The sequence below is a fragment of the Eublepharis macularius genome, chromosome 11, assembly GCF_028583425.1.
Source record: "Eublepharis macularius isolate TG4126 chromosome 11, MPM_Emac_v1.0, whole genome shotgun sequence".
Lineage (NCBI taxonomy): Eukaryota > Metazoa > Chordata > Lepidosauria > Squamata > Eublepharidae > Eublepharis > Eublepharis macularius.
In genome coordinates this window covers 72,270,810-72,342,537 of record NC_072800.1, presented here as the reverse complement: position 1 = coordinate 72,342,537, position 71,728 = coordinate 72,270,810, and the positions used below count along the sequence as shown (strand labels likewise).

Below are 71,728 nucleotides of genomic sequence, written 5' to 3'. Positions count from 1 at the left end.
TACTCTTCCACTCTCTCCACAGTATAACTGTTCGACAATGATTACAAATACAATTTAAGCTATTAAAAACTCCCTAAACATCAAGTGGAGGAAGAGGACACGGGTCAGAATGATGGGGAAATGGCAGGGAGTTGCAACCTAGCTGGAGAGAAGCAATCTACTCTTGCCATCACCCTAGATTACAAGAGCTCAGCAGCTTCTTAAAAGCTCCCGTAACTCATTCTGCAGCTTAGGTTAAATGGACACAGCTGGAGGATGGCCTTACCCTTCTGGTGGTGCTTTTTCCAATTTCATCGAGGTCCAAAAACATGTCTAAATCACATCCTAGTTTACCAAAAGTGTTCACGGAAGAGCCAAAGGGTTTCATGGTGCAGTTTGGAAAATAGGCACCCGCAATGTCTTGAATTAAAGAACAAGTCAGAAACCGGAGTTTAGTGTTTTCTTCAGTCAGCTGATATTCCTCTGTGAGCATGTGCAACTGATCACTCACCTAGATAGGAAGAAAAAAACCCAACACTATTACATGTGCAGAACCCCAGGATTGGAAATAGTTTGATCTTCTTTATAAAAAAAGTTCTTGTATATTTATTAGACGCAAAAGAAGAAACTGAGGCATGGAGAGCACTGAGAATAAACTTCTTAGTATCTTTACTTTCTAAATCCATTCTTCAAATAGTGTAAGAAAACCAGCTGGAAAATCTCGCTTATAACACAATATAGTTTAGAACAACGGTGCTCACTCTGCAGATTAGATAGAGCCACATTTGCATCAATGGAGTCACTTGACTACTGTTTGCCAGGTGCACCACCATAATAATAGACAGCTATGATAAAATCCTTTTTAATTCCTAGTGTATCTCTGAGCATGCAGGGCTCTCTCCCCCCAATAATGTTGTGTATCTGGAATGAGGGGCAAGAGCTTTCACAAGTCAGAGTTATAACACAAAACAGTTTGCAAGACTCTGAGTTCCGCAGTCTCTATTAGGCTGGATGTTAAAAAACAAATGCTACTCTATGTTGACTGTTCCCTTCAAATTTTACTTCTGCAGAACAAAAGGGGTGGTTAGAACCCCTCTCCATGCTAAGTTTTCAACTTGCAAGAAGTTTTAGCAACAGCACACCCCTTTGCATCACCTTGTTCAGCAACATATGTTCACTCTCCACAACCTTGACTGATGTATTCATCATGGACAAGCCGTAATGTGTTTCAAAAATAAACCTGTTAATTTCATCATTACTATGGTCCCAAAATAAAACTATCCCAGTCCTTTAAATAACTGCCCACTTTCCTGAAACATGAGGTTGGTGCCATGGTGAAGAGCGCTCAAAAGAACCACACAGCTGGCTCCCAAGACACTGAGTGAGCATCTCTGGTTTAGAATCTAGTCAGAAGCTAATAAAACCATCATTTCTCCTGACACTGAAAGACTGTCTTTTAGTTCAATGCAACATTAATATTCAGAAAATTGCCAATAACTTCTTGACACACCAACTCCCATAGCTTCAACTTAAAACAAACCCCCTACAGGCTGAGCTGTATGTGGGGGGAAGGGGGATGAAAAATTCAGACCCTCCCCCACCCCGAAATTCCAATTCCCTCTCCCAAGGGAAAAACTGGAAATTTTAACAAAAGCTAAAAATGCTATGAAATATTCTCTCTTTTGGGATAAGTGAAATGATTAAGACAAGGAATCTCTCTAAATGTACAGTAAGAAGATATCTATAGCAATCAATCAACAGTGTTAGATAATAACTCTGTCCTGTGTAGTGTTGACATATGCAACAATGTTTCAATTATATATTTGTTTAAATGTGACTATTTTTTCCATAATTAATACATTAATATATTATGTGTATGATAACACACAGTTAAACTTTGTTATCAGTGTTACATTGAACTATTCAATAGTGTTGTTCACTCAATATCCAAAATATGCTGCTAGCCCTATTATGACCATAGGAGACTGTTTCTGTCTAAACAACAGTTTCCTTCTTTCACTACAAAGCTTGTATTTTCTATTTTCAACTTTTATTTCTTCCGGTCTCTTAGAGACCAAAAACCAAGATACACATGCTAAGGTAGAATAGGGTACAGCAGTTTACAACCCTCTCTGTTTTTAATACTGGCTGTACCTGTAAATTTACTTGCAGAAAGCCGAGACTTTTAAATCTCATGTATAAACCAAAGAGAAAAAATGATTTCCTAAGGTATCAATGATGCAAGAAGAATAGGATTAGGCTTGATAAAAGTAAGTATTATACATATTTCAATTCCCCTCCCTAACATTTTTTTCTTGAAAAAACTGCTTTAACATTTCCAGAAATTTTACATCTCTAGAAACTCCTTGCAGAGTATAATTCTCTTATTCTTCCAGAAATTAGGCATTTGTTTTAAATACTGCCCACTTCTGAAGACAATGAGAATGTATAAATCATCACATTCCACTGACACTTTCATTCTAATTAATCTCCAGCCTCAAGTTTTCTCAAAGCCTGACACCTACAGTTACTGTACCAATACATTGTTCAAATGCATACAGATTATATCAGAGTTGCGGTTAACATTAAATAACTTTGTAATTGTTAAAAAAAAAGAAGTGGAAAACACATAGAATGAAACACACAAAGATCGTAAATTAGGACAGTGGTTTCAGGGGAAACCTCTGAATCATACCGGAAGTTCCTCAATGAGAAGTTCCATAATGGAAAAAGTTTCCTAAAACACAAATTGCTCAATCTTGTCCTGTATCGTGGGGGTTTATTAAGGTATACTTTCAGCTTGTGATTAGTGAGGTCCAACAAGGCACCTGGTCATCACACCATTTGAATTAACTGCATGCTCTATTTCTGTAATGCAAAAGTATTCCTTGACAGACTGGTTGGTGTAGAGATAATTTCGTAAAGCAAAGAAGTTTAAAAGCCACCATCAGAATTCAGGTTTCTGAAAGTATCATCCCTTTCCTTGAAAAACCATTGTGAAACTGTATCATGATTTCAATACTGCTGCTTAAGTAAGAAAGCGTGAAGCTACTCAGACTGCTGAAGTGTTATGCTTCTAGATTTAGCTTTTTGCATACTCTACATCCTTGAGAGGGAACCTTTGCTGCCCTACTTAAGGAAAGGAAGTTCCAGGAAGTCATCTATGGATTCCATTGATCACAGATCTATCGTATTGACAAACGTTTCATACGGCTACGGTCCTTTTCTAAGGAATAGGAATAGTATTTAATTATTTACTGCATGCATTTAATGTTTAAAAATACAGGGTGTCACTTTTTAAATCACAGAGTTCATTACTGCTGCTTTGACATTAAGTTGGTTTTTCAATTACAAATCAGCACCAAAATAAGGTATACGGTTGCTTATTTCTTATAAAAAATAAAATATAACCATGAACTTACACTATTAGCATCACATAATTTCCTGATCAGTTCTCCCAAGGGAACAGTGGACAGTCTGTGACAATGAACTGGTGTCTGATTAGAAGCTTGGCTGGGTGGGTTTTTCAACGTTAAAGTAAAAATCCTAGACACAAATGGTACGGGACATTCATCCTTAAATTGTGGGTTGCCAGTAACACCCTGCAGCGATGCTATGCTGTCTTTCTCGGAAAATTCTACCACAGCATACGTTCCCTGAAGCAGCATGAAAAAAGAAACAGAAAAATCAACATGTTATATGTGCTACATAACGTATTTCAATTGAAAGCAGGGGACGTTACAAGGATTTTGTTTTTAACCGTAAGTGTGGTCTGGCTATGAAATGTTTTAAAAATTATTTTACATCATGTTGTCTCTCTCCAAGGAGCTCAAGCATGGTTCCCACCCCCCACCCCCAGTTATCCTCACAACATCCCTGCACAGCCTGATTAAATGCAGTGTCAGGGGTAAGAAGATCTTTTCCGTGCAGTCTGTCCAATGCCCAGGATCTTTTTAAATCTGACTTCTTAGCTACTTTGCGTGTAGCTTTGGATACCAGAGATCCCCAGCTCAGGTGGGTGTTGCACACTGCAGGTACCAAAGCAAAGTTTCAATGAGACACTGGCTGTGTGCAAGGATAATTTCATATTACCTGCTAGCATCACGCATAAATCAGGCCTAACAGAGAATGAAGGATCATGATCAGCCTAGGATCACTCAAGAAGTGCTGTAGGTGGCTGTAGTGAACTCAAGTATCCTGAGTATATTCACTATAGTAAACTGGCTGAGGCTGGGGGCCAGACAAAATCCACTATGCTTGCTAGACAAGCATGTGCTGAATTTGGTCTCCAAAACAGGAGAATCTCAGAGTCATTTGCAGCTGTCATATAGATAATTCCTAATGGTTGCCCTCATGTGCTTCAAATAAAGCTTAAGAAATGCAAAGGTATACACAGACATCCAAATACTATTAGTATTCTTTAGCTACAACAGTTGGCAGTCAAACAGCCATATCATTTTGGGATGAAATCTACAAACAAACAGGTATTTAAATACAGGAAGGTAATATGAAATCATAACTTGTCACTGAAACAGCAAATCAAGCTCTCCAAATAGTCTTGGCTTTCATTTTGAAAATGTGGGCTACAAAGAGGAAAAGGGCAAGGAATTAAGGCAGAGTTAAGACAGCCTTGGAGAGCCTGTTGATAAGGATAATAATGATAAAGCTTTACTATTAACTAATTCAGCAATAATTGTTTCTAGGATAACAGCCTGACGGACACACAATGAAGTTGCAGTGTGATATGCGGAGACAAGCAAATTGAAAAATTATTTGTACTGGTTTCCCTTTAGCAATTCAACAAAAGTATTAATAAAAAACTACCTTACATATCACACTACACTAGAGAGAACAGCGGGTACATAAACCAAGTTCTACTTGCTCTATCAGGATAATCGCACATGTTGTTGTCTAGATTTCAGTTTCTGATGCACCAGATACTTACATAACTTTCATAAAAGAAGTGATTCTTAATGTTTCCATGAGATGACATGTATTTAAGAAATTTCTTCTCATTGATTTTGGACGGGCAGTCAATTAACACTGTCCTTTGAGCTTGTTCTAGTCTTTCTGCCAGCACCTCACTGAATGTCTTCTTTCGGGTGTCCGTCTTGGGAGCTAGATGGTGTGGTGAGGGAGAAAAAAAAAAGACTTTTCTATATTTACAAAACACACTGTATGCGAGAATCTCACAGCCTGACACCAATACACACACAAATTTGATTTTAAAATCCAAAAGGTAATCCCTAGTTGACACCTGTCCCAAATATCCAAAATATTCAGACTAACAGTGCAACCCTAAGCAGAATTACTAAACCCATTGATTTTAATGAGCATAGACTGGGGTAACTCTGCTTATGATTTCACTGTAAGTTTTCCAAAGGCAGAGTGAAACTTCCCCACCTCTCCCCCACCCCCTACAATACACTGCAGCCCACTGATCTCCATGAAGTTCTGGCTCTAGGGATAGGAGACCCAGAAGAAAAACATGAGGGGGATCTACAGCAGGAGGAGAAATTGCCAGTTTAGTCTGCAGCCAACCCCTTCTCTTTCGCATATTTGTGTGCACTTTTTTCACCTCTTGTGACTTTTAAAAACATTATTATCATCATCTAGCTCGCAGATGTAAATCTGATGTTTAGCAGGAATCATGGAATCAGAAGTCTTGCGGGGAGAGCGGACTATAAATTAAATAAATAAATAAAGTGACTTGCTTAGCACTAATGTGTCACAGAAATCTGTTTAAAATAATTGAGTTACAACCCTGCATCCCCCTGACATGGAAAATGAACCAATGTGTTTCAAGCTGTACAGCGATGCAGTAATAATACATGAAGATGGAACAGCAGAACTCTTCATTCTGAGACTTTGTTAAAAAAAGCTTCATATAACAAAGTCATGAGCACTGCCTTCCCTCCCCAACATCATCAATTTGCCTTCTTGTTCTGCCAGCTTCCTCTCTCCCCTTACCCAGAGACCCTGCTTTTTCCTCAGCCAATGTGGCCTACAATCTCCAGGTCTCCTTTGGTCACATTGTTATATGAATATATACTTGTAGCTGCCTTATACTGAGTCAAGCCCATTTGGTCTATCAGAGTCAGTACTGTCAACTTGGACTGACAGCAGTTCTCCAGCATCTCAGAGGTCTATAATGGACAGAACCAGTTCCAGCTTCACCACTCCTAGGGAACAGCCAATGAGAGCTGGGCTTGAGACAGTTTAAATTTGTTAGGGCAGTTAGTGGGAGAGGGAGAAGGATATGGAGGGGGCCCAAGGAAAGTAGCAGAAATAACTGGCTGTTGACACCTGTTTTATTGTAATCATCCACTGTCATAAGAGTGTGGAGGTTGTAAATTCAACTCTTTAACAACAATATATCTCTGTGTTTGAATCATTCACCCCTATGTCATGTATCTTGTAAATAAAAGATCCTTTTTCTGTTTAATCGTGGCTAATTGGAAGTTATTGGCTGCAGGAAAATAACACACACACACACGCACAAACATCAAGAATTTTGGTCATGACCGAAGGGTCTAATTAACTAAATAGTGGCAGCATATATGGGAAGTAAACACTGAGTTCTCGTATTCCAATAGTCCTGGGCAGTAGCTGGGTGAAGGGTAGGGAAAATAGAGAACTAGCTGCCTGTCTGGTCAAGTCCCAGAGTGCATCATGTAGCAGTCGTAAGCAAAAATTAACTTTACCTCATTCAATACAGCAATAAAGCTAGAGACTACTACTACATTAGATATGAATGCATCTGAGGAAGACCACAGCAGTCATGTCCTACCTATGACCTTCCAAGTGTGTGGCTGACTGCTACTGAAAAAGAAAGCTGAACTGGATGGAAGGGGCACGGACATATATCTAAGAAAAATAATACAATTAAAATGTAAGAATTTCAGTCCACAGAAGACCTATTATCCTATGATTTCATACTTGAATCCCGTATGTGTGATCCACTGTGCAAACCATCTTCTGTCCTTGGCTGCTGAGCATGGATACTGTTGCGGTTGCATAATATATGGTGCAGACTACAAGCAGTGCAACAGATTATACCATCTCATGTTATCTATGGGAGAATTACATTTTAAATACTCTCCTGCATTAAACAATCCTTAGATAATAAGATGTAACACAGCAAGGAAACAGCTGGACTTGAACCTCACCCTAATATGTTATGATCTGGGAGGTTCCCCCCTTCTCACTCTGAAGTATTCAAACACAGCATGTACCCATTTGCGGTCTGAAGCACCATAGTATATTCTACTTTCATTCTGCTGCAAGTGAGGCTTCAGCCAATGTACTCTGTGTTAACACCTTGCTCAGCATATGACAGCCAGAGACAGCAATCAAGCCTGGTTCACACCTTCTGCAGAATGGACTATACTTTTCTGACAAGTAGTGCTGAATTATGTTCCTTTATCTAAACAGAAAACCAGCAAAGACTGAAAGTTCATTCTCTGATCGCTGCCTTGCCTTTCTATTTGTATGCTTTCAAACATAAAAGCATTCAAAAAACACGATCGTGCACCATCAGTCAGAAGTTCAGCCACCTCAAGTTTCTGCTGCCTTGTTCTTTTGCACGTATGAACCAAGCCTTAATCCACTCAGCACATAGTAGTGAAAGGGAAAGCAACCCACGTCTTCCAACTGCCAATCCAAAGGACAAGGCATAAGCAGAGAAAAACCGGAGTGCTAAAGAGAGTGTGAGCGATAGCCTACAAGGGATCAGGGAGGACAGAGAAAAGAGACGCACACACAATCTCGGCTCAAGTGTAGAATGCCGTTGCGGTTGGGAGCGCTCTACACAGCGCTAAGCACGCTAAAAGTGAGGGCCGAAGGAATTCCTCTCTTACCCGGCACCTCCTCGCTGCTCGAGGCCTGCTGCTCCTTTAACGCAGCTGCAGCAGCTTCTGTGGAGCTGCAACGGGCCTCCCTTATTCGCTTTGCAACTGCCCGGCGGGAAACGAGCAACCACCGGCATTGAAGCAGCAAAGGCACCCGTCCTATGGGGGCCGCCATTACCGGAACGCGGAAAAGGACCACCATACGCATGCGTCAGATGACGCAATCGACCCCAAACGATGTGTCGTAAGGGTCAATCTTCCTGAACGCGTCACGAAAGTTCCTCCCTCCACCTCCAAGACTAACTGAAAGAAGTTCTATTTCCTGGTTCGCGGGGAGGAGCGGGGTGGGGAGGAAACGGGTTTGGTGGATCAGACCCCTCAAAATTTTGTCGCAGCAGATGTAGTCCCTAAACTATATGGCAATAGTCATGTCCCTGTTAATACTGAGCTTTACTATGGAGATTTCGCGCTTCTTGTAGTCTTTGTAAAAGAACCTTGTAAGTTAGGCCAACATTTGTTAAACAGGTAAACTGCTTCTGGACGTGGGGGTTCCACGTAATGGTTAATAGCAGCCATGAATTTATTCTAGCTCTTTTACCAATTAAAAAAATTCTATTACATTTTTATAAGTGGTCAGAGCGCTTCAGATATTGTATCTACTTCATTATTGTGTGCAAGTCTTGTTTGACTCTGCAGGACACACAAATATTTTTATTTACTTCATTTATATAGATAATAACAGTGCACTTATATACTGCTCTTCTGGACAGATTAGTGCCCCACTCAGAATGGTGAACAAAGTCACTGTTATTATTGTCCCCACAATACAGCTGGGACTGAGAGAAGTGGCTTACTCAAGGCCACCTGCTGAGCTCAGGGCAGTACTGGGATTCGAACTAGCAGAGTGCTGATTTGCATCCCAATCACTACAGCAGCTCACCCAGCAAGCTCCCATGGCAGAGTGTGGAGTCAAACCTGGTTCTCCAGACCCCTGTCCAACACTCTAATAATTGCCTAATCCATTCTGGATTGGATTGTAAATAGGTAATTGCTGCTGTATTTATTGCAATGCAAAACTGCAGCACGATTGTCTCCTGTTGTACATGGCCATTTACACAAGCATACTTCAGTTGTGTTCAGCCTAGAGTAACCACATGCAACAGCAGGGATTCTGCATCTTAAAATAGAAAGAGGCAGTTTATCACATCCTTGCCACATTAGCACATGACACACTGTACCTGCTTCCATTTGTCCTCCTGAGCCAAGACCAGCCTTATCTTTTTTGCAGCCTGAGTTAAAGAGATTAGGTGCGCAGGCCAAACTTTCCTCTCCTTGGTCCTTTACCATAAGCTGTTTTGTCTTCTCCTCTCCCTACTGTACTAGGCTAATTTCCTAGTCTTTCAACAAAGATGACAAGGAAGTGGTTGTGTGAGGCAGTTCCAGACACGTACAGGCTTTCTACAGCAACTGTTGTACACAAACATGGCTGATAAACTGAAATGAGATATTCCCAGCTTCATTAAATAGACCCACTGAATGAATAAGTCTCTGTCCTGTCACATTCATGTGGTTAGGAAAGAAGAAATTTGAATCCTGACAAGACAGAGGTAAGGCTGGTTGGTAAGATATCTTCATAGGGCTTTACTCCTTACATGGTATAGGGTTCAACTTTCTCTGATGAACGTAATTTCTTTTATTAGATAAACAGGTAGCACACAAAAGTGTGGTTTTTATCAACGACATTTGGCATGTAAGCTTTCAATCTGTGTGGAGATTACCAATCTGTGCATGTTGATCTTTGCAACCTCAAGGCTTGACTCCTCTGAAACATGCTTTATGTGGGGCTGGCCTTGAAAACAATTTGCATGATTAGCGCCAAATATGGGACTCTGTCTTTGTGAGGGGCTGGCTGCATGGAACACATTATGCCTATTTTGTGAATATTTTATTGGCTGCCTGTCAATTCACAAGTCCAGTTCAGGATGCTCTACCTTTAAAGCCCTTCCTCAAATACCTGAAGGATGGGCTTTCTGAGTATGGGCCTATCATAACAATACCTTCTAGTGATGCCAATGCAAAGATACAAAGAAAGGTTGCTCCTTCACGTGCTTTTTAAAATAGCCATTCTAATGTTATGGAACACTCTCCCAGAGGATATTAGAAAATCTACATCCTTTCTACAGTCTGAGAAGATGTAAGATGAAATTCTAGAATGCCTTATGGCTTATCTGAGGTTTTTTTTTCAGCACTATGACTTTGAAGGACAACTGCTTGGGCTCTGTTTTAAACTCAGTATTGCAGGCTATTTTAATGGCTGTTCTTCGATGTTTTTATGATGTATTCGTTTTTATTGTTACGTGTCATGTGTTCCAGTTTTCTGGAAGAAAGGTAGATCTGTAAAAGTTTTAAATAAATAAATATATGTAACTGAAATGAAGTCAATTATATGCAACTAAACCACCAACTAATTTTTGTGTTTTATTTTAACTCATCAAACCAATGATTATCTCGAAGGTAACAGGATCTGTCTTCAAACTGGGAGTTTCCCAAAAGGCTTTCACTCTTTGTCCCTTTACCACCTACATTATTTGATGTCTCAGACAAGGAGGAGCCCATGAGCAGCACAGGTACCACTGGGCAGGCCTCTGTCGGACTCCACAGGGCTCTTTTGCTTACCAAAGGGGATGAGAGTGAACATGTGAGCCTGAATGGGTATGTCTTCCCACCTAGATCTATAGGGGCCACCCTTCCTTTAACTTTCTTTGTTCTTGATTAGTGGTAGGGTATGAGGTATGAGTGGCAGGGTACTGAAGAAGTGAGCTGTGGCTCAGAAAAGCTCATACCTTGCCACTAATTTTGTTAGTCTTATAGGTGTTACTGGACTCTTGCTCTTTTCCACTGCTACAAGACTGACTAACACGGCTACCCATCTTGCTCTATCATTTTGTTCTATCAGTGGCTGGGATATTTAAAAACCAATACAATAGGGTAAGGATCACACAATCATCGCCTTTCAGATTTCTGGCGTTCTTCTAGCTGCCCCCCCCATGCCCAATGCTAAAGCGCTGTACCACTTTAAGCCTCCCCTGGCAACTTTTTACACAATCAAGAGGTTGTCAACTGAAATCTCTAGTCTGCAGAAGGAATGCTGGGATGTTTCAACCACCCACCCACTCACTCTCGTGGGTCAATGAGTGGTCATGGTGTTTCTCAAGGGAACTGTGAACTCCACCCATCTGAGATTACAACCTGAGTCCTTCACTCCATAGCTAAAAAGGTGTCAAGAACCCATGATAATGCCAGGGGCTATTGTCTGCCCACTTCAACCTTTGAATCACCCCTTCGATTTGTAAACGAATCGGAGCTTGCAGTCGGTTTCACAGTTGCTGTCCCACATTGTGTAAGTTGTGGCTGAACAGGTATAATTAGCCCTGCATACTATGTACACTAAGCTATCAGACACAGGCACCATTTCTTCAGTTCCACTTATCACAGTTTGCATGGCTGCCACGGAGCTTTTCACTTTGCAGGGCTGAGCTTCATCATATAATTCATCTTTATGATATCTGATTCAGCCCCACCCAGTATTTTGGTGGCTGCACAGTCAAGCCACTGGTATTTAGGGAACCAGTCAAGTGATATAGGTGTCACAATATTGTCACACTTGGAATTAAACAAAAGTCTCCCACGGTTTAACTGCATGAGCTTTTGTATTTTTTTTAAAGCCTCTGCCTGGGTATTTAGAGATGTCTTTTCATTTATGATGAAATGATCTCACATCAAACTCTGGTGCCTCAGTGCAAGGTCAGGATAATCTTTGATTTGGTCCTTGAGCTTGTAAATAAATCAGAGATCATTGTGAGTCCAGAGATCATTGTGAGTCCCAAGATAACCAGACGTGTTAAGAGATTGTAAGGATGAAAATTTTAGTCAAGGATACATTTGTTAATCTATGCATGTTGTTATCTTGGATTTTTATCATGCATGTACAATAAGCAAAAGAGAGCTCTCATGAGGTATGAAATTGGATCTGCACTGAATACATGCAGCCAATTGTTTTAATGTATGAACAAAAAATAGGAAAAAAGGCAGTGTACACTTTGTCAGCATTCTTGACTGCAGCCCATCCAGAAGTTATCCTATGCAAGCTGCATTGAAACAAATGGAGCTATGCAAGAAAACTGCATTTCAGCTTTTGGCAGTTCTCGTTCATTTCAATGTGGCCTGTGCGATAGAACTTCCAGGACTTCAGCTTTTCCTGATCAAAATGGGATACATGAATAGGTTCATAAAATCTCAATTTGTAAGGACTCTTTGATAAGACAATGTCTAGATCCCTTTCAGTCTGGCTCTAGACCTGGCTATAGGGCACCGAAACTGCCTTGGTCACCTTAGATGATGACCAGCACCAGGAGATGGAAGGAAGGAGATGTGTCCTTGTCAGTTCTCATTAATTTCTCAGCAGCTTTCAATACCACTGCCCTGGTATCATTCTGGACCATCTGGCCAGGAAGGGATGGGGGCGGGTACCCAGGTACCATACTGTTCTAATGCTTCTTGGAGAATAGGACCGAGATGGTAGTGCTAAGAGACTTCTGCTCTTCTCTTTTGGTCTGTGGAGTTCCACGAGACACCATTTTATCCCATATGCTCTCTTAAAGCACTGGGGAAGACTGATGGGAAATTTGGTATGCAGTGTGTGAATGACATTCAACTCTACCTTTCTTTTTCATCTGTTCTCAAGGAGGCAGTGAATCTGCTTCGCCAGTCTCTTGAGTTAGTGATGGGGTGGAAGGGACGAAACAAGTTGAAGTTTAATTCAGGCAAGATGAAGGTAGTATTAATTGAGAATTCTAGTGATTCGAGAAATTGGATACAACCTGTGCTGTCCTCCTCTTAATGGACCAGGTCTGCAGTTTTGGTATAGCTGTGGCTTAACATTGCTTCAAGAGTTCGAGGTAGAGATATGGCCAAAACCACATTTTACTGGAAGTGAACTTAGCTACTGTTATACATGTTCTCAGGGCTTTTTTTCAGCAGGAACGCGGTGGAACGGAGTTCCAGAACCTCTTGAAAATGGTCACATGGCTGGTAGCCCGCCCCCTGATCTCCAGACAGAGGGAAGTTGAGATTGCCCTCCGCGCTGCTTGGCAGCGTGGAGGGCAATCTCAGCTCCCCTCTGTATGGAGATCAGGGGGCAGGGCCACCAGCCATGTGACCATTTTCTCAAAGGGCAACCCACTGAGTTCCACCACGTCTTTTCCCAGAAAAAAGGCCTGCATGTTTTGATGAGTTCCACATGGACAATTGTAACATTCTCTGTGTGACTATCTTTGAAGACCTCTTGGAAACTTGTTGGTTCAGAATGTGGTCAACTGTTTTTGACTGGAATGATATGCTTTTAGAATATTATGATGTAATCCAACTACAGTGGCTTCCAATTTATACCCAGAACCAATTCAAAATGCTGTTTTTTCCATCTGAAATTCGGACAGCAAATACTTATGACACGGCCTTTTTAGTGATAATGTCAAGATCATGGAACTATCTCCTCAAGGGTGTTCATTTGACCCCCATAGCGTTTAACTTTTAGGAACTACATTAAAATAATTATTTTTAAATGATGTGTGTGGCTGATAATGGTTTTATTTATTTATTTATTTATTTAAAAATGTATAAGTGGCTTCTACAGAGAATTTGCTCAAGGTGGTTCACAAATAAAATCATAAGCCAGCACAAAATCATTAAAAGTATTAAAAACTAAAATCCCATTTTTTAAAATTGTTTGCAAGTTTTATCTTCCGTTGCTTTATGTTTAATTGGCGACTTTACATTACAATATTAAGCATAATTTACTACGCTCATTGAGATCAAAGGATTTAGAAGGGTGTAACTCTGTATAAGACTGTACTGCTAGTGATTCTGAACAGCTATGTATTGATTGCTTTTATGATTTGATTGTAAGCAACCCTGGGGGATGTTTGATCTGATGGTAACAGAGAGTGCTGTCAAGTCACAGCCAACTTGTGGCGACCCCCCCCCCCATAGGATTTTCAAGGCAGGAGCCTTCAGAGGACCTTTGCCATCATCTGCTTCTGCATAGAGACTCTGGACTTCCTTGGTGGTCTCCCATCCAAGTACTAACCAGGGGCAACCCTGCTTAGCATCTGAGATGGGATGAGGTCAGGCTAGCCTGGGCCATCCAGGTCAGGGCAAGTGATCTGATAGACAAGAAATATTTTTAATGAATAAATAAAATCCACCTTTCTCTTTCTTGCTTGGACTATAAATCAAAACCAGTTATTTTTCCTTCCCTGAGGAGTTCCAGTACTTTATCCTGTGGCACTCCTTTGACAAATGTACTTTTTTATGGGATGAATTTAATTATATATTTTCCAGTTTAATACTTCAAAATGTATGTGTGGCAAGTGATGTCAGTTATCAGTTACTACTGTTTTACCGTAAAGATGAGCCAAGAAGCAGAAGGACAGGTGAACCGCCTTAACTGATTCCTTCTAACACGTGCCATGTGCTAAACTTTTCCTTGATCCCTCCTTCTCTGGAGTCATTGTACAGACTCTTGCGACACACCCTCGTAAATCCACAATCCACCGTGGCAATTTGAGAAAGAGACGCCTCTTCTTCCTGTGAGGTTGGTCTGTAAGTAAAACGGTGTCATTATAATTAATTGTGAGCCTAAGAACATTAATAAGTTGGGCAGGTTTTCAAAATAATGACACCTGAAGGTCTAGCTGTACACGAGCTGCCGGTGTTCCAACTGATCCTATTACTTTCCTCCATCTAAACTGTTGTTCCTTTATATTCCTTACTTTGTATTCCTTCCAAGAGCTCTTGCTCCACAACTAACAAACTTTCTTGCCTGTTTCAGCGTTCTCAGTTTTAATGCACTTTTCTTTTATATGGAACTCATAAGGGACTCGCAAACTTAAAGAAGTACGTTGTGAATGATGAACTTCGTTGGCTCCATCTACAAGAACGTGAGTTTAAAAGCTAGAAGGAAGGGGTAGCTTGGGTAAATACGGGGGTGGGGGTGTTATTTGGGAGGAACTGGAACCAAGTTACTTATGGGGGGACTCAAGGATATTGCATGGACAGAAATTAATATTCCAGTCAATGTTTCTGACTACTGTAGGACTCCTTGGCCTGGAGGAACTATTTTAATCCAGTTGTGAATTGCACTTCTTTCCCATAAGCTAAGTAAACTGATCTGTGGATGATAAACATCAGTCAGGATATGGCAGGCAATGCAAGCCTATGCAGAGTTAACCTACTCTAAGTCCACTGAAATCAATGGGCTTAGACTGGAGTAACTCTACATAGGATCACACTGTTAAAAACTATGGAGATCTGAGTTCAAATCCCCACTCAGCCATTTAGCTTTCTCTCCCAAATCCTCTTATTTCACTCCCTCATAGGTCACTATCCAGAGTGTGTTTGTCTTGGAATGTCACAAGTTGTGTACAGTGACCTATGAGGCCTTTTCCTTCACAGCAACATCAGAGGTGGCTACTGTGGCTGAGGAGAGGGCCAAGGAGTGATGCAGACAGAGGGCTTGAGCTGAGCTGTTCTAATTCTTTATGTAGGCTGCAGTCCTAAAAACATTTCCCTGGAAGTAAGACCCATTGAATAACATGTGGCTTACTTCTGAGTAGACCTGCTTAGGCTTGTTCCCTCATTGTACCACATCAGCTCTCATGTTTAGGATTACCACCAGTTTTCTGGCCTGTGGGCAGGTAGCAAACGGAACATCTGCCTGTCACATCACCCTTAAAAAGCACAGAGGCTCTGCTTGGAACAAAGGTAACAGCTTTACTCAAGAAAAGGTTTTGTACAGGGCAGCGTCTATGATATGCATTTTCCTCTTTGACAGTGAGACTCACTCAGTGGCTTGGGAGACACACGTGGCTCTTTGACATGCCACCTGTGAATTTTCTGATCACTATTACCCAATGTGGCACGTGCCCCATGTTCCAGGAAAGCGGACAAGGCCATTGCCATAGCGCCTGTGGTTGGCAGATGGTTTCTGCCTTGAAAAAGCTGCTGCCAGAAGGACTGGAAGATGGGTAAGCCTCTCTGAGCTGCAGGCCAAATGCCAAGGATGGCAGTAAAGGGCCAGTTGTCTTCCGCTGCCCCTCACACTTCCTTGTAGCTTCTGTGCTCTCCTCTCAGCACCCAGACAGCTGCTGGAAGAAGAGCAGGCAGGCTTGAGAGAAGAGAAAGTAAAACCACCACAGCAGACTCCACAGCAGAAAATAACAAGTTCACCACAGCGAGGTGGTGGCTTGACTCCCCCCTCCTCCAAGGCAAGTTGGCCCTCCTCTGGGCACCTTGGAAATCTCAGTCTCTTGACTAACCTGCTGTGCCTCGTGCTGAAGAGAATGTGGGAAGGCAGAGGAAAGCCCTTCCAGATACGCAAGACCTGGCTAAGGCTCAACAATGGTGTGGAGAGAAAATCCTACACATGGAGAGGTATTCTGGTAATTAAAAAGGGTATACTGTGACACTGAGAGATCTCTGTCTTTTGGTGCTACACCTCTGAAGATGCCAGCCACAGCTGCTGGCGAAACGTCAGGAACGACAATGCCAAGACCACGGCTATACAGCCCGGAAAACCCACAACAACCAAAAAGGGTATAGTTATAGTTACGTATTTAATATTAATAGTTACATCTATTGCATAAGTATGTTTGTTGGGATGATGGTGCACAAGGAACACAACAGCAGTTAATAGATGATAATTGTGAATGTGGCTTTCTGTGAATCGGAGTATCTCTGCTCTAGAGAAAACATCTAGGATTTAGCGAGGGCATAGTATAGCACATTGCGTCTGTGTTGAAAAGCTCCATGTTCTTCTCTTCACTTCACCCTGGAGTAAAAACCTGACAATATAACTGATGCCTGTGGGTAAAGTCACTTTGTCCACCTCGTCTCCTGTGGTTCCCTTCCTTTTTGGGTCTTTCCCAGGTTTCATCACTGTATTTTGTAGATTCACTTGCTGATGATGATAACAAACAGTAGAAAAAGCGCAAGTCCTTTACGGGTCTCCTTAGCCACTTTTTCATCCCCCTAGTCAGAGCTCTAAGGGAGGTGTCAGGCCTGAAGTTTTTGAGGTGGAAATTCTCCCCTGACCAGCAATCTCAGATCTGTGTTTGGTGTGGATACAGTTGTTGTTAAGGACACCTGCATATGCCCAATGTTTTGAAATATGAGCAGGGCTTTTTTTCAGCTGAAACGCGGTGGAACAGAGTTCCGGAACCTCTTGAAAATGGTCACTTGGCTGGTGGCCCCGCCCCCTGATCTCCAGACAGAGGGGAGTTTAGATTGCCCTCCGCACCGCCGGCGGTGTGGAGGGCAATCTAAACTCCCCTCTGTCTGGAGATCAGGGGGCGGGGCCACCAGCCATGTGACCATTTTCTCCAAGGGCAACCCACTGAGTTCCACCACCTCTTTTCCAAGAAAAAAAGCCCTGAATATGAGCAAGGTTCAAGTCCCGTAAGCCCCTTAAAGTCCTGCAAGAGTTTCCAGGGCATAAGTTTTCGAGAGCTTTTACCCTAGAAACTCTTGGTGGTCTCTAAGGTGCTACTGGATTGGAAGCTTACTCATATGCTGCAGGCCAACACAACTACCCACCTGAAACTATTTTGACACGTATTACATGACACACAACATCTCAAGGTTGAGGGAAACCTGAAAAGCAGTATATGGATTTAGTAAATAAATAAGACATTTAAAATGCACCGGTCTGCTTAACCCTTTCGTTGAGTTTTGTATACTTGAGCATGGCTGTCAAAGAATGATAAAAGGGATAATTCTTTCCATCCTCTTAATACAGGTTTATATGAGCAGAGGAAATGGATGGCTCAAACTAAACCCAGAGTAAATCTCACAGTTTTGAATGCCTTTGGATCATGTCCAGTAATGGGTGGCATGTGCAGAGCATTTTTCTCTTACCAGTGAGATACCACAACTAGCCCTAACCCTTCTTTTTTAGAAGTTAAAATACTAGTGATATGTGGATTCTAATCTCTGCACCCCCACCCCCACCCCCAGCATTTGAACAGGTGGCCATTATTCCAGAATTGTTCTGAACGAAGGTGTGGTCGTGTGTGATGTGGCCAGCAGGGTCTAAGGTAGAATGGAGAAGAGCACTTCAGACTGCAGTGAAAAGTTAACACTTTTCAAAGTTTCCTTATGTTAACAATCCCAAACTTTGACCTTTTCTCCCTAATACACTAACTTATTATGTTGGGAGGTTTTTTGTGGAGAAACATTACAAATGTGGCTCTGTGGCCTGCACGCTGAAGTGGTACTGCCCATTCTGCCGCCTCAGAAGGCTCCCATCTTAGACACTTAAAAAAAAAGTTTACTTAGGATGGAGTCCCTCTGACCTCAGCAGCCAGTATTTCCAAGTAATGATTCCAGATGAATAATCCTGTCACCCTCCTAAGAAGGTCTACTCAGAATCCTCCTCGAGTCTATTTGCTTGAATGCCAGGAAAGTGTCCCAAGTACTTGTAGCATAATCTTATTAGTTGCAGCTAGTCAGTGGCACCTTAAAGACCATGGTTTGATTCCAGGGTAAGCAGAATGGTTTGGAACGCACGATTTCAGATGCTGGCTCTCCTCTACAAAGGTGGAATAAAACCATGTGATTTTTTTAAAAGATGCAATTAGACTTGTGTTTAGTTGTAGCTTCAAGTGGATGGTTAAGATGGCCTTGCCTACGGTTGCCAACCTCCAGGTGGGGCCTGGAGATCTCTCAGAATTACACTAAATCTCCAGACAACAGGTATCGGTTCCCCTGAAGAACATGGCTGCCTTGGAGGGCGAAGTCTATAGTAATGTACCCCACTGAGGTCCTTCCCCAGACTCCAGGCCAAATTCTTGGAGATTTGGGGCATGGAGCCTGGAGAGGGCATGGTTTAGGGAGGGGAGAGACCTCAGCGGTGTATAATGCCATAGTGTCCACCTTCCAAAACACCTATTTCCCCCAGGACCTGGAGAGCAGTTGTAATTCCGGGAGCTCTCCAGCCACCAGCGGGAGGTTGGCAACTTCAACTCCACCTTCAAAATCTCCAAGAATTTCCCACCCCAAAGCTGGCAACCCTAAATCAGTCCCCCAACCCGGGCTCGGTTTTGTTCCCCGCCACAAAGGAGCCGCGGGGGGACTTCCTCGGCCCCTTTCTTCTTTCGGTTGCCGAGCTACCCGAAATCGAAACCGGCCGCGCAGGAGCTTCCCCACGCCCGCCCTGAGTCACGCGCGGGCAGTCCGGCGGCGGCGGCGGGACTCCTCCCTCGGCCCGGCCTGGCTAGTTCCAGCTGGGGCTGGGCGCGCTCGACCTGCGCTGGCGCGTTTTATGGTGGCTGCCCGACAGAGCGCTCGCTTGGCCGGCTGCCTCTCCTGGCACCCTGCCTCCGCCGAAGGGCAGGTGACTTCGGCCGCCCGGCACGGACAGGGAGGGAAGGGCCGTCCCTGACCCCGGAGGGGCTCCCGAGCTCCCGAGACAGAGAGTAAGTCCACCGCTGGCCACTCGCGACGGGGATGCTTTGGAAAGGGCAGCTGCGGGTCGCTTGTCTCGGATTGTTCCTCTTTTCTCGCATAATCGGCGTAGGTTTTTTTTTTAAAAAACATTATATTAAAGCGTTGTTACCCGCCCGGTGCCTCCGGTATGTGGTGGGCTAGGCAGACACCTCCTCTAACAACTTTAATTTGAAAAAGCGCTTTCTCGTTTATGTCCTGAAAGCAGCACGATGGCGAGGTAACCTTTTCTTGTTCCCATTTTACAGCTGGGAAACTGAGGCGGACAGTGATTGCTCAAGAGTTTCGTAGCGGGGAGGCGCTGCTGTGGCCGGGTGGTAGAGAATCAGCTTGGCATGATGCAGAAGGACCCGGGTTCATCGCTGGTTAAAAGGGATTAGGCAGTAGGTGATGTGAAAGATCTCCATTCGAGAGCTGCTGCCAGTCAGAGTTGGCTATACTTATCTGGACAGTTCTAGCTTAGTGCAAGGCAGCTTCTGGTGTTCACAGCAGCAAGTAACATTGACTTCCTTCTGGCCCTTTAATGCATGAAGGTGGGGGTGTCATTTCTTTTAGGGCTTTGGAGCTTTTGAAGAATCGGGTGATAACCGGCTTCTGCCCTGGTTTCCCCAGCAGCGACTTTATGGTAGACGTGCTGAGGTCTCTTAGATCCAAATTCATCACTCTGTTCATTAGCAAACCTTGTTAGTGTGGTAGGGGTCAGCATCTGCATTCCTTTCCTAGCTTTTGGCAGCAATATCATAAGGCATACAAACATCGGAAGAACTCTGCTGGACCAGACTGAAGGTCTAGCCCAGCATTCTGTCTCCAGCTGTCTCCAGGCTGCTGCCCCCCTCCCCAAGAATCCCACAAGCAGGACTGATGTCAAAAGATCCCCTTCCCCCATTGCGGAAAAAGGCAATTCGCGCTTTGAGAAAATGGGAGGAAAGTGGTAATTTCATTAACCTGTTTGTAGTGGGAAACTGGAAACCTCTGTTGGCAGAAAGCTCAATTGCATTATGACTGCAACAACTATCAATCATTGACGGTGCGAGTGTTTCGAGCACTGTACAGAGAAATACATGCGGTTGTGAGCTGGGAAATCCCCACTTCTAAACTAATCTCTGCTGTAAATTTATTTGTCCAGTGAGCTCGGCAAACTGCTGCCAGAAAGCAGCAGTTGTAAAAGCAATAATACTGGCCTAATAAAAGTTGTTACTAATTATGATTAATTATTATAATGTTATAATGGAAAAGTATTGCATGGATTTTGTTTTTGGATTTTGCTTTTGGACCTGGTCTACTTTACAAGGTTATTGTAAAGGGCATTTGCTTTGAATATCTGTTATTAAAAATTCCTGAGATCATGGGTATCTGTAACTTTCATTCGATGCTGTACTAATGGTCAGTAAGAAAGTAGTTAAGTTTGTGCCCATCAAACTGAGCGCCCCCTCTGAAGAGTCCAGTTGTTGTATTGTCCTATATAGAAATAATATTTGGCAGATGTGTATGAAGATTTTTAATGGAGTCAGGTTTTGATTTAAAAAAACATAAGGATAAGGCTCTTCTGTTTCATTAGGAACATGTAACTTTTGTGCAGTTAGTGAGGAAATGTGCGGTGGGGTCAACTGAAGATTCTTCTTGTAGATTCCACGTGTCTTGGAACCAAAGGTCTGATTTGATTAGATTTTCAGTGAAGTCCTAAGCAAAGTTACTCCAGTCTAAGCTCATTGATTTCAGTGGGCTTAGACGGGAGTAACTCTGCTTAGGATTTTACTGTTAGTATTTAAAATGCCATTGCATGGCTACAGAACGGCTGTTTTCATTTCAAGCATTAAAAACAACCTTTTTGTGGAAACAGAATATTATTGGCAGTCATGTCATCACAAACATTTTTTGATGATTTGACACCCTGTGCTTAGCAGGACATTCTAAGCATATTTATTGTGCTGTCCTCAATGTTCTTGGCACTTTATAAAGTAACATAAGAAGAAAAATAGCAGGTCTCTGCCCTTAGGAGTTTGCAGTCTAACTTTCAGCAGGCAACAGAAGAGGGGACGCAAAAGAACAAAGATGAGTGTGGGAAAAGAGGAAATGTACTTAAACTTATTTATGGCTTGCTTCTGTGAAGGGGGTTAAGCTCAGGCATGGAAAAGGTAGGTTCTGAAGAGGTGTTTTAGAGACCAGCGCTATGGAAGGGCTGCTCAGAAGCATCAACTTCCCAAGGAAGTGTTCTTAGGACTGCACAAGGAATGGAGAGACAGAATTGGCACAGTTTGGGTGCTCCAGAGAATGGAGTAAGAAATCAGTATTTAAGGTATAATATTGTTTGCATGCTAGAACTGTGGAAACATGTGTATTGTCGAAGGCTTTCACGGCCGGAGAACAATGGTTGTTGTGGGTTTTCCGGGCTGTATTGCCGTGGTCTTGGCATTGTAGTTCCTGACGTTTCGCCAGCAGCTGTGGCTGGCATCTTCAGAGGTGTAGCACCAAAAGACAGAGATCTCTCAGTGTCTCAGTGACACTGAGAGATCTCTGTCTTTTGGTGCGACACCTCTGAAGATGCCAGCCACAGCTGCTGGCGAAACGTCAGGAACTACAATGCCAAGACCACGGCAATACAGCCCGGAAAACCCACAACAACCATGTGGAAACATGTTTGTATGAACAGTAGTGTGCGTATATATTGCTTTTCTAGATAGATTAGTGCCCAGTCGGAGCGGTGAACAAGGTTAGTGTTGTTATTATCCCAACAATACAGCTGGGGAGCCAAGGCTGAGAGGAGTGGCTTACCCAAGTCCACCTGCTGAGCTCATGGCAGTACTGGGATTCGAACCAGCAGAGTGCTGATTCACAACCTAGATGTGACAGCAGCTGTAATCTAAACTGTCAGGGGGTGCAGGGGTAGGTGGGGGGACACATTGGCAGTGATTGAATCTGTCATCAAAGATGGCGTTGTGTTTATTTAATATAATACATTGATATAAATTGATTAATATGTTGCACATTCCAAAGAATGATTTCTAACTGCAGAAATGCAAAAAATGCAACCCCCCCCCAAAACATTAAAAACAGCAGCCTTGCATTAAACTAGAAAAACAGTGTACGCAACCTGAAACACTGAAAAGTATAAGCCAGTGAACCAGTACAGTCAGAATCTGTACGAATACAGAAGACCTCTAGATCGAACAGTTTGTAGGACTGTTTTTCCCCCAGTATTAAAAAGTTAATAAGTTTAGTGCCTAGGGAAGATGAGACCCTATCATTTGTGGTCATCCACTATACATCAAAGTCAGGATGCAGGAAACTGATTCTTCAAAAAAGATCTCAGAACTTGAACATGTTCACACAGGAGGAAGAGGTCCTTTGGTAACCCTTAGCGCTCTCAAGCTTTTTGAATTGAACCTAAAAATGGACAGGCAGGCAGTGATATTTTATAAGCATCAACAATAACTATTTGGGGGTGGCTCTTACTATAAGAAGAGAGCAAGATTCGGGTCCAGTAGCATCTTAAAGAGCAACAAGGGGTCAAGTTATACATGGAGGGTTCCTGGGAATGTGCTTTTAGCTCCTCCCTCCCCCCCTCAAGCTGTTTTTACTGCTCCATGTGCACAGAATACTCCACATGGAGCAGGAAAAAACCAAAAAAAAATCCTCCCTCCTGTGCTATTTTGACACAGGGAAATGGCTTGAAGGGAGAGGAAAGCCTCTCCTCCTCCCCCTCCCATGGAGGGGGAGGCTGTTTGAGCTCTTCTCTATTTTTAAACAGCCATACCCCGCAGCTCCTGTGTGGCTGCAGGGAACCTGAGTGGAACCCAGACCCAGCTCTTTAAAAAACTGCATATTTAACTTGACCCTAGATTTCCAGGTTATGAGATTTGGAGAGTCAAAGCTTTTATGTTCTGAAGCTCATTCCCTGGAAATCTAGTTGGTCTTTAAGGTGCTGCTGGACCCAAGTTTTGCTCTTCTACTACAGGCCAACATGGCTACCCACCTGAAACTATCTTAATATAAGAAGGGTGGAGCAGCACTGGAGGGGGAAAGCAGCAGCTCTCTTGAGTGAACAAGAAAGTGAAGGGCAGCCCTTTCCATTTCATTGGGTCCGCTTGTGGGGGGGGGAATCCCAGGGGAATTCTTAGATATTTGAAAAAGCACTTGGATTACCAACATATTCCTTTGTGTACTTATTTGGGGATTCTAGATTGCTGAATACAGAGAATAGTTATCTCTATATATAAAGACAAGTGTCTTGACTAACTCATCAACGCCCAGCCCAAACCTCTGGACCGAGAAACATGAAATTTGGGGAGAACATTCCTTTCAAGATATAAACACCCAGTAAGAAGGGATTTTAAAGAAATTTGTCCCCTAAAGGGGTAAAAAGGGGTAAAATGTGTTTTTCCAAAGGGATACAGCTTCCCTGTGTGGCTGGCAGGCTGCTGCCTGCTTGCACCCCTGCCTGCTACCAGCTTGGCCACTCTTCCCTGATTGGGCCAGCCTTTCAAGGTCATTTGCATATGCAGCCTGATTGATCCTTACCCCCAACATTCTATGCAGTTGTTATTGGGAGTCTTTGCATGTGTCCTGAGGTCAAATGCCCCTCCCACTCTTCCCCTCCAAGTTCCCTTGGGTTGCCAGTCTCCCTGTGGGGCCCGGCTTTCTTGTGTGGCTGGCAGACTCCTGCCTGCTTGCACCTCCTTCTCTCTGATTAGTCAGCTGTGGAACTCTGTGTTATGAGGTAAAAATTAGGTCAAGGAAACTGCAGACAGTTGAAGAAAGGCGGTAACTGGATTTAAAGTAGTTAAATACTGTAGCGAAGCACTGGTATCAACCTAGGAAGAAATACATGTGAATTGGACTTCATTTTTAAAGCTACCTTTCAGTGTGTGTGAATAAGTAGTGGTAGATCTAGAGTTGCTGAGAAGGAATGCCTCCAGCCAGAGCAGTGTGCCAATATCAGTGAATGGACCAGAACAAAGTAGCTTCCCATTTCATATATGTTCATGTGTCCAGCAGTGACACACATGTGTGTCCTCTGCAAACCTCTGGTTTGCCCTTTGAGGTAGAAGGACAGGAGAGAGAAATTGTGCCACTCATGTTAGTCTCCAATGTCATGTCTGTCTGAGTGCCCCAGTCCTGACTCACTTGCTGTGTTTATCTGATAAGAGTGTGATGCTTGATACAAGTTAATGGAGAAATGTGGTAGAAAACGCCTGCCTCAAAATTAGGTCACATTTCTGCTTGACCGGGAACGCACACGGGAGGCCCAGGGAAAAGAATGCTGGCTTACGCCTCTTTTAATAACCCCGCTGGTCAACCACTTGAAGGCAGACAAATGGAATGCTGCCTTAGTGGACCCTGCGACCTCTCCACCCCATGTGCCTTAGCTAATCTTTGTAGGGAGCTTCCCTACCAGGCAATGGCCTCTCAACCAGCCCGGAGTCTGCAGTGAGTAGTTGTCCGAACTAGCCTTCTGGAGAAGTCACATTTAGTACTTGATTGTGCAAGTGACTCTGAGGGTCAGAATTGCTTTGGTCTGCCTGGAATTACCTCCTTAACATCCTCCCCTTTCCCCGGCAAAGCTACTTTCCTGGAATATGCATTACACCATCTGCATGCAGTAATGAGAGGGACTAGACAAGGCTGAGTTTGCTTGCTGTCTTCCAATGGGAAGAGTTGTAACTCTAAGGAGAATGCAAAACAGTAGCCAGGTGAAAGATGGGAGAGAGCAGCAGGTCTAGCTGTGATCCAGATGCAAAGGAGGTATGTCTCTGGGAGATTCAGTTCTAATATTCCCTACAGGGAACTCCGAGATTTGTAGTTTGGGAGTGGATGGAGACTTCTCTAGTGGAGTATTCTGACCAGTCTTACCAAACTACAATTGCTTGGCTTCTTTGAGGGGGATCAAGTGATACAAGTTAGATGTAGACTCTGGAAAATAGCATCACTGTTTCTGGTATTACGGGTGCTTGTTCTTCAGAGAAATGCGGTGATATAAAAGTTAATTAATTCCCAGTCTTCTAACGTGGATTCTTCTGCAAGATCCAAACATTTATACAGGGACTTTAGTTTTAAGTGTCAGCCATGTTCTGTACCTCTCTACTCAAGAGTTCATTGGTATTATTCATCAGCTTGAGAGGGTAAATATTCACTTTATGATTCAGGGGAGCTGGAACGGAGTTTGGAGTGCATAAGGAATGGGACTTTGTGAACCACTACTACATGGTCTTGGGAGAAGTGGATGCATAGCAGGGTTCATCCTTCTGGTCAGTCTACCTGAGTGGAGTGGGTGGAGTTCAGAATTCTCTGGAAGAGTGACCTGAAACATATTGAAGGGATTTGAGTCAACACCATAGAATTCCCCGACATCAGAACTAAAGGTTTTATTTGAGATAATTGTGAATCAGGGAGTGATCAGACAAATCCTAAATTGTGAATGGAAGTGAGGTCAGGTACCTGTAGCCATCTACCCACTGTGAGGTGATTCTTCGTATTGGCATTTTATGCTGTTCATAAATAATAATGTATTAGGATTCAATCAGCATGGATTAAATGAGCCTCAAAACTCAAGTTTCCTAGGCTTGTGTAGACTTACGGTTCTATTTAGGGTTGCCAACCTTCAAGTGGGGCCTGGAAGTCTCCCAGAATTACAACTGATCTCTGGATGACAGAGATCAGTTCCTCTGGAGAAAATGGCTGCTTTGGAGGATGGACTCTATGGCATTGTACCTTGCTGAAATGCCTCCCCTCCCCAAACTCTGCCCTCCACAGGCTCCACCCCTAAATTCCCAGAAATTTCCCAACCCAGAGTTGGCAGCCCTCGTTTGGATATGACCTGGGACCATTCTACAGGAAGTCCTCTTTGAGGTAATTCTGCAAAGCCACCTGGTTTTAGGGGAAATGGTGGGGTGACTCTGTCCTCAACTCTGCTTATGAAATTCTAAGTAGGAACTTCTGTATGGATCATGTGTATATAGATTCTATTTTTTAGAGAAATTCTAACACCTACAGTACAATACCAAGCAGAGTTATATCTTTTTAAATCTGTTGAAAACAGAAGGCTTAGAGGGAGGTAATTCTTATAGTATTGTTATAGTATTAACCTGTGTCAGTAACATTTGTTTAGCCAACTGCTAAAACCGTTTCCAGCTGCAGTTATAACTACCGTGGGGCACTGAAGACTGTTATGCTCTGGTAAGAGGATCAGAATGGAGTGCCCCTGATAGTTTGCAAGCACTTTAGCTCCTACAAGGGAGAATGCCTAGAATTGGAGACTGAACATGCCTTTTAAACGTGTAAGAGATTTCTCAAGTTCTGCAGCAAGTCTAGAGCTTTTGGGGTTGAAGGAAACCATAAGATAAAATGTGGAAGGTTACCTTTTGGAGTTAATGAGATTTAGGAGAGGCAGGTTTCTCAAATTCTGTGGTGCTAAAGTGCTTTCTTTTAAAAACTCTGGGTGAATTTCTTGAGCCTACATTGATAACTTGCCAGTTTGGACTTGGAACATGAGACTGTTTGGGCTTGAGATCAGTTGCAATCCTTAAATAAAGACACCCTCTAAAACAGTCTGTATCTTTCCTGGTTCCTGGCCCTGATTCTGCACAGTTTGGTGCACCCATTGAAACCGATGGGCTTCCATTGACAACTCTGCACAAGTTTGGGGCTGTAAGTTGCAGAGGCCCCCCTTCTGCTTCTAGCTCAAGAGGTGGCCAATGTAAAGTTCTGTTGCAGGATTAGTAACATGAATGGGGAAGGGGGGAGGGAACCAAGTAAATATACCAAGCCCATCAAAACGTAGATCACGGGGAAGTTCCAGCTGGAAAACTCAGTGCTTTCCACCTTTGATGGGTAATTGGAAACTGTTACAGAAGAGAATTCTGTTTACTGAGAATTGCAACAACTGAACTGGTACACTTTGCTAAGACAGTCTGAAGCGAACAGGTATGGATTCTGGAAAGCCAAAACATCAAAGGTGGTATTCTTGTCAAAAGATGACAATCTATGCTTCGAAATGATGTAATGAGGCAGAACTCAACCAGGTGGTTAGTGAGCGAGCGTTTCCCTTCCCCAGTTCTTCTGGGAAGGAGCTCTGCCCCTTCTCTCTTAAAGGATGTGGTTCCAGAGGTTCACTCTCTGCTGCTTGCAAAGGGGCACAAGATCCTCGGCTTTTGGTTAAAGTGGTTAGATGCGGTGTACCTCCTGGCCTGGACGCTGTTCGCTTCTGATGTCCTGGATGCCAGCTGCAGGCACGTGCCAGAAAGCTTCCACGGTTTTGCAGAAAGTAGCTTGAAGATAAGAATCTTGAACAAAAACTATAGCTGGGCACTCGATATTGCCTGACAGCTTCAGCTGGTCAGCCAGGGTGGAGTTCCCTGGCATCTCACTCTGTGTCCAGTTTTTCTTTTTCTTTTGCCCTATGTAGGGTTAAGAAAGCCAGGGGAGGGGTGTGTGTGTGTGAAATTGAGGCACCCTATTCTTCAACCAGAAGAAAGGTAGGCACATCTTTGCCGTGTGTCATGAAAATGACTGGTAGAAATGACAAAATGCGGACAGTGTTTTAAAAGAAGGTCTAAATTCAATCCTCTTGGGAAGTCCTTCATGGTCAGATGAAGACTTTTATTTGTACTTGCTCTTGTCATCTTACCTTTCAGGAATCCCCACTTTTTTTCCTCTGAACTTTTTCTGTTTTTTCCTACAAGGTTCAGTGCTCAGCATTTTTGTGAGAACTGCACAGATCTCCAAAGAGCTTAGGTCGTTTCTATTAGCAGCTCTGTCTGTTGCTTTAAAGGAAGTGAATGAGTTGGTACTAAGAAGGAGCCTGAACTGACTGGTTCTTTTTCATATGACCCTGGAAAACATGTCTGGCATTTCTGCAGCCAGAAATGGCTTAAGTCCAGTTTCCCTTTTTTAAAAAAAAGAAAGAAAGAAAAAATTAAGCATTGTCTATGGAGATAATGTGTGTGCTGGGGGATTTCCAGTAGCCTGCTTCTCTGAAATAATGCAATCCTTGTTTTCCCGGTTTTTAAAGTGTGTTGTGAATAGGAAGGTTCCTTCTGATTGTGGACTGGGAAGTGCTTTTAGTTGGAATGTCAGGTTTGGATTCCTGTAAGTTCCTCCGCTCCCTAACCCTCTTATTGAAACTATGTGAAGAAACTACATAGAAAAGGAATGCAAATATGAACTGGAAACAAAGGAGGAGGATAATATCATATGATATTATCGCAATTCAACTATAGAATGTTTTTAGGAGGCTGCTACAATAGGGAGTCTTGCATTTTAATTTTTTTCAAGTGTGTACTTACTTTGGAGCTCCGTTGACTTAGGGCTGTTTTTCAGCCCTTGCATGAGGCTCCTTGACTGATGGACTGGCAGTGGTACTGTTTGGTCATTAAGGACCCAGTCTACAGTGAGTGTAGCCTTTGTGCACAGTGTGGTTGTAGCCTGTGTGTGACATCTCTCAGGATCCATATGCCTTCTTTTAAGGTACAGTTCTGTTTCTGCACTATCACATTTTCTCTGCATGTAAAGAATTGTATCTAGTTCTTGAGAAATGGTGGCTTTCCCATGAGTATCTTATTAATGTTGATAATAATACTACTGCAATTGGAATGTTGTAGGCATTGCTTGGCTAGTGCCTGGGATGTAATCTGTAGCCAGAGACACGTCTGTTCTGCTGTCTGCACTGATCTGGAAACTTTATTTGCTTTATTCCCTCCCTTTCTTTTTCAGATGATTGTCCCCAGGGTTTTTTTTTCTGGGAAAAGAGGTGGTGGAACTCAGTGGTGGAATTCAGGACCACACAATGACATCACTTTGGGTCAGCTGGAACAAGGGGGGAGTTTTTTAAAGTTTAAATCACCCTCAGCGAAAATGGTTGCATGGCCGGTGGTCCCGCCCCCTGATCGCCAGACAGAGGGGAGTTTAGATTGCCCTCCGCGCCACTGGAGCAGCACGGAGGGCAATCTAAACTCCCCTCTGTCTGGCGATCAGGGGGCAGGGCCACCGGCCATGTGACCATTTTCAAGAGGTGCCGGAACTCCGTTCCACCGTGTTCCTGCTAAAAAAAAGCCCTGATTTCCCTATACCATACTGTTCAAACAGGGGCTTTCCCCAAAAGGTCATAGTTGCAGGCTCTGTAAGGCAGGGCTCAACCAAAAGACAAGGCAGTTCTCTCCCCCCATCCCATGTTTCCCTGACTGTTTTACTACCAGAACCTTGAGCAAATCCTGTCACAGTGAGCCCTCTCTCTCTCTGCTGGCTGAAGTCACTTGTTCCTTAGAAAAGGCTCTTGTCAGGCTCCCTGGAAATGAGTGGTGAACAAGCAAGTTCCAATGAATGAAGTGGGACTTCAGTATACATAACTCTGGATTGCCCCAGTGCCAGATTCAATCGCAGAATGTTTGTTTGAATGTCATTGCTTTATAGGGTTGCAGCACTGGCTTGGGAAATTCCTGGAGCTTTGGTGACAGTGCCTGGGCTGGGTGGAGTTTGGAGAAGGTAGGGAGCTCAGCAGGGATGTGATGTCACTCTAGGATTTCTGTTCCTTCTAAAATCCATAGCATACCATAGATTTCTTTCTCTGAAGCTGCCATTTCCTCCAGGGGAACTAATCTCTGTAGTCTGGGAGTCGGAATTCCAGGAGAACTCCAGGCCTCACCAGAAGACTGATGACCTTCTTTGTTTTACACGCGGCTTGGTCCTATGCATGTTGATTTGGAAGTGTCCCGCCAAGTTCCGTGGACTTGTTCCATAGGACATATGTGCAGCATTGCATCAGGAGCTTAAATAACTAGGTGCAGGGTCACAGCAATGTTGCGTGCTTTTCTTCTTCTTTCTGTAGAGACACAGAGTCACACATACCAAAAATGCTTCCTGTTTTGAAATCTCTTTAGTTTGCCTCTTTAACTGACTGTGAAAGTTGATTATTTGGCTTTTTCTTTCCTTGCCATTTGCAGATAAAATTAGGAGGAGAAGACAGCCAGTAATGGAGTATATGAGTACTGACAGTGACAATAAAGAGGAGATTGACTTATTACTGAGAGACTTAAATATGTCTGAAGTCATTGACATCATGGAGAACCTTTACCCAAACGGAGACCTGGCAGTTTATGAAGACAGTCTGATTTCTCTGTGTCCGGAGAATAATAAAAATGAGGAACGCACAGACTCCTTGCTCTTCAGTGGGAGAGAGGTTTCCCTGTTGTCGTCTGTCAAGTATGGGACTGTGGAAGACTTGCTTGCTTTTGCAAACCAAGTATCGAATGCCACAAAGCAGTTTTGCCGGCTCCGAAGACAGGAATCCGGGATCATACTAAATATGGTACGTTATTTTCTGGAGATTCTGGCTGTTGTTCCATACACACTTCTTTGAGATTATCTTTCACCAAAGGCTATTGGATTGACTAATAAATATGTAGGCTTAAGGCTGGATGCTCTTCTTGATTCAGGTCCAGTTGGGTTCATGTTATTTGAAGTTCACAACGTTCCCAAACTGACATCCAAATCTTGGTCTTTAGAGAGAGTCCTATAAATATGCCTTAAAGGAATTCAAATTGTGCCACTGGGTGTGAATATATATTCTGTGTCCAGGCAGTGATGAAGAACTGTATGTGTTTCAGTTATGGATGCCATAGCTACATATGCAGATTTGTGGAAGAGACAGTAGCTTAGGTGTAGAGCACATTCTTTGCAATATGAAGACCCCAAATTCAAATCCTGGTGCTTCCTCGTTTGGGGTCACAGCACTAAACAATACTGGTCTGCAGGGGTCATTTCATAGGAAAAGAGTGGGAGGAACTCATTAGCATAACTCATTAGCATATACCACGCCCCTTGACATCACTGGAAATGTGTCATTAGCATAACCGATTTGCGTATGCCACACTCCCTGACATCACCTATCCTGGCTGCTTTGGACCTAATCCTGGCCATTCAGGGCCGAAATTGGGCCCAAAATGGCAAAAAGGGACTGAAAATGGCCAAAAAGGGGCCCAAAATGGTCAGGATTGGGCCGCTGCTGAACAGAAGCATGATCCACCACCTGTCAGAGGCCCGATCCGGGCCGTTTCGGCCCCAATCCAGGATGAAACGGGCCCAAAATGGCTGAGAGTCAGGTGGGTGGGGCCACCTGACATGTGACCTCTTTGGGGAACTGCCGGAACTGCATTCCGGCGCATTCCCCCTCGAAATGAGCCCTGCTGGTCTGTATGGAGTAACATATGTTCTCCAAATCTTGTGGGTCAGATATTCATCTGTGTCCTGCTAAAAAAACACCCTGAATATGCATCTGGACCCTTTCCTGGTCCCTGACCATGGCGCCTTCTGGACCAACCCCCACCACACCCCGTGGTGCCCTCTTGCTGGGGAGGAGTGGGGTGAGGCAGGTGGGGAGGTCGCTAGTGCTCATGGGCCAGATACTCAGACTGGATTCTGCTCTGGCAGGGTAGCACAGTGGCTCTAGATGTTACACAATACAGTCCTGCATGGCAAAGGAGCTGGGAAAAAATACTAACTGTGCTTATACTGCCCTTGTAGATAGATTAGTGCCCCCATTCAGAGTGATGAACGAGGTCAATGTTGTTATTCCCACAATACAGCTGGGGAGCTGGGATGGAGAGGAGTGGCTTACCCAAGGCCACCTGCAGAGTTTATGGCAGTCGTGGGAGTCGAACCAGCAGAGTGCTGATTCACAACCCAACCAATTAACCATATACTACACTGTCACACTGGAAAGACCTGGCTGGAGTGTTAAGATTCCAGCACCGGATCTTCCGAGTCGATGCATATTTATTGGGAAAGCTTTGAGGAATATAATGAAATCCAGATTTTGCAAGTGTGAGATTATTTATTTGTTTATTTATATCCTGCCTTTCTCCCTTGTGGAAATGCAAAGCAGTTTACATCATTCTCCTCTTCTCCATTTATCCTCACAACAACCCTATGGGGTAGGTTAGGCTGAGAGGATATGACTGGCTCAAGGCCACCTAGTGAGCTTCCGTGGCAGAGTGGGGATTCGGACCTGGGCCTCCTAGATCCTAGTCCAACACTCTAACCACTACACCACTAAATAAAGGTTTGAACTCTGAAAATGTCTCCATTTTTATTTTGTTTTATGTCTGAAACAAACAAACAAACAAACAAACAAACAAACAAACAAACAAACAAACATCTGATAGACCAGCTCTGTGTTGCTGTTTCTTTTTTCAGATATAAACCCAAACCTGTCTATGGAATTTTTATCTGGCAACCTTTTATTTTATTCTATGAGATAACACAATGAGAAAGATCTTCAGGATTTGCAAATGGAAAAGTTTCCTGCACTGCAAGTTTATTTTTGGGATACTTAGCAAAGCAACCCATTTGGCCATGAAAACTACATGGGAAATATTTTTGTACTTATTGCAAACAAGAAGGCCAGAAAGTTGCTTTATAAGAATGAAACTGGATCCCCATCATTTTAGCAAGAAACCACAGGCTGAAATTAAAGTCCATGTGTGAGTGTGAGTGTGAGTGAAGGCTTCTTGGTGTAAGATGTCAACAAACTGGGCAACTTTTTTTTTTACTTTTTTTAAAAGAATTAAGTTTTTATATGTTAAAAGCTATAGATTTAATAAACCAATCGACGAAACATTACATCTGAATCTTTAACTTGGGGGAGATCAGACAGTTTTTTGCTCTGTACTGGTGAACCTCAACAGGACAGTCATCTGAAGCAGTGTTTTAGCTGGCCAAACCGGCTTGCGATTATTCAGAGCTTTCTTGGGATGCGTGATGTGCATGATGTGATTGCTCTATTGCTATTCACATTGACGCAGTCCTTTCCCATATCTTTTGGAGAAAGGGCTTCCTCCTGCCCCCCAGTTACAGCCTGTGATGGTAGGAAATGTTGAAAGAGTTTGCTTACTTTCCAAAGCCTAACCCACAGCTTTGTGGGGCAACAGATGAGCAGGTTCCAAGACTGAACAAACAATCCTCCAGGTAGATTCATTACACAACCCTTCCTTATTAGCCTGTCAGTCATGCTGTTGTTGCCAGACAATTAATTACAACTTGGACTTTACAGGGAGGCTGATGGTTGGTTGGAATTGTAAATATTTCCAGAGTGAAATGAATGCCTCACATGCTGTTCCCATTTGATCTTTCTAAATAAAGATAATCACTGATGTCATGAGGCCATTGAGAAGAAGAAATCAAAGTTAAGTTGTCTTTTGAGAACCTTAGTGGTAGAGCCCCTGCTTTATATAAAGAAGGTCCTGGATCCAATCCCAGGCATTTCTGGTTAAAAAGATAACCCAGGAAACACTTCTTCATATGACCACCTTGGAGAACTGCTGCATGGCAGAATAGATAGTACCAGGCAATGGAGATAAATAGTTTGACCCAGGGCAAAGGAGCTTCATGTGTTTGACAAATATTTCAATCAATGAGTCTGTCTCTACATAAATATAATTTATTCAAGTAAAAAACTGTTCTAATTCCTCTTTCTTTCTTTTAAAAAAAATATTTTCTAGATCAGTCCTAAAAATGGGCGCTATCAAATTGACTCGGATGTGCTCTTATTTCCATGGAAGCTGACCTATAGAAATATTGGTTCTGACTTCATTCCCCGAGGAGCATTTGGAAAAGTGTACTTGGCCCAAGATACAGAAACCAAAAAGCGAATGGCTTGCAAACTGGTATGTTACTAAGATTGCCTTTCCTAATCCCCACAGTAATTTGCAGGGGTCGTTAGATTATCTCTGCTTCTCATGGGCTCTTATTTTGCTGCTCTTTCTTCCATTACAAGAAAAAAAAATCTAAATGGAAACAGTTCAGTATATACACAGGGGAGGCGGCTTGAGTCTGTGCCTGGAGTGCCACCTGAGCAGGGTCTTGTTTGGGAAATGGTTAATAGGTACAGTGAGGAGAACAACCACATCATTCCCCAGGACCAGAGAGGATAGAGCATCTTTGCTCGCACCTTAGAGCCTTGTGACTCTTTGATGGTTTGATGCTTGCTAGGCTGTCTTAAGAGAGAGTTAACAGTTTGCACTGCTGTTTGTAGTGTTTAGCTGGCATAAGACATATTTCGCCCTAGCAAAAAGTTCAGGCAACGGTCAAGAACTTATGCACACATAAGAAGTTAAAAGGAAATACAGCTGTTAAACATTAGTATTGCAAGGAAGTTATCAAACAATATGATGTAAGCTGTGGTTCCGATGCACACATTCTATGTTTCTGCACAGGGCTTTTTTCAGCTAGAACACAGTGGAATGGCGTTCCGGCACCTCCTGAAAGTAATCACTTGTCAGGTGGCCCCACCCCCAATCCTGTATCCTCCCGTGTGCAACCCAAGACATCCAGCGTTTTAGCTTCAGGCAAAGAGCAACACTTTTCTTGTGGCTTGCAAGCAGCAAGAAAAGTGTTGCTTTCAAAGCCCGCCACTTTTCAGCTGATGGGAGGGGGATCCCCCATCAGCTGAAAATTACCTCTCCCCCTTCCCTCAGCTGGAAAAAAGCAGCGTGGATTCCTCTCCCCTCAGCTGAAAAAAGCTGTTTTAAAATGCCAGCAGCTTTTTCAGCTGAGGGGAGAGGGAGGAGGAACCCCCCTCCCTCTCAGCTGAAAAAAGCTGTGGTGCATTTGAAAGCAGCAGCACTTCACTTCTGTGTGTTTCTCCCTCATTTCCCTCTTGAGAGTTCCACCACCTCTTTCCCCAGAAAAATAGCCCTGCTTCTATGCAAATTCAGGCACCTTAGCAAGCCATGGTTTGTACTAAGCAAAGTCCAATTCGATAGGCAAACCACAGTTTAATGCTATTAGTTTACTTTAATTTTCCATCAGCTTAGCATTCTCATATCTATGGAGCAGCAGCCCTTAGAATTTGCTATAATTTTGGTTTATCCATTCAGACATCACTCCAAACTATCAATTATGTAACATATGGTCTGTAAACACAGATCAGACCAGTGTGTTTCATTCTGTTTTGCTGGCTGATCACAAGCCACTGGTTGTCATCCTGACAGTCACAACAAACCAGTTAAGCTTCCATAATGATGGTTTTGTGCAACATCCAAACAGACTTCTGGGTTGTTGTGGGAACTCCTAGTGTACCTGTGAGCCTTCTCCTGTATAAGGGAGCAGGAAGCTTCTGTTTGGGTGGGATTCTGTATTGGATTCATCGGGTGAATAACAACAATCCACAAAGAGAGAAAACTCCTTAAATGAATCAGTGACTCACTGGCTAATGTGCGTAGGAGAAATGTTGGGTATGAGTCTTATCTTAAAAGGCCTGTACCTTTAGGATTACATGTGTTTTTCAGAAGGTGTAACCCTGTACCTGAGTAATAGATTGCTTCAAAATAAGGCTGTACAATATTTTTGTGCTTTACAGTAGAAAGTACCCAGATAGATTTTTTGTTTCCTTTCAGTTTTTCATTGACGTGCTCATTTGCAGTCATAAAACCATTACCTGTGAGGCTTTTCCCCACTTAGCTTTCAGGCAGACAGAAGAAACTCTTTTGGACACTCCTGATTGTGCTGTAATCCATTTTGGCTCCTGCAGTGTGCTATGATAGCCTCATGTTGCACATTATAGCTGAGTTCTGCTCAAACAGTGCAGTTTATGGCTACTGAGGCCACCATATAATGCTGGTGTGCCTACAGGGAGGTTAAAAGAAAAGATGAACAGATACTGTTACAGTCATCATTATATACATGTAATCAATGACGATGATGATTGACTATGCTAATCTCACACTATATAATCTGCCTTGAGTCTCAGTGAGAAAGGCAGACTATAAATGACATACATACATACATACATACATACATACATACATACATACATACATACATACATACATACATTACAGTACCTGAGTCCAGTGGCACCTTGGAGACCAACAGGATATTCAGGGTATAAGCTTTTGAGAGTCAGGGCTCCTTTTTTTGGTAGTGTGTGAAGAAAGGAGCGCTGACGCTTGAAAACTTGCACCCTGAATATCTTGTTGGTCTCTAAGGTGCCATGCAAGACTCAAATCCTGCTGTTCTACCCCAGACCAACACAGCTGCCCACCTAAAACTGTAACCTGTAATTGTTTGACATCCTTCATGTGTATGGGTGCAATTGTTTAAGAGTTTCTACACTAGAGGGAGGTACTTATAGATACAAAACCTGAGTGATATTCTTTTAATCATACAGTTTTAATTCTTGGGATTTTATTAAAGATTTAGATACTTATTGGAGGGGTGGGGGTTGGCATTAGTCTTAGCACTTGTATGAAGAAGTTTTTTTTTTCTTTCAGCCTTTTTGGTTACCCAGTTTTTTGGGGGGGTTGAAGCCTGCCCTCTTTCTTTTTTTCTTTGCTATAGGCAGGTTGGTACAGCCTCCAGACTGGGAATTCTCTGCTTCTGTAATTTGCTATGCTTGTGTGAATAGCCAACTCTCTTTTGAAAACTGACCCTGGGTTGGAAGTGGGGGAGGTGTAGCAGTGATACATCTGGACACATCTTCCCACCCCACACTGACATGGACTGCAGTGGCCTTAGGAGGGTGTGTGATTCTGTTTGGGGTGCTTCAGCCGGCGGTAGAGGGTTCATGGGCCTCCAGTAAGTGGTAGGTATTTGTCCAGCAGGAAATGACATAGAAGGCTCCCAAGAATGGCTAAGAATCTTTGCCATCCTTTCTGTAAGAAGTACAGATTGGGCAGGGCCACAGCTTGGATACAGAAAGGCAGACCCTGACTCCATCCCCAAAATTTCATATCAAAATGTTTCCTGTTTGAAAGCAAAGCAGAACAAAACAAAAGCGTCCTAGGGCTTCTGGCAGTGACTTCAAAGGGCCAGTTGGTCACAGTACATTACATGTGCGAGCGACTAATTTTCGATGAGCTGTTAAGTATTATGATTAGGAAGTAAATATTTGGTATCTAATTAAGAGCAGGTTGGAGTGCTCCATGCAGCTTTGGCTGTGTGCACACCCTGCCCTTCCTTTAGGCTTTGTGCTAGTTATGCGGGCCCTCCTTGTTTGTGAGTCAGAGAACAGTAACGGCTCAGATCCCTCCAAATGCTCATTTGCTGTGGGGGATCTAAACATCATTACCCAAAGCAGAGCTTCTGTTATGTCAGAATTACATGTTTACACTATTCCAACAACCCCTTTTTGCCACTGGGGAAAAGGCAGTTCTTCCCTTAGTTATCATGTTTATAGAAACGTTGAGTGCAGTTTGTCAGCACCTCTTGGCTAGTGCCTGTGGCATCTTTTTTTTGATCAGTGGAACACTACCTTGCCCAAGCTACTTCGTCAACATTTGTTTTACAGTTTTAATTTGTTAACAATTCTCTTGACAGCTGACACCCCCCACTCACACATACACCATTTACACCATTCTACTGAAGCAGAAGAAATCTGGCTGTTTTACTTAGCCTATCTATATTTTGGCATCCTAGGTACCAGTGGAACAGTTTAAGCCATCCGATGTTGAAATTCAAGCCTGCTTCCGCCACGAGAACATTGCAGAGCTTTATGGAGCCATCTTGTGGGATGAGACAATCCATCTTTTCATGGAGGCAGGAGAAGGTGGCTCCGTCCTGGAGAAAGTGGAAAGCTGTGGACCGATGAGAGAATTTGAGATCATTTGGGTCACAAAGCATATCCTCAAAGGACTTGAGTTTCTTCACTCAAAGGGAGTTATACATCAAGATATAAAACGTAAGCTTGCGTTCACTTGTAAATAGCTTTCTCTTTGCTTATATACCTCATAAGAATGACATAATGTTGAAAACCTTCAGTTTAAAGATTGTCATTATGTCTGCATCTGGATGACCATCTGGGATTCCTCTGCAATATAGTCCATTACAGTGGAATAATAGTGCAGTCCTAAGGAAAGTCATACCCTTGTAAGCCCAGTGGATGTAGAAGGATAGAACTTTGTTTTGAATTGCAGTGTAAGTCCATTTTCCTGCCTGAATTTGTCATTCAGGACTGACTGTGGACTTGATATTTGAAGCTAAATGGACCAACCCTGATCATACGGTATTTTGGGGGGAAGAAGATTGCTCTCAAATAGTTCCAACTCTGGTTTTTACCCAGTGCCATTCACAAGGTCTTCTACTCTGAAAGCAATAGTATTTCAGGCTTTATAAAATCACTAGTTTAACTTGCATATCGGTAGTTTAGGAGCTGTATGCCTTTTTAAGTAGTGCGGTCCTGTGTATGTTCACTCATAAGTAAGTTCCACTATATTAAATGGACCTTCCCTGGGAGCATCTGAAACTCATGAGGATCAAGGAAGATACTTGTAGTTGCAAGAGTAGGGATATGTGCTTTGGGTTCGGGATTTTAACCTGAATCAGGCCCGATTCAGCAAGATTCAGTATTACCAAATCAGCCCCAGCATTGCTGAAGCGATTCGGTAATACTGAAGCAAAGCTTACCAAAGTGATTCAAAATGCTTCGGTAAGCTTCAGGTAGTGTGGCAGCACTCTTTCCCTTGCTGTTCCTTAAGGAACAGCAAGAGAAAAAGTGCTTCCCACCGGCATTTGTGCCTTTTTTTACCTGATGGGAGAGGGAAGGAGAGGGTTGGAGTGAGTGAGAAGGAGGAGGAGAGGGGGGGATCAGGGAAGGGAGAAGTGATTGAGAGTGGCTAATCCTTGCAGCAGCTCTCCTTCCAGTGATTCTCTGGAAGGAGAGTGCCTTTTTAAAAATGCTGCAGGGATTTAAATTAGAGGATAGGGGCATCTTCTTTGGGGGGGGATATAGAATGCCCCCCAAAGTCCAATTTCCCTGAAACTTGGAGGTCATGAGAAGACAGGTAGGAGTAGGTTCCCTGCAAATTTGGTGCATTTTACTTGCAAAATGCCACTCCCAGCCACCTAGAAAACCCCCTTGCTTTTCCCCATAATGGAGATTGGAGGTGGATAGGGTCACCTTTTGGGGGCGGGATATAGAATGGCCCCTTGAAGTCTAACCTCCCTGAAACTTGGGTGGTTGTGAGAAGAGAGTTAGGAGAAGATCCCCAGCAACTTTGGCATTTTTAAGTAAGAAAATGCTCCCCCAGGCCCCTGGAGAGCCGGGGATGGCATTTCCCATAGGAAACAATGGCTGCTTCAGGATTCAGGGTTTTTTGAATCTTTTTCCCACTTTGGTAAACCCAAAGCGGGAAACCCTAATCTTTTCTTGGTACACAGGAGGCTCACAAACAGGGGTCTTGTTTCTGTTTTGGTGGTATGTCCCCACCCCCTGCCCCCCAGCAAAATTTCTGAGCAGAAATTCTGTGGATGACACTTATTAGGGCATGCTTTAGCATTTCAGAGTGGTCAGGTTCTACATGCACTTTATCTCAGTAATTCTTACCTCAGCCTTATAAGGAAGGCCAATTTTAATTTTACAATATTACAGATAAGGGTCTGAGACAACTAGGAGAGCCATGAGGGGGAGCTGAGGCGGCAGAAGTTCAGGAGGGTGGCTCACCTTGCAGGCCCGGGAAGACATGTAAATCATGTAATTTGCTTTCATGTGATGTTTAGGTTCAGTCTCAGAGTTGTGAGGGGAGCACAGCAAGCAGGGGAGAAATATTAGCAACCCTACAGTGCAGTCCTATACAGAATTATATCTTCTGGCTCTTTTACCTAGAGGTCTGCAGCCCAGCCCGCGGCTTGTTCAAAGTCCTCTGGAGAAGTTCACAGCTAAAATCAAGATTTTAACCAGGGGCAGGGATCTTACATGTGAAATGCTTTGGAGGTGGAGAAAGTCTCATTTTTTAAAGCTACAGGCAGATAAGATAATTTTATCCCATTAGCGCTGATCCAAAATTTCTCGACTGCAGAGATGGTATTGGAAGAATAAATAAACAGCATTTCCCGTAATTTAATTTAAAATATTGTAATTGGTCTGTCTCCAGCTCATAGCAGTTTCTGGAAAGGATGGCAGGCACATTTTGAAAAAAGTATCCCTCAGGACTCAACTATAGTGTTATGGATCCCCTTTTCTTCTTGGCGTTGTGTATGTAGACTGAAAGCCAGCTATTTTTCTTGGCCTCTCTGGCCAAGTGGGATGTTCTCTCTGATTAAAGAGAATCTTCAAATGTTTCTCCTGGAGCCTAAACCCTCACTTACTTCTTTTGTTCTAGCAAGCAACATTGTTTTCATGTCTACCAAAGCGGTTCTGGTGGATTTCGGTCTCAGTGTTCAAATGACAGAAGACATCTACTATCCCAAAGACCTCCGAGGAACAGAGGTAATGATCCAGGTCTGAGAAGGAAGCCCTGCTGCTTTTCTTTTGTGCCACTGTAATTAAAGATGAATGGGAAAGAGCTGACCTTGGTACACTATCCACTGCAAGTTCTGATGCAAGCTCACATTCGTTTTGAGGGAGGTTAACCAGGAAGGCTTTCCAGTAGGTTGTTCCCTTCGAATGATAATACATCCTATGAGAATATAATTTCATAAAGACTGCCATATTGTGAAAAAGAGCTAATGCTGGTGATGGGACAGTCGGGTGGGAGCCTGCTTTACAGGTAGGCCCTGCCCTGCAGAGTGGCTTTTGCCATGAGTGGCATTTAAATCAGCCGATGGGCACCTAACCACACTTGTTGCTCCTTGTGAAGCATCAGTGTAGATTATACAGCTCGGTGGAATCTTTGCTTGGATCTGGAATACTGATAGAGGGAAAGTGAGGAATCGTCTTTGGCCTGTTGGCATTTTTCAGTGACCTCCAGATGGAAGCTGCAGTGGAACAGGGATGGAAAATAGGAGTGGGAGCTTACACCAGAGGCTGCAGTGTGTGTGGGATGAAACAGGTTATGGTTGGGAAGGAGCGCGTACTGATTCTAACCTTCACCATAATGACTATCCCACCCCTCATCCTCTCGTGTGGGGTGGACATAGTTTACAGTTAACTACATTCCAGCTGATCTTCAGGGAAGTGGATCCCCAAGTCGAAATTTGGAGGCATGCAGTTTTTTAAACTCAGGTTTCTGCAGCCATACAACGGTTAAAAAGTAAATGGCTGTTAAAAAGTAAAAGAGGGCCCAAATGGCCTCAGAAGGCTTCCATGGGGCGGGGGGAGAGGCTTCTTTCCGCCTCCCAAGCCATTTCTCTGTATCACAGTAGCAGAGGAGGAGTTTTTTTCCCTTTTTTACTGTTCCATGTGCACAGAATACTCCACACGGAGCAGGAAAAATGTGGGGAAACTCCCTCCCCTGCTATTTTGACGTGGCAAAATGGCTTGAGGTGGGAGGGGGAAGGCCCCCCCCATAGAGGCATTCGGAGGCCAGTTAGGGTCCCCTTATTTTTAACAGCTACTCCCCAAAGCTGCTGTGTAGCTGCAGGGAACCCAGATCCAGCTCTAAAAACCTGCCCATCTTGCTTGGCCCTCTTTGTCTGCAGAACTGTTCTGCAAGCATAAATACATGTGTTCTTAATTTGCTTATTGTCATTGGTGGACACACAGCGTAGGCTCTCTTGGTATGGGATTTCATTTTACATGCCCAAAACGAATCACCCTAAACTCAGTAAAATATTTTCTTTTTCCAGCTGAGATAAAAATGAGCCTGTATGAAAAGTCAGAGAGTCCTGTGCGGTTTCTTGCACATCAGTGACATCACTCCACTGGAACTGGCTTTCTGGGAAGGACTCTGCTGTACTTGCCTGCTTTATTTTTCCAGCCTCCCTCTGTCTCATGTGGGCTTCTATGTGAGACGTGGTAGTGCTGCGAAGCTGCAGGCACCATCCTTGTCCCAGCTGCGGAGTTGTCCGGATTAAAGAAAGGAAAGGGGCTCCTCCCTCGCCTATGAAGAAACTCTGGAGAGTCTGGGACTTTTCAGTCTAGAAAAAAGATGGCTATGGGAAGAAATGATAAAGGTTTATAAAACTGTGGGAAGTTTTTCTCCCTCTCCCATAATACTAGAACTTGTAGGTTCCCAATGAAATTGGGAAATAGATTCAGAACAGACAAAAGGAAATACTTCTTTCCTCAATCAAACTGTGGAATTCAATGCCAGGATTGGTAGTGATGGCTATGAGCATAGATAGCTTTAAAGGGGTTTTAAATGGATGTGCTGAGAGTCATCAGAGGCTCCTAGTCATGCTGTCTGAAGGAAATCTCAATATCCAGAGGCATCGAACTTTGGAATATCCGTGTCGGGAGGCAGAAGCAACGGAGGGCCTCAGCCTCTACGCCCTGTTTACCCTCCAGGGTAACTCTTTGGCCACTATGTGAAACAAGATGCTGAACTTGATGGACCGCGGGTCTAATCCAGCACACCCTTCTGATGTTCAGGCCTGAAACAGGCATTGATTTCCTCTGAATTCCATTTGCAGATTTACATGAGCCCAGAAGTGATTCTCTGTCGGGGCCACACTACCAAAGCTGACATCTACAGCCTGGGAGCGACCATTATTCACATGCAGACTGGAATCCCTCCCTGGGTGAATCGATACCCTCGTGCTGCGTACCCATCTTACCTTTATATAGTAAGCATCAAGTGATCAGCCAGCCTTTGTTTATTGGAATGTTTTTCAGTTTTGTAAGCCGTCTTGAGGTCGTTTTTGGAAGGTAGATGAGGGTTAAAAAGTAGGATGATACTCAAGGCCAAAGCAGTTGCAATAAAGGTTGTCTGTTTCCATCAGGTTGTGAAGGTAAATTGCATGTGTGTGTAACCCCCATTTGGATTGGAGCCACCAGGAGGAGAGAATGGGGGTTTAACCTGACAACCTTAGTTGATATTAGTAATAAAAACTGGGCTTCCTGCAATCTTACCAGTGTTTTAAAGGAGAAAATGTCCTTTAAAAACCTACCCCCCTTTAATAAAAATGCAGGGAGCTCAGTTCTGAGTAGCAAAACCAAACAAGAAGTAAAGAATTAAATCACTCTCCCTTTCCAAACTGCAGCTGCACATGTAGTTCACCTTTTTTCAGACTGACAGAGATCTGTGATCTTCATCACAGCAGTTCTCAGAGTTGGCAAAGTTGCCACTTCAGACAGTAGATAGGGGGTGTGTGTGTGTGTGACATGATTGCACATGTAAAACCAAATGTCAAGGCAATGGGTAGACACAGTCTAGACTAGCCTTTCCCTGGACCTCCAGTTCTGTGTGTGGAGGGATTTCTTTTTTAACTAAAGGAGCATTCAGATGTCTGAGTTCCTATCTGCAGTTTGGAGAGGTATGGCGTATACACATTTTGATCCTCTTAGTGCAAGCTTGACCTACCATGTGTGGATCTGCAGAGGAACCTGAAATGATGCTTACATTCCATGTCAGACCTTTTAGAATTGCTGTTGATTAAGCTTGGTAAACGTTCCACTGGTTTGTGGGTATATGAACAATATGAAGAAATGAGCAGATTTGTTTATGTCTGATGGGAGCAGAAAGGGATAAGAGGGAAATCACAAGTTGCAAAGTTCATGGGCAGAATGTGAACTTCTACAAAAGGATCTCTAATGTAATGAGTAAAAATGTGCCTATTTTGGTCTTTTCAAGTTGGTGATGTAAGGGATCTATCCCACTACAGTGTTAATGTTCAGATTTCCTCTGGGATTAGAAATAGAGCATCTTTTTTAAAAAGTTGTTTGCCATTTCTTCTTTTGATTTTTGCTCCAACTGGATTGTCTGTGCGACAAATCTAATATGCAAAGCATTTGCCATGAGCATTCTGGTGATTTGTGCTCATGAAACTCCATCACATGGCTGGGACTGTAAAATATGTCCCCAAGTTGTAGGAAGTCATCTACTCTGTCATGATGGATGGAACTCCTTCTTGGCTTCCAAAGTGGGTCAAGCTCTCACGGTTGCTTCGTAAAGCCATGCATTCACCTCGATTGCTGGAGTTTGGATTGCAGACCTTTGTATGAACTTGGTGCAGGTTTTCAGTTTGTCATTCAAAATGTGAAACTGGCTGGGCTTCCAGTTTTGCCATCACAGCAGCAGAGTGGCAATTTGCCAAGCCATGAGTCACCAGGGTGAGGAAATTCCTAGGGCAGTGACTGTGTAATAGAAAATATCCTCTCAAAACTCTGCTTTCTCTTCCCTTCTCTCGGTTAGCAGCCTCTTAAAACTGCTTTTATTTTTGATAGATACATAAGCAAGCACCGCCATTGGAAGACATTGCAGAAGACTGCAGCACGAACATAAGAAGGTTTCTGGAGGCCGCTCTGGAGAGGAACCCAAACCAAAGGCCTTCTGCTACAGAGCTGCTAAAGCATGAGGCTTTGCACCCGCCAAGGGAGGAACAGCCTCGGTGCCAGAGCCTGGACTCAGCCTTATTTGAAAGGAAAAGACTGCTGACCAGGAAGGAGCTGGAATTGCCAGAAAACATTGCTGGTAAATATGCCCCCCACCCATATTCCTACTTGGAGGTCTTCTCTGACTGCATATTGTATAAATCTCCTTTTTTTAAAGCAAGGTCGAAACTTGAAGGGCTTGAGGGCCTCCTGTTAAAATATATCTTTCAAAGTCTTGAGGAGATGAGGTCAGGCAACGATCACATTCAAGTATGTGGCAGGAATCCCATTGATTGCTCAACAAGATAAAGGCCTAGTTCATTCATGCCAGGAGAATGGGGTGGCAAAGACCTGAGGGGATAGAAGGGATTATACCACTTGAGACTAGACATAGTGCATTCTAGCATTCTTCCACATAAAAAACTTCAAACAAGTAGAAAATCGGCATAGCAGAGGAAGAATTCTACCTATTCTCTTTGCTTGCTTTCTGCACGTAGGGTATGTTCTAACATAGCCAAGTGTTCCGAAGTGTGATCCTCCTCTTGCAGTCTGGTGTGGTACAGCCTATTCTGTCACTTCATTCCTTTGCATATGTGAACTGAGTTTGTAGCAGTAGCCTGAGTTCCATTGTTCTTCTAGAATCTTTTTGATATTAAATGTTAATAGTCCTCCAGGAAGCATTCAGAAATCTGGACTTTCCAGAGTTGTGAAATAATTGTCTCTGGTACTTGGAGTGTTGGGTTGTTTTGTTAACGCTTTGAGGGGGGAAATGACAATTCAAAACAGAATTAAAACAAATGCCGCGTTATCAGTGGAATAGTATTTTGGGAGAGGAAAGCATTTCCCCCCCTCTGAGACCCATCCCAAAATTATCGTTGGTTAGGGGGCCTGTCTGCTTGTCAGTCCCTGTACCCTGGCATTTTTCTCTTGGCTTGTCAGAGCTACAGCCCTCATTGTGCCAGATGGTCTTTTAAATGTTAACTTGGAGCCTGACAGCTTGGGGAGGGAAAGAGATATGAGGATGTTTTGCCTGGTAATAATTGTATCTAAACTTGTATCAGCTTATAGCAAGAGTGAGCCATCTCCTGTCACGTGTATTCCTTTTCCCTTTCTTTCTTAGGATCCTTGTTCACTGAAGAGTTTTAAATTTAAACACAAGAGTACAGGGCCTCTGGACACAAATTACTTATAGGTTGGGTCCAGCCAATGTTTTTGTTCCATCTCACCCAATACATTCTCCCTTCACATATGGCTTTGGTCTGTGTTGATCCTGTGAACCCCAGCATAGATTTTTTAGTTGTCAAGGGCAATTCAAGGCTTTTTCAACCAGCTTTTTCACTTGTCCATTTTGACAAGTGAGAAAGCTGGTTGGATAGCATTCTATGCCTTAACTAGTAAGTGATCCTGCTTTATAAGTAACTTGATGAACCAGACCAAGGTCCACTCAATTCACTTAATTCTTTACATGAATTCCAGAAACTAGAAGCATTAAGTGGCTCACCATTAAGTAACCAGTGTTCCACCAATTATTGACATTTTGTTCTGGCTTATGGCATAGATAGCCAACCTGTGACCCCTGCCTCATTACCTGACTCTCCTATACCTTGCTGTTGCCTTACCTCAGCAGGATTGGAGGCAAAATCACACCAATATACATGCTCATATATGGACTGTAAAACACCAAAATAGCGCCATCTCAATACTTTGGAGTTGACTGACTGCTTGAAAGGCTGGGCATCACTGATTGATTTACAAAAATGAAGCATTCCTTTTTCTTCACTGTTGCTTTTATTGGCATCCCAGAATTGAGAAACAGAGATCTGTAGCCAAGTATTACAATTCATCCCTTTTGGAAAAAAAAAAGAGATTGATATATTATTTTTCTGAAAAATAAATTCATGACCATTTACTCAAAAATGTATAATATCTCACCAAAGTTCTCTCTGTAATCTTTCTTGACAGATTCTTCATCTCTTGGGATTTCTGAGGAATCAGAGCTGTTGAAGCGACAACGATCACTGTACATAGACTTTGGGGCATTAGCTGGCTATTTCAACATCGTCCAAGGATCAACGACCCTAGATTATGAATAAATACAGAGATCTCTTATGCCGGACTGAATTCTTCTAGATGGAAGAAGAGAGCATTGATCACTTGAAGAATTTTATAAAGACAGCAGAAGAAAGCAGTTATTTTTATCACTTGAAGGATTTTATAGAGCTAAATGTTTTATAAAGCTAAATGAAGATATAGTAAGCACTAACTTTTGATCTGGATAGCAAACAAACAATCAAAAACATAAGGTTACTCTTGGGAGTAAAATCTTGCTCTTTGGAGATTTGGCACAGACACATCGTGGGAATAATGTTCAGTGTGTGGAAGTTTAAAAATATATACATGTACTTTATGGGGTTTTTTTTAAAGTAAAAGACTTAAATGGAGATCAGCCTAACTAAGCTTGTGCCTTCCGTCCAACAGATGTTGCTTTAGGCCACACTGATCTCCTCTAATAATTATTGACGTGTATATGTAATTGGTTCAAGGGTTGTGTCTAAAAAGCATCTGCTTCTGGTAGCTATGTTGCTTATGTTGGAAGTAAGGTCTTAGAGATAACCCAGTTGTGATTCCTCTCTGTTGCAAGCTCTTCTTGAGTTATAGCATTGGATGAGTTTCTGTAAGTGGGCTTGAAACATTGTTAGTTGGGGTAAAGACCCTTCCATGTTTCTTTTTGGTTTGCCAGTTTGATGTATCTCAGTTGGGCCCAGAAGCAGCTCAGTGACCCACAAAACAGCATCACCTGAGCATCTTTGTTCATCTCCACCCAACCACCCACTTGTTTGGTTGATTGTTTTGGATACCAGGGAAGGCAACTCCCTGCCTTTTTTGAGAACCTTTATTTCCCCTCCCTTCAGTTCTTCAGTATTCTTCTCATGTTCTGTTGGTACTGTTCTTTTCATCTTCCAGTTTTTGGGCTGAGTGATAAAACCGAGCCTACCAGCTTGAGTAAATCATCAGAACAAAATAATAACCGATAATTTGTCCATTTGAGAATACTCAATTTTTTCCTTCTTACATTGAGGATAATTATGATAGTGTATTGACAATCGTGGTATATAGGCTAAGGAGCACTTTTGGAATTTTGAGGAAGGGCAGGGAGTGTCACCACAAAATGGCTGTCAGGAAGGACAATAAGCACATTAAGAAGTTGTCCGAAATGGGGACAGCTATTTCTGAATGGGTAGTCCCTGCATATCCTAGGGTGGTGTCTTCTGAAGTACATCATGCTCCAGTGCTGTGGAGGAAAGCCAGTATTGGCTCTCTGCTTTGGGGTAGAACAAGTGGGCACCAGGAAACAAATCGGCAGGCACCATGTTGGGCATCACTGGATGGGGAAATCCTGCAGAACTTTTGTGTGCCACAGTAAGGTTCTTTCACTGACTGGCTGAGTCCACAGACCACATCAGATTCATAGGATGGGAAATGAGCACAAAAAATTCATTGTAACTAGAGGTATTATGCTCAAAACTTGTATACTTTAGGCTGCTATCCAGAAACCACTTGAATTGGCATAGATGTATTTTAACTGAGCTGGCCCGCCTTGGATGCAATTTTCCGGAAAGTTTGCTTGTACAAGCTTCGCCAAAATGAATGGGAGCTGTACATGAGCATAAAATAAGTACAAGTATTCTAATTTAAGTGGTTTGAAGATCACAAAAAAATAGTAACTCTGTCAGTGTGAGGCATTTGAAGTATAATGTTTGTGTTAGAATACTGTGCAATGTTTGGGAATTTATGCCAGTTCTGATGGTGGGTTAAGCTTATAACTGTGGGACCACAGGTTTAAGATAAACATGTATTAGAATGTCATGAATGATAGATTATTTTATGTTCCTATGGAAACAGACTTCCTTTTCTCTTGAAGATGTTGTATACATTTAAAACATGATGTTTTGGATGGCAGTAAAACTGTTTCAAGAACATAGTGTTGTACATCCCATGGGATGAATATATAAACTTTTATATAAAAAAGCTTTTCAGTACTAAGGATTAATGTCTTTCTAAGCATATTATTTTTAAGGTGTCATACTATGTATGTTGTAAATAAAACTCTTCATAAAACAACATCCCTCTTTTAAAGTGGAAATGTAAGAATGTTTGTATACATAGTATGTTCTTTTTATTTAATATCTTCCAGTCCTATTTGCAAATAGCACTGGATTAACTATTTGAAGAAATAAATCAATGCACTTCTTGTGTAGTTTATGTCATTTCTTTGTGCACTCATGAACAGTTACATTACTGACTTGTTTGATAGTTACTTTTTATATTTTCCATTATGAAATTCTTTCCAAGAATTCTAGAAACCAGGAAGCATTCAATGGCTCATCAGAAATTGGCCAGTGGTCCAGCAATGACTGACCTTTTGTTCTGCCTTACAGCATAAATAAGTGGTATGCGTGGGGTGGTATATATAAAGTTCCCAGGAGATCTCTTATCTATGTACTGACCAGATGCTTAGCTTCAGCAACATTGTTGGATCATGAATCTTGCAATCATACTTTTGGCCCTAATGGGTCTCATATTGATTTCAGTTGGTCATTTCCAAGTAAGTGTGCATGGGATTGTAGTCCAGACTGGAGGAAACTGATACAGAACCTTTTTCCTTTGGGTTTTTCACGGTCTCCTTTTTCATTATGAATTATTCTTATCCATTTCAAAGTGCTTAGAAGGACAACCCCTACAAGTAGTCTTACTTTATACAACTACATACAAGAGTAATAACATATGATTTATATACCGCCCTTCAGGACAACGCCACTCAGAGTGGTTTACAAAGTGTGTTGTTGTTATCCTCATGACAATTACCCTGTGAGGTGGGTGGGGCTGAGAGAGCTCTGGCCTTTTCTTGCCTTTTCATTGTTTAGGATTGTTTAGGATTAAAGTGAGAAAGAAAGGAGGGAGTGATGATCAGGAATCAGCTACATAGAATTGTACAGGAGAGAGAATTTCAGGAGAGGCAGCTTCTCAGATCTTGTCTGAGAGGAAATGTCTGAAATCTGTTCTCCTGACAGAAAAATTAGTGAGGATTAGAATGTTCACACAGGTGGACAATAATGAAAAATAATAATAACAGCATTTTAGGACAACTTAATGTCCACTCAGAGCGGTTTACAAAGTATCATTATCCCTACAACAATCACCCTGTGAGATAGGTGGAGCTGAGAGAGCTCTGAACCGCTGTGACTGACCCAAGGTCAGCTGGCTTCTAGTGGAGGAGTGCGGAATCAAACCTAGTTCTCCAGATTAGAGTCCTGCCGCTCTTAACCACTACACCAAAAGTGTCTTGAAATTCTGTTGCATATCGGCCGTCTCCTTTGGTGTCCTAACGGGGCTACCTTGTTTATGAAGGAAAATTTTTCTTGAGGCACATTCCTCTGACCTTTTAAAATGACGTATGTCTAGTTCTATGCAGGCATGCCCATCACATGTGCCTGGGCAAAACGTGCATTGCACACATACTTTGTATGGACACAGCTACCTCAAGTGAGGCTTAATGTACAGTCATGAAGTCAATTTTCCCTCACTCTTTGCATGCACAGGACTGTAGGATTGAAGCAAGCCTGTTTGCTGCAGTCAAAAAACAGTCTAGAGATTTGCTGAGAGCATCTAGATTGTACCGCATTACAAGGAGGGAAGGGACAGGAAAAATTTGTAGATCCTATCAGAAGTGCTTGTGACAAAATGATAGCTGCAGATGAGTCCAAAGAGCTCACATTATAAGATAACAAAACATCCAGGCTGTTTCAGGGCAAAATGTCTTCTCAGCTTCAAATCAATTCAGCATATGAGTGTAAATCAAAATTCACCCACTAAGTTATTGGGAAAGTTATTGGACTTCTGGCTCAAGTTTGTCCTTCCAAACATGACTTTGTTATGTAAGTCCAGTATCTCTGTGGGCAATGTGTAGTGTATCAGATCAAGAAGACTATATCGGGTTAGATTCCGTGGTGCATCAGCAGAAGGCACTGATGGTTGCAGATTGTTCTGATTTTTCCTTCCTCCCAGCAAGCTGTTTGCAACCCTGGGAAGTTTATTCCCAAGGACTCACATGGAGGAACAGCCATGTGCGTTAGTGGACAGCACTGAGGAGGGCAAAGGGGGAAAATCATTCCCTTTCCTTGACAGAAGATGAAGAAAGAAGTGGTTCCTCCATTTCCTCCTCATCCCTTGTGGCTGTTACTCCACATGGGCCCCACACCCAGAGAATAAACTTTCCCAGGGTTAGAAGGTTGCTCGGTGGGAGTTGAGGATGGGAAAGCAGAGAAGAGTCACAGTCCTTGCAATGAATCCAATCCATTACTCCTTCTTGCAGAAACAATAAAGGAACTGATCCTTATAAGTCGTGTATATGTGCTGGACCAGAATCAACTGGTCATATGAAGCCACTTTGTGCTGAGTTGGACCATTAGTCTGTCTAGTGCAGAACTCTAACTCGCACTGGCTCAGGGCCGGCTCCAGCGTCACCGGCACCTGAGGCAGCTTAATGCTGCCTCTGTGCGCATGTGTGTGCACGTGCGCACGTGCACCGGACTGCGTGATGACATCACTGTGTGTGATGTCATCATGCAGGGGCTGGTGCATGCACGGGGGGGCCTTCCAGCCCTCCCGTTCAGTTGCTCTGTGGGCCAGGCACAGCCAGCCGCCCTGGCCGCCAGCTGCGCCTGGCCCGCAGAGCAACTGGGAGGCTGCCCACTCAGTTGCCCCACGCTGCCGCCACCAGCACACGCTCCTGGCTGGCGGTGGTGGCAGCAGCTCCGTGGCGTGCGCCCCTGCCCCCGGGATGGCATCCCTCTGGCACCTTAGCGCCCTGAAGCGGTGGCCTCACCGGCCGCAATGGGCAGGCCGGCCCTGCACTGGCTCCTCTTGATCTTTCTCAGCTTTGCTATGAGAGACTATTTGGAGATGCTAGAGAATGAAGCGAAGTGCATGATACTGAGCATGTGCTCATCTTCTGGGAAGCCATGTGGCCCCATCCATGTTTTGTTTGAGGAAGAAGCTCCTGAAGATTTGCAATTTTTATTTCTTGTAGTTTGTTCTTGAAGACTTTCATTTCTCCCCACTCTGTTTGCTCCAGTTACTTCTCTAATGCAAATCCAATGCAACTGCTGTATGTGTGGGTGATTAACAAACAAGAAAAAAAATAGAGGCAGGAGTTCCTTCTAACAGACAATTTTCTTTGATGAAGTGGAAGATTCTGTACAAATGTGCAGCACTGCACATATTTGCTGAACTATCAGTGATAAGTCAAATGCATGCCAAAACACTAGGCGTGAGACTCTCTGTGACCTAACCGCATCTCTCCTGAGGCAGCACAGAATGAACTACAACATGCGTAGATGCAGACCCAAGGCAGAACATTATAAACCAGAGTTCCCTCAAGTAGATAATGGAGATCCGCTTGAAAGATAACTGGTAGCCAGTCAAATAACATTTTGAAAATAATGACCTGCTCTTTAACTGATATGCAGGCTGGGTTCCACTTGCAGAGACATTGCTTGCAGTTAGGGTTGCCAGCCTCCAGGTGGTGGCTGGAGATTTCCCAGAATTATACCTGATCTCCAGACCATAAAGATCAGTTCCCTGGCGAAAATGGCTGCTTTGGAGGGTGGACTCTCTGATATTATACCCTGCTTAAAGTTCGTCCCCTCCCCAAACTCCGCCTTCTCCAGGATCCTCCCCACAAATCTTCAGGAATGTCCCAACCTGGAGATTGTAACCAAGGCTTTTTTTCTGGGAAAAGAGGTGATGGAACTCAGTGGGTTGCTCTCGGAGAAAATGGTCACATGGCTGGTGGCCCCACCCCCTTATCTCCAGACAGAGGGAAGTTTAGATTGCCCTCCGTGCCACCAAGCAGCGCGGAGGGCAATCTCAACTCACCTCTGCCTGGAGATCAGGGGGCGGAGCCACCATCCATGTGACCATTTTCAAGAGGTTCCGGAACTCTGTTCCACTGCGTTCCAGCTGAAAAAAAGCCCTGATTGTAACCCTATGGGCAGTGCCACACCAAGAAGCCTTGTAGAAATTGATTTACTACATTTTAATCCTGCCCTCCCTTCAACATCAGCCCCCTCTTCCATTTTACCCTTACGGGGTTAAGTTAAGCTGAGAAAGTATGATTGGCCTAAGGTCACCCAGTAAGCTTCGTGGAAGAGTGAGAATTTGAACTTAGTTCTCCCAGATCATAATCCAACACTTTAACCGCCATACCAAGTGTAACTCTGTTTAGGTTTGTATTGTTGAGGTCTTAACTAGAGATGGGCATGAACAGCAATAGGAACTAAAAAAAGCCACGAACAGCCCAATCAGCTGTTTGCAAACAAGCTGTTCGTGAGGCCCCATTCTAAACAAACAGGTGGTTGTTGCAAGTCTCATTCCTTGCTGTTCATCAAGCCAGACAATCTGGCACCTGCAATCAATTCCCTTGGCAACCGGAGGCAGGGACTGCCTGAACTCTGTCTGAATTCCTGCTGTTGCCCTGGAAACCCCAATCCAAGCCCAATTTAGCTTGATAGGCAGGTCTTCCTTTCAAGTGTGGAGCTCCAAATTTGTTACAAGGAAGCAAAAAGCAGGAGGGAGGGGGGCTCCCAGCTTTGGTTTTGCAGACAGTGGAGAGAGAGAGAGACAGTTGTTGTTGGCATTTTGAGAGACAGGAAAAGTGCATTGGAGCTTGAATTTTCTTTACGTGTGGTGGGATAGGGATCTACCTCTTCAAGTTCCAGGGCTGCTGCCAGGCTCTGAGCCAAGCTATTATTTATTACTGGTACCTTTCCTGCTGCCTGCTCAGGTAGGGTTTCTGGGAGTGGTGTGGTAGGGATCTCGATGGCTGGAGGAGAGCCTGCTGGCCCCCACAAACAACGAACATGTTTGTGAACAGGTCATGTTCGTCAATGTTCGTTGTTCATAGATGGCAACGAACAACGAACACCATGTTCATTTTTTTTCTGTTCATGCCCATGTCTAGTCTTAACTTTCAATGAATCATTCCTGAATGTGTGAACTGCATTCACTAAAGTTTGAAGTAACACAAAATTATGCTTGAAGGCAAAATGACGCTTGAAGAAACATAGCAGGATTTGAATCCAGTGGCACTTTTGAGACCTACAAGATTTTTAGGGTATAAACTCTTGAGAGATGTGTATACCCTAAAAATCTTGTTGGTCTCTAGGGTGCCACTGGACTCAAATCCTGCTGTTCTACTGCAGTCCAACACGGCTCCCTACCTGAAACTATGGCCGTCTTCACACTACCAACCTGCTTCCGTAACGCTGCAAAACGTTGTGCAAAAAACGCAGAAGATACAATGTCGCACAAAACTCTCGCAAGAAGACGCTATCTTCCGTGTTTTTTGCACGACATTTCGCAACGTTACGGAAGCAGGTTGGTAGTGTGAAAACGGCCTAGGTAACCAGCATACAACCATTTTGGAAATGAGGGAGGGTGATTTTTGTTCCCGGCCTGTGGTTGCTCCCAGCTTGTGGCAAATTATTGACGGCCACTGTAGCCTCTTCCATGTAATGGGAGCAATGGTGTACCAAATGTTAACTCCTGGTCATGGTGAATGGGTCACATGGCCTATTTGCCACAACCAGGCAGCTTCCAGGAGCAGCTATGTGCAAAAGGCCCTTCAAAAAGTATTACAGCCCTCTAAACCTCAGGCCAGTTACTGATTTTTTATAATATGATTCTCATTAAAAACTTCTCATTTTTAATAGGATATCAGAGAAGACCAAAGCAACAGGACAAGCATTGTTATATGAGATACTTTAACAGACAAATAAATACACATAGACCCAAAATTGTCTGTTTGGGGAAAGGGAACTGGGAGGCATTTGAGGGTTATCTTTTATAAACACAAGGAAATTTATACACAGCATTCAGGTCTATCTTGGTCTTGTGAGAGATGCAGTTGATATGAGAGTTTTTCCATAATCATTAGATCCCAAAGTTTTGTAAACCAAGTTTGAACAAAAGGAAACAATATGTAATTGTTTGGTCCCAACCAATGCAATCCTAAGCAAAGTTACACCCACCAAAGCCTATTGACTTCAATGGATTTAGAACAGTAGAACTCTGCCAAGGACTACACTGTTACTAAATGATCTTGCAAGAGTGAAGTAAAGCAATTTGTGGCATGCATGCCACAAGTAAAATGAAACTTGCTAAGATGTTAATATTTCAGGAGTCTTCCATTGTGTCAAATTATGCTGTTTCCAAAAGGTAGCAGCTTGGGTGATTCCCATCACATATGGAGCAAAGCACCTTTCCAATCTCTGTTGTGTTGTCAGCACAACAGAAATGTATGTACTTTAAATGTTTATTAAGAGAACTTTCCTACAAGGCCTGGACAAAGTTGGAATGCATAAAGAAACAAAGACTGAGCCAAACTACAGCATATATTCCCTGGACCCAACTTGCTTTCCCTGTAGCTGCACAGCATCTAAGGGGAATGCCATTTTTAAAATCTGCAGGAGCCTGATTGGCTTGGGACTGTGGCACAGCGGGAGGAAGGGCCCCTGCCTTCCTCCATGTTGTCCCCCCTCCCTGAGCTGAAATGTCCTTGGGGTAAGTTATTTGCATAGCTTTGGAGCTATAGCCAAAGTTCTGCAATTAGCTCCCCCTGGAGCTGTTTTAACTCAGGAGAATGAAGTGAGGATGGAGTGCAAGAGTAGAGTTGCCAGGTCCAGGTTGGGAAATTCCTGGAGATTTTGGGAGTGGAGCCTGGAAAGAGTGGAGCTTGGGGAAGGGAGGGGCCTCAATGGGGCATAATGCCATAGCATCCACCCTCCAAAGCAGCCATTTTCTCCAGGGGAACTGATCTCTGTAGCCTGGAGATCAGTTGTAATTCCAAGAGCTCTCCAGCTACCACCTGGAGGCTGGCAACCCTTTGCAAGAGGTGGGGTGCAGGATCCCACCCACCTCCCATTCAGCAGTGGAAATCCTGCAGGCTTTAAAAAGGAGGTTCCCTGCAGCTGCTGTGAGGCTGTGAGAAGAGCAATACATTTAAAATGTATCACCTTAATAAATTCCTAATCAAGGGCCTAGCTTCTCCTAATGTCTGAGCACCTGAGATTAATTACAGACAGACTGAAAACAGTCTGTGTCTGTTGCTGTCATGGTTCAGCAGCTCTTAAAACTGCTATGACAAGCAATTCCCACAATCCCTAAAACACTTCCCAGAGAAATTTTGTATATAATAAACAGAATTTCATAGGGCTGAAGTACCACCTCTATGAAATTCTCTTTAACATTGTAGAGAACATTGCAGAGAATTTCCTTCACCTTGCAGTAAATTGATATGGAGAGGCCTTACAAAAAACAAAACAACAACAAAAGCCTGCATTCCGTTCTTCTTGCTGGCTTTCAGCTCCGAATGCTACTTCCCAAACAGAAGCATAACCTGGGTGACCCAGTCTAAGCTGCCACGAGTTCTTTCCGGGAGGACTGACATCAGCCCTGAGTGAGCCATGAATGACACAGATGTTATGAACTCTCTGCTCATGTGGCCTTTGATTCCCTCACAAAGGACGGGGTGTTGGAAACAGGAGAACCATGGGACTTTTTTATCAGGGACTTTCCTTTGCAACTCCTCCCTTAAGCAGTAAGAAGGAGACAGTTACCAAAGACCTCCATAAAGCATATCTAAACTACGTTCCTCCATCTATCTGTTTGACCACCTACCTGCTGGTGGCAGTGGAAGGAGCATTTTTCAGGATTCTAAGCTGGACAATTTTGCATCAAGACCTAGCACACATGGAACCCAAGGCAGGGGCAAAGCCCCCTCCCCGCAGCTGCAAAAATGGCTGGAAAGGTCCTCTGATTCCCCTCCCCCACACAGAGTCATACTAAAAGGTAGAGTGCTTTGCAAAAGTGAGACCTCCCCTAAGAATGAGTAACAACAACATTTGATTTATATACCGCCCTTCAGGACAACTTAATGCCCACTCAGGGTGGTTTACAAAGTGTGTTGTTATTATCCTCACAACAATCACCCTGTGAGGTGGATGGGGCTGAGAGAGCCCTGAGAAACCTGCATCTGACCCAAGGTCACCCAGCTTGGCTTCAAGAAGAAGAGTGGGGAATCAAACCCTGTTCTCCAGATTAGAGTCCTGCCACTCTTAACCACTACACCAAACTGTGAGTAGTGTCAGAGAACTCCGACATGACTTGTGCCCATTGTAATGTATAGATAGACCCACAGAGGACGCTGATCATGCAACTAAAGTACCCTAGATTGTTGAGTGAGAGTCCCCCTCCCTAATTTTAAAAGAAGCCATATTTTCAAGTGAGGCAAGGAAGAAAGGGCAGGCACAGATGTACAAGACTTGAGAATGGCATCCCCCTACCATGTAAACAGTTCCTGCTTCTTAATGGTCACATCACAGTATCTTGGCTTGGGAATGAGCAGTGAAGGGACGTAATAAAGGGGCAGGTCTCTCTTGCTTTTTCACACTGCTGAAGTGGGAAGATTAAAAACCCGGTGGTTTAGCAGGAGGCTACTGGATAAAACACTGGGGATCCGGAATTGGATCTCTAAAACTTTGAATTTTCAAGAAAGGGGGGGGGGTATTCGGATCAGGGCCACGGTGCAGGGGCTGGAGGGGTTTAACCCGCTATGCTGCTTTTCAGAAAGAAGCCTTTTCCTGGATCTGCTATTAGGCCCTGTAGGAAACCACAGCATGATTGAAAGTGCCTGAGGTGTGTATTTGTGTGTGAAAAGGTCCTTGCGACAACTTTGCCCATTTTCCACTGGCATGACAGAGGTTTTCTCCCTTTGGGCTGGTTGCCTGGTGATGGTTTTCCTCTTGTACTGGAGGAAATAAGATACAGGCCTGTTATTTATTTATTGTTTCCTTCATGATTGGAATGACTCGAATGGCTTCGAGAGAGATTGGAAACTCCCTTCCAGTCTCAGGCGAAGGCACCCAAGTCACTCTGATCATGAGGAACCTGAGTGGGGATGGCAGGCAGGGGCCGAATCCACATTACCTTCGCGTGTCCCGGTGTTGCGCTAAATGTCCGCGAAACACCCGGAAGTATAGAGTCTTTCAAGCGCGATTTCAGAAATCGCGCTTGAAAGACGCTATACTTCCGGGTGTTTCGCGGACGTTTAGCGCCGCGCGGAGGTAATGTGGATTCGGCCAGAGTTTGCAAAGTTGTTGTTGCTTCTGCTGACTTGGCCCGGCTTCCTTCCCCCTCTCCCTCAGTCTTAACTTAAGCTGGGCGGGAAGAGGAAGCGAGCAGGCAAGGCCAAACCAGCAGCAGTGACAAAGGCTTCGTAAACCCCACCCATCACCCTCCCCACTTGTTTCCCTCATGACTGGAATGACTTGGATTACTTTGGTTGATATTGAAGGGTCTCCTCCGATCTCATCCAGAGCAATTCTGATTTTGAAGGAAATGAACAGATCCTTGGCTATTCCTGTACCCTTCCCCTCAGTTTGACATCTCTCCTTCCCAGCTTTAAAATAAGTGCTTGGTGCTGGTACGCCTCACTCCTAGGTGGATCCCTCCCTTGCAAGATTTGTGCCTTCTATGAACCAGAAATCCTACCTTGGTATCAGGTGTTGTACTGGCTACCAGCTAGAGAGCTGGGCCGTTTCCAGACGGCTTACCTGCCTCCGGAACGTTGCGCCATCTTGCGGGGAAAACGCAAAATATCGCGTTTTCTCGTGCGAGTTTTGCGCGACGTCGTGCGATGTCGTGCGACATTGCTCAAAACTCGCGCGAGAAAAGGCGATATTTCGCGTTTTCCCCGCAAGATGGCGCGACGTTCCGGAGGCAGGTAAGCCGTCTGGAAACGGCCCAGCTGTAGCATAGTGGTTAAGTGGCTGGGCTGTGAGTCAGCTAGGGTTGCCAGGTCCCCTTACCCTCCTAGTGGGAGGGTGGGGACTTGGTACTCACCTTTGTGCTGTCTGGAGAATGTTTCTTATGTGCGCGAAGTATGGGCTCGCTTCTAGGGTGGTGTGACAACGTCACTTCTGGGAAGTGACATCATCTCACAGGAGCGTTGCAGTGTGCCAATTTGGGCCTGAAACAGATCTGATTTGGGCTCACATTGGCCCATTGCAAAGCATGGGAGCACAGTCCTGGGAGCACGTCTTGGTGGCCCATTCCCACAGCCAGGCGAGTGGTCCTGGGGGCAGGTGGTGGGAGCCAGGAATCGCCTGCCCCTACCAGGGTACCTGGGATCCCTAGAACCAGCACTCTGCAAGTTCAACTCGCACAACTGCCATCAGCTCAGCAGGTGGCCTTGGGTAAGCCACTTTTCTCAGCCCCAGCTCCCCAGCTCTATTGCAGGGATAATACTAACACTGACTTTGTTCACCGCTCTGAGTGTGGCACAAATCTGTCTAGAAGGGCAGTATATAAGCACACTGTTGCTGATGTTGCTGTTAGTACTAGAGGCTGGACTTAGCCCCTAGGGATTCCAGTTGCTTATCTCCATTTTCTTTCAGGGTTCCTTTAGAATCAGAAATATCAGAAATTATTTCTGAATTGAGAAGAGAGGTTTGTTGTCTTGAGTCCACGGTGCCAGGAAGGTCAGCCATGCAAACATAATCCTTATACACGTGTACTGAATTTCATTCTCCTTTGCTGTTTGGTGTCTGGGCTCCAGACACACACAGCACCCCTTGAAGTAGGAACTTTGCAGGAGGTGAACCAGAATGTCCTCACTGAAGTCTGTTCAATGGAAGTCTCTACACGGATGTAAAGATCAGGGGAAAGAAAAGAGTTATCAAAATTGTGAAGGGCTGAGAGCAGTACAAGTGACAAAAGGCACAGATTGGACACTTCAGCTTCCCTCAAGTTTTGATGGGAAATGTAGGCATCTTAGTCTTGCAGCTTGGCTCTCCGACTGCTGTCCAATGGACTTTTCAACTGTCACTTGTCCAACATTCCGCCAAGCTGCCTACATTTCCCATCAAAACTTGAGGGAAGCTGGCAAGTGTCCAATCTGTGCCTTTTGTCACTTGTAGTTCCGCTCTGAGTGTGATCTGGACCAGAGTTTCCTGGGAAGCGTGCTAACTAGATGTTTCCTCTATAGTCTTTGAAGAAGTCTACAGCCCTACTTGACTTAGAGTACAGTCCTAAGCAGTGATAATCCAGTCTAAGCCCATTGAAATCAGCTTAGACTGGAGTAACTGCTCAGGATCGCACTCTTAGTGTCCCTAATTTTATGGCCTTGGAGACTTCTGAACTTCTGACCTGATTTATCCCAATGACTGATGAGCCTGTGGGCAACCCATCCGACTGGGTCTTGCTTGGTAGCCTGGTTTCTGCTCTCTTGCATCTTCATAGTGTGATTTCCTGCCATGATCTCATTTAATGGCGCTATGTGATGTGCCATTGAATGGGATCATGTTGGGAAATCATGCTATGAAGATGCCATTGAGCCGCAAGTTTTGTGCGATTTTCCGGAGGGTTACAGGCATGTGAAAAGGGCTCTGATGAAAAGTAACTATTGCTGGAGAGACCCACTTGATCTGCAGCAGTAAATTTCTTGCTGGTACTGGCTCTCCTGTGGTGCATGAAGCAGGAGGTACAACCTTGCCTGTTTTCTTGCTGATTATTTGTCTTTGGCTTACTTTCACTCCTGGTTTATCTTGCTTCACTCCTGACTTTGTCTTGCATCCACCTTAGGATCCCCCCTTGATTGTGTAAATAGATCGGACAGTGGAATAGATTAGAGGGCTTTTGTATAATTAACTAATCCTAGAACGAATCCTCGAGAATAATTTCTTAAGGCAATTTGTGATTTGGAGAGTATGATTACCACAAGGAAAACAATTTCACAAAGAAATTTGCTTCCTTATATAAAAAGGTAAAGGTAGTCCCCTGTGCAAGCACTGAGTCATTACTGACCCATGGGGGACATCGCATCACGACGTTTTCTTGGCAGACATTTTTACAGGGTGGTTTGCCATTGCCTTCCCTAGTCATCTACACTTTACCCCCAGGAAACTGGGTACTCATTTTACCGACCTCGGAAGGATGGAAGGCTGAGTCAACCTTGAGCCGGCTACCTGAATCTGGCTTCCACCAGGATCGAACTCAGGTTGTGGGCAGAGCTTGGGCTGCAGTACTGCGGCCTACCACTCTGCGCCACAGGGTTCTTGCTTCCTTATATATATTAATACAAAAAGAGGGGCATGGTTTTTCATTTGTTTGCTCTGGATTTGAAAGCTGAAAGAATCTTCTTGCTATCTGAGCCGAGGTGGTAAGTGAGACCTCTGAGAGCTAAAGAACCTTGTATTAACCATTCAGGGGGTATCCAGGCAGTTATTCTTCCCCTTTGCTGGAGATATGCTACTCCCTGTTGCCCAAGTTTGGCCAAGTCAACACTGCACTTCATGACCTGTTGCTGTGTTCCCATAGCACTTGGCATCAGAATTTTCTGATGGAAAAGACTGTACTTCACTAAAGAGGTACAATTTTTCCATGGTGGGTCATAGGCTGTGTGTTGAGGGGAGTAAATAGTGTCATTGCACTCAGTGCACCCGTTCTGCTAGATAATCCTTTTAGTCTGCTTACTTCTGTTTCAACAAACACAACCCCCCTTTTCTGTTGTGGTGCCAAAATTACAGAACTCCTTTTGTGCTTGTCTGGCACAAAATCTACAATTCGTTTAAGGTATCAAATGAAGATTTTTTTCCCCCATTTTTTTTCATTTTCCCAAGCTTTTTATTTCCAGTGAAATAGTATTTGATTCTCCTGCCTTTCTCTTTCTGTTGGTTTGATGATAGTGCTCAGGCTTTTTTTTTTAAGATTATGGTTTTATTTATTGATGTTGTTTTAATAGTTTTTATTCTGATTCGTGATGCAAATACGACTGCTGCCATCCATTTTTATGGGGTTTTACATCTATGTTGTAGCTTTTTCTTATTGTTTTAGTCAATCATATAAGCCACTTGAAGCATACTTCATGGAGAGGTGGGACATAAAGGGAATGCATTGCTAACTATGTTATCTGCTGGCAGAATTTTTTTTTCTTTTGGCCAGTTTTTGTCAACTTGTGATTCTGGAAGAAAAGCATGCATAAACAGGAAACAAAGATAAGTTGTGGGGGGAAGTAAACTATGAAATAAAATGTGTCTGGTTTAGATCCTGGCTAATCGAACCCTTTCCATGGTTTGCTGAATAGAAGAAGGTGGAATTCTGGGAAACGTATTTATTTATTTAGTAAATTTCTTTGGCACCACTTCAGAATCCTGTTCAAGGTGGCTTAAAATTTTAAAAGTATAACAAAACAAGCAGGCAACCTACAAGAACTTGAAGGTGACACACCATTTCCCCCTGTATCCTCCGCCCCATGCTCTTCATTATTTATATGCTACACAAGTGTCATCTAGTGGTTAAAGTGTCGCACTAGGATCTAGGAGTCCCAAGTTCCGATCGCCTCTCTGCCATGGAAGCTCTCTGGGGGGCCTTGAGCCAGTCACAAACTCACAGCCTAACCTACCTCACAGGGTTGTTGTGAGGATAAACGGAGGAATGATGTAAGCTGCTCTGAGTGCTCATTGTGGAGAAAGGCAGGGTATAAAAGAAGTGGATAAATAAAATATATAGCTGAAGATGGGAAGACAAATAAAAAGTAGGTTGGTCGGTGGGTGGGAAGGAGAGAAGGAAGAAGGGGAAAGTGAGGGTAAAGGGGATGCCAGGAGGAGGGGAAAAGGAAATAGCATGAGAGCCCAAACAGCCTCAGAATGCTACTGTGGGGGGAAGGAAGGGCTCCTCCCTCCCCTCTCAATCTGTTTTCTAAAATAGCGAGCGAGTGGGTAGTGTGTGTTTCTGCGTTTTTGCTGCTCCATGTGGAGTATTCTGTGCATGTGGAGCAGTAAAAACAGGGAAATAGCCTCTCCTCCTGCTATTTTGACATGGGAAACAGCTTGGGGGAGAGGCAGGAGCTCCCTACCCTGCAGAGGCATTATGAGGTCCTTTGGGTGCTCCTTTATCTGTTAACAGCCATTTCCCCAAAGGTGCTGTGTGATTGCACATCTAAAACCTGCACATCTAAAGAGACCCTGAAGATACACAGCAAAGAAGGCATCTCAGAAGAAGGAAAGGAAAGCCTCACATCTGTTACAGAAACTGGAGTTTGTTGTGAGGTCATGAAAATGTTGGAAAATTGACTCTTTCTCTTCCTCTTTCACTCTTATTAATAGCAAACAACTCAAAACCAGTTCATTGAACAAGCTGTGCGAGATCAAGTCAAAACTGCTCCCTCTTCCCTGAGTGTTTGGCAAAGTGCGAGTTTCTCTACGTGAGACATCTGACACGTGAAGAACACATGCAGGAGGGAGATGCAATGTAAACCAGGAAGGGTAGTTTTAAGACAGAGGCAGTGGCAGGGCAAAGGCTTTGCTATACACTGGAGCTGTGTGAAGGGGCTGTGAAATGCCAGAAGGAAAACTTGAGCCCATAACCTCTCCAGGTCGAAGCCTGGCTCTGGAAGGCAGCTCCAGCCCATTACCGTTCCTCACTGCCCTCTGGTCTTAATCTCACACAATTTTAGATGGGAGAGGTGAAATTGACAGAGCCTTGGGGGAGGTGAAGATGAAATTAACAAGCCCTCTGAGGAGCAATCTCTGCAGACTCTGACTTTTAAAACTATGCTTCCCAGCTAACATTGTGTCTCCCTACACTTGATGAACATGTGCCGAGGCATCTCATGTAGAGAGACTCCACTTTGCTTTCTCAAGTTCTCAATCCCTATCCTTCGGTTTTTCCTCAATGTATATTGAAATGTGGAAAACTTATATTGCCACAGGTGTGTTAAAGGAAGAAGTGACGCACGCAGAGGCATTCCCTTTTTAAGAGGGATGTGTATAAAAATCTTGTTTCAGTTGTTGTTCATCTTCTTTCAGATTAATTAAGATGGTTACTGCTCATGTTGGATAGTTAAATTATGTGCCAGTAGGGTAAATAGTGGCTCGCTGGGGCCATTTCAGGTCAGGAAAATGGTGTATATGTATGTGGAGGGGGGGGGGAGGTTGAATCCCTTTCATCACATGTGCCATGTGCCATGGTTGTAATCAAAATTTGGCCCCCGCATGCCTCGGAAGCATGGAACTCCCAATGAACATAAGAGCCAAAGTTCTCATGAGAGCCATAAGGTCTTTGAATAGGCCCTCAGTTTCCATTCTGCAAAGCAGGAACCTTTCTCATGTTAGCGCTGAAGGTGGGATGGAATATAAGAATACTGACTAGTGCTTCTGACCTCCCTCATCATTGCTTATGTATAATTAGAGGATCATTTCTGATTTATAATATCAGCCCTCTCTTTGCTCAGCTCGTCCCCTTCCACTTCCCCTTCTGCAACTTCCTTAAAATGAGGAAAATCATTTTCTTTCTTTCTGTTGTATCTGAAGAAGTGAGCTGTGGCTCATGAAAGTTCATTCTGGAATAAATGTTGCTAGTCTTTTAGGTATCACTGGACATCTGTTTTGTTACAACAGACTAACATGGCTACCGCTCTGGTTTTAGTTCTTTGGTCACTCCCTCAAATGGTATGGCATCTCTTCTGCCTTACAGAGAATATAAACAAAGTCTTTGCTTCTGCGTGCAAGTTCCAGGTTTGGTGGAAGTAGTGGTGGGAAAACAGCATCGGAAGATTATGGAATTTCTGCTTCACCAAGTCCTGGCTTGCTGCTGCAGTCAGAAATGCCCGTTTTATCTTTGTAGAAAGCCTCTTTGCACAGTTAACACATGGAAGAAGAACTGGGAAATTTATCTTCAAAATAACTAGGGGATTGATGACTGTATCTAGAATCACATGTCTATGTTGATCAAACACTAATCGGAGTGGTCAAACATGAGAAAAAAAGGTAAGTTGGTCCTCCCTCTCTCTTATATTTGGTTTAAATACAATTTCGCTGATTAATTTGTTGTGATTTAATCTCACCCTTTCTCCAGGAAGCTTCTCTCTTCCTTCACGGGAGTGCCAGTGTGGTGTGGTGGTCACAGGGACAACCTGGGACCCGGGACAATTGGGTTCAAATCTCCATTGTTATGGAAGCTCACTGGATGTCCTTGGGCCAGGCACAGTTCAGCCTACTTCACAGGGTTGTTGTTGTGAGGATAATATGGAGGAGGGAAGAACAATGTCATGAGCTCTCCTGTGTCCCCATTGCAGGGAAAAGCAGGATATAGATATGTAAATAAATTTTTATCTTCTTAACAACTGTATGAAGTGAGAGTGATTGGCCAAATTCACCTAGTGATCTTTAGAGTGTTGTGGTGATTTGAATTTAAACCTCTTCTCTTACCTGTATGCTACATCGTCTCACACTGATGGCCTTCCCACCCACTCGCTCCCATCTGTGGCAGAACTGGGTATAAGCTTTCGAGAATCACAGTTCTCTTCGTCAGATGCATGGAGGGCAAGAAGAAACTGGTCAGATATATAGGTGGAGAGGGGAGGGAGGACCTATATATCTGACCCGTTTCTTCTTGCCCTCCATGCATCTGATGAAAAGAACTGTGATTCTCGAAAGCTTATGCTACAATAAAGTTGGTTAGTCTTAAAGGTGCTACTGGACTCTTTCTGATTTTGCTACTACAGACTAACACGGATAACTCCTCTGCAGAAATGGGTATGTTAGCACATTTCCAAGAAATGGGATGAACCATAATTCCTGTATTAATATAAGCATAAAGTTAAGGTTCTCTTAACCAGATAGCCTGCACTACTATAAATAGTAATGTCTCATTAGTAATGTCTATTTCAGACTCGGGTAGATTGGAAAATAAATGTAAATATTTACTATCCTCATGATGGAAAAGTACCTGAGCTTGCAAGAGAACCTCTTCATGTCTGACTCATCAAGATTTTGCTATTTATACACCAGATGATAAGTGTATTAAAACATTTTCATTGAGCAAAGCACGTGCTAGAGATCAGCTGGCTTCACCATAGCAGTAATATTGATCATAACACCATTCCAAAGGGCTTGGCCCTGAAATGGCAAGCATCTGGATGAGTAAAGATTCACACGGGTAGTCACATTGGTTTCAGTTGCAATATTTATAATGTTTATTGACATGCTTATTTAAATTAAGAGGACATGATAAGAAAATTAGGAAATAAGGAGCGGCGTGGAGAGAGTGAATAGAGAGAACTGGCGCGTGCCTTGTCTAAAAACACCATTTACGGGTATCTCCATTGTTCCCTTGCTTCTAAGTTTCCCAGGGGAATCTCGGCCAAGATGTAGTGGCAAACCTTGGTTTGCTGCTTTGTGGATGTACCACGAAGAAACTATTGTGCTTCTCTTTCTCTCTTGTCCTTTGCACATGGCAAGCAAGTTAGGGAGCAAGCCTCAGCAAGTCTATGCAGAAGTAAGCCCCATGTTATTCAATGGGGCTTAGACCCAGGGAAGTGTCCTTAGGATTGCTGCCTTTGTTGTTTCTCCTTTTGCCACTCGCCACAATTTTCTGTTACATCCAGACCTGAAAACTATGCTTTGTATGTGTATCACAAACCACAGCCAAACTGTGGTTTGTAATCTGGGTTTTCAGGGCAACTACAAAATATAGTTTGCATGCTGGACCAATGGAGGGGGGCAGACTATTTCACCTGGGCCTTAAGCTCAAAGGAGGCTTCAAATGTAGACACTTGTTAATTTTTAAAATTAGTGCATTCATTAATTTTAATTTGCATAGAAAGGGTTAGAGAAGCATATGTTAAATTTAAAAAAAAACCTCTCCAATTAACTCTCACTTTTTGAATGCTTTATTTTGTTTTCATGTTCTATCATTTTTAATGTTTATTAAGGCTAAGGGCCCCAAAAGCTGGAAGTGACTTCTGGAAGGGCATCATGTCATGGCAAACAAGTGTTCATATAATGCATTTTGGACATTGAAGCACATTGAGAGGTGGGAGGGTGTGTCACCATGGTGGCATGCTTCACCTTTGATGCAGCTGTTCTCTTGAAAGTCTATGAAGTTGCAATGCACATACATTTGTATATGATTGAGTTCCTCATCTCAGCTTCCGGGTTTCTGATTATTCAGAGAGATGTCTTCATGTGTACGGTTGTACATGCATAGGACGTCTGCTGATGATTCAAGCAGTCCTCTGCAATACCCAGCCAGCTCATCCAATATTTCCCTTTTAGAGGCAGGGCCAAGGTGAATGCTGCAGATACACATGCTAATAGAGCAGATATGAGTCAGACCTTCAGAGGGTTTCTGTGTGTTAAAAACAGGTGGAATTTCTTTTTCCAGGTTTGCTTTATCCCTTAGCATAAAACTATTGTAGTGTAGGAAAAACTACCTCTGGGGAAGTTTTCCCTTCTAAGGAACTAATAGTGCAATCTAAAATACAGTTACACCCTTCTAAGTCCATGGGCTCAGATGGGTGTAATTCTCTGTATGATTCCCCTGCAGTGTTTCAGTCTGTACATGTACTTGGGCGCGGAGGGCAATCTAAACTCCCCTCTGTCTGGAGATCAGGGGGCGGGGCCACCAGCCATGTAACCATTTTCAAGAGGTTCTGGAACTCCGTTCCACCGCGTTCCAGCTGAAAAAAAGCCCTGACTGATTATATTCAAACATTTATCAAGCTGCTGATACTGGATTGTGGCTGCTTCCCCAGTTATTGTGCTGGAGAATTGCTTCATCAAAATAGGTTTTGTATATGTGAAGTTGAGATGTTCTGAAATAAAAGGTTGTCTTTTAAATAGAGATGGCAATTCTAGGATCTTGCATAATGCAGATCTTGTGTAGACTGAAAAAAAAATCAAAGTTAACAGTTATAGTTTGCATATAAGGAAGTGAACTGTTGAACAGCCACAGCTGTGTGAAAGGAATGGCTGTTCTGTTTTTTCCCACCTACCCCTATTCTTATGCCTGCAACAGAAACTTGCTATGCAGAAATCAAACAGTTAAAAGCTCTTCCCATCATTTGGTTACATGCCAGGAAAAGTTTCACTGTTTAATGTTTCTAGGCCAGGCTTCACAGGATCAGAACTAATCAAAAGAATAGGCCATTCTAACCAGGACAACCCAAAAGCAGATTATATTCACAGAGATCACAGGTTGCATTCTGTCTGCCAAACTAATTTTATCTTGGACTGGGCTACGTTTTTTGGCGCAAGAGAGGAATCCAACCCACAAAACCTGTTCTGCATTGAAAACGTCAGATTGTCTGAAGTGAGGTTTCTGTTGCAAAAGTCTGCGCGTGACAGTCACTGGGCTTGCAATGACGCATTGAGGATGGGTCTGCTCAAAAGATCTGCGCGGGCAACTGTGGTTGGGGCAAAATGGAAGTCCCATTAAATACCTGAATTGCAAGGCCAGTGATTAAATGACTCATTCTCTGCTTAGGAATCGATCCGATTGACACCAACAAGACTTATGCCCTGAAAATATGTTTAAGTGCAAGGAGACAAACAACAGAGCTCTGCATTATGACAAGTCAAGGAGCATCCAGCTTCACATTAACAAAAATTGCCAACCCCTAAAAGGCAAATGCTTTGCTTTCAAAGCACTCTTAAATTAAGAATGCTGCAAATCTGGATTAAGGAACCTGCAACAACACCCATCAGACCTCTTTCCAAAAGGCCTGCTGGTTCTTTTCCCAGGCTCTTCTAGGACACATAGGACTCCTCTTCCTAACATTAACTCTTCATTAGCTACCCAAATTCTTTTGTATACTCTTTACCACGATGTGTTTGCAGCATAGCTGTTTAGCTGTGCTGATAATTATGGCTGGCTTAGTTTAGCCTTCATAGCAAGCAGAAAGTGCAGTTCTGGAAAACTCTTGAGGTTGGTCAGGAAAAGATCACCAAGAGGCGAGGGGGCAATACTGTCAGTCTCCTGGTCCCCTTGGGAACCAGCTAAACCATCTGATTTGCGTTTAGGTTGGGACTGGATGGTGTGTGGAGGAGTCCCAGTAGAAATTTTTGACATGTGTGCGTATGGAAGTCATGTTGACTCTTATCAGGAAGGAATCCTATGAGTTGCTTCAGAGAAACCTGACTTCCTCCCTTCCCAGGTTCTTTTTTTTCATCTTCAGCCTCTCTTTCTTTTCTGGCCATATCCTTCCCCTAGATGAGATGATCACATGAAAGCCTATCTTCTCCTCAGCCGAGGGACTTCAGGCTGCAACAACTGTGAATTTATTTTATTTAACAGATTTTTCATCCTGCTCTGAAAAGTGCACATTATTCTCTCATCCTCCATGTTATCCTCACAACAGTCCTATGAGGTAGATCAGACCAAGCAAGAGTGACTAGCACATGATGACCTGGTGAGCTTCCAGCATGTCAAGAAGAGTGGAGATTCAGACCAGGTTCTCCTAAATCCAGTCAGACACTAGCCACTGCATCACAGGGCCTGCAACATGTTTGTGTGTATATATTATGTGAGATGGCTCCAACAGTGAAGTCCTAACCAGAATTACACCCTTATAGGTCCATTAGGCCCACACTTCTTGAGGAAAGGGGCCTACTGGATCAGATCCAAACTCCATTGAATTCATGAAGCCCATAAAGCGGTAATGGCCCTTTCCCCCTTTGGTTTCCAGAAACTTCCATTTTGCTGATAAATCATAGAAGAATGCTGTTCAAGGGATCCTTTCATTTTCCTTTGATATGGGTGGCAAAGCAGCAGGTAACACTTGCTCGAGGCATTAATGTAGTAAGATTATGGAATTCACCTTGGGTCACCTAGACATTTCACACAATTCTCAGTGTGGGAGGCAGTTGGGACAGCCTTGCCCCAAGCAGTCAGCTGGCTGACCCAGATTGAGTCATACACTTGGGCAGCAGCCAAGCAAAACCACGCCCAGTGGCTGCCAACTGACAGGGAAGTCTGGAGGGGTAACTGAGAAATGGAAGCAGTGACTACCGTAATTCCTGCTGGCTGCAAGGTGTGCATTATCAGTAGAGTGCCAGTGGCTGATTCAGAGGTGCCGGAGCAGCATCTGGGAGTTGCAAAGACCTCCATCCCAGGGAGGAGTAAGGTTGGCGCTGGCCAGGAAAAAATGTTTTTGCCCTTTAGTAGAGGTTTAATATGCAGAAATGGGCAGCTGGAGGTTTTCATGGAATAGAGATAAATACCACTGGCTGATCATTCACCTGATGACACTCCGTGTGGTAGAGAGGTTCCAGTGTCAGACTAGGATCTGAGAGACCCAGGTTCAAATCCCCACTCTGCCATGGACACTTGCCCGGTGACCATGGGCCCCTAACGTAACTCGCAGGGTTATTGTGAAGATAAAATGCAGGAGAGAAGAACCATACTACTTACTTTGCATCCCTACTCAGGACAAAAGCAGGGTATAAATGAAATAAAAATGAAATAAAACAATGCTGTAGATCAGATATTAAAGGGATTGCCACTGGGACCAGTTTAAATGAGCAGCGGGCGAGAGAACTCAGGATTAAGAGGGGAAATCAAACAAAGAAAGAGGGAAAGGTCAAGGGGAGGAATTAAATAGAAAGGAAGGGGAAGACTGAGGGGAGGAACCAAAGAGCAAGCAGCAACCCTCCAAGATTGGGTATGATACTATCATGATGATCCCCCTCAAACACACACTTTTCACATGCTTGCCATTGGTAAAGTCTGGGTTGCCAGCGTCCAAGTGATAGCTGGAGATCTCCCAGAATTAAAACTGATCTCCAGGCAACAGAGATAAATTTCCCTGGAGAAAATAGCTGCTTTGAAGAGTGAACTCTATGGAATTATACCCACTGAAGCCCCTCCCCTCCCCAAACCTCACCCTTTCCAGGCTCCACCCCCCAAATCTCCAGGAAATTTCCAACCTGGACCTGGCAACCCTAGTGCCGCCACACACCACCAGCAGGTAGAGAGCCCTGAGACACAAATCCTCATAAGGTCCTGTAAGGAAGTTCTCAGTCCAAACCCAGCTTTTTGTAAGAACAGCTGAACTCGTGTTCAGAGTTGCATTTTCAGGCTCTGACCTAGCTAGATATGTGCTAGCTGGGCTAATAACACCTGCAGAGCAGTCACTGGATTCCCAAGTGATTTGGCCTTGGGAGGCTGTTCTCAGAGAGGCTCTATCTGAAATGCTAATTAATAGCTTGGCCCTGATTGGCTCTTGAGCCTGATTGGCTCTTGAGTTGCCGGGTGATGCCCTAAGTCCTAGAAAAGATAGCTTCTCAGCTCACCTGAGGCCCTTCTCTCCTCTCTCCAGCACGTCTCCATGCCAAACCAACCAGGCATGGGGTGTGTGTGTGTGCGTGCGGGGTGCGTGCGCATTCTGCCAGATGGTTGAGATGAGCAATAAATGGATGCTGACCAGAGATGATTAGGTAGCAAGCTCTTAAGTTTTAGATAGGCAGATTTTATGTAGCAACAGTAAGGTTTCTTTGTTTTATGCCCGTTGCCTGTATGAGAGCGCTTTATGCTTCTATGAGAACTCCTTATGTTAATAAATATAATTTGAATTAAGCTGAGTCGGGAATTCATGACTTGGACGTGGGTATGCCCAAAATGAACCCAGAGATCTTTTGGAAAAGAAGAGCTTTTGGTCTCATAAACAAAAAGGGAGTGGGTCCCACCTGCCAGAGAGAGAGTGGGGGGGGGGGGGGGAGAGAGAGAGATGTGGGATCATATGTCTACAGCAATATTCAAGTTCAGTATCACCTTAAAAACTGTAATGATTACACCACATTACAAACATTATGAAGACCAACCAGATTTTCAGGGCATAAGCTTTCAAAAGCCAAAGCTCCATTCATCTGACAAAAGGAGCTTTGACTCTCAAAAGCTTATACTCTGAAAATCTTCTTGGTCTTTAAGGTGCTACTGGACTGAATGTTGCTGTTCTGCTGTAGACAACATGGTTACCCACCTGAAACCATCTGAGTTCTAATATATGGAGTCTGGGAAAACTTAAATGTATGGGCCCTGACACTAACTCATGTTTTTCTTCCCCGTTTCCCTGCAATTGAAAGACGACAGTCCAGTCCAATGGAATAGTTGTGGTTTTATCTGGGGCTGTGGGATTTTTCCACCAGCTCCAGAATGTGTGGGAAGACCTGTGGGTGGTGTCTCTTTTTCCCCAAACAGGTGACCTAAGTATGTGAGCCACCCAATTCTTTCCCACGCATTTGGGATGACATGAACCACTGTTCAG

At 43.7% G+C, this 71,728-nt stretch overlaps 2 protein-coding genes across 2 annotated transcripts in view; one reads left to right on the top strand and one right to left on the bottom strand.

Annotated features, from left to right (window-relative positions):
• The window catches only part of MTPAP (mitochondrial poly(A) polymerase), a 17,862-nt gene extending 9,844 nt beyond the window's left edge, over window positions 1-8,018 (bottom strand). The window contains exons 1-4 of the mRNA XM_054992019.1: window positions 7,839-8,018; window positions 4,925-5,097; window positions 3,402-3,635; window positions 266-490 (exon numbers count right to left, since the gene is read on the bottom strand). Coding sequence (XP_054847994.1) covers window positions 266-490; window positions 3,402-3,635; window positions 4,925-5,097; window positions 7,839-8,004 — 798 coding nt within the window. The 5' untranslated portion in view covers window positions 8,005-8,018. The remainder of the gene's footprint in view (window positions 1-265; window positions 491-3,401; window positions 3,636-4,924; window positions 5,098-7,838) is intronic.
• Window positions 8,019-19,292: 11,274 nt separating this feature from the next.
• Window positions 19,293-48,741, top strand: MAP3K8 (mitogen-activated protein kinase kinase kinase 8). The gene is made up of 8 exons (XM_054991544.1): window positions 19,293-19,360; window positions 30,323-30,687; window positions 33,878-34,042; window positions 37,794-38,055; window positions 40,475-40,581; window positions 42,666-42,818; window positions 44,419-44,665; window positions 46,528-48,741. The coding sequence occupies exons 2-8, from the start codon at window positions 30,352-30,354 to the stop codon at window positions 46,656-46,658; spliced, it is 1,401 nt and encodes a 466-aa protein (XP_054847519.1). The 5' UTR covers window positions 19,293-19,360; window positions 30,323-30,351; the 3' UTR covers window positions 46,659-48,741.
• Window positions 48,742-71,728: the final 22,987 nt, after the last annotated feature.

Coding starts and splice junctions, on each gene's coding strand:
- MAP3K8 (XM_054991544.1), top strand. CDS start 30,352: ATGGAGTATATGAGTACTGACAGTGACAATAAAGAGGAGATTGACTTA. Junction 34,043..37,793: donor AGCGAATGGCTTGCAAACTG/GTATGTTACTAA, acceptor TTGGCATCCTAG/GTACCAGTGGAACAGTTTAA. Junction 38,056..40,474: donor TATACATCAAGATATAAAAC/GTAAGCTTGCGT, acceptor CTTTTGTTCTAG/CAAGCAACATTGTTTTCATG.